Genomic DNA, 72,089 nt, shown 5'->3' on the forward strand with positions numbered 1-72,089 from the left:
CACATACAAACTGTAGCACAAAAAAAAGCACATTTAATTAAAAAAAACGTTATTATGGTCTTACCTTTACTTATAAATGAAGTCCATGCGCTGCTCCTTTTGAACAAAAGCATCGATAACTTATTTATAGAAGTCTTCCTTATATTTCTTCAGTTTTAAAAGTCTCTCTGTCTGGATGGAGATCTTCCTTTAATTATTACCTCCTGCTTCGATTGAAAGTCCAGTTTAGAAAACTGTTTTATTTTAGATATGTAATCCTCCATGTTAATAGTCCAGGCGAGAAGAAAAAATAAACGATTGCTGCTAACTGTTGCTGCTTGTTGTCACTTCTTCTGCAGCAGAGTAGTCGCAGAAATGCTCCCTGGGATCACTACCGCCCTCTACCACCAGGAGGCGGGATTACTGCGAGCCTCACACAGTGCGTCTTCGCAGCAGTTTTATGATTGCTCAGCACAAGAAATACGTTACACACATACAGTTGTTGACAAAATACACTGTACAATATATACCTCAGCTAACTTAACTATGGAAATGTATAATATAATTCATATAGCAATATGGTCTCACTGCACAGCAGGCCAGCAGTTAGCCGAGCCATTGCGCAATCCATGGTGAGGCTCAACTCAGTGACGTGCCTCAACTGGCTACTGACTCACCGCAAGTCTCTTCTCAGTATTTGAATGGCAAATGTGAAAATTCAGCGATTTTGAATAAAAAATAATCTAAAACTGGTGAAGTTAAATGGAAAATAACTTTATAGTATAATCACTGAATACGTATAACAATTTAATTAATTGTTTGGTTTTTTTTTTTTACATTTTTTTTCTTTCCATGATGGCAGGTGAGGCCCCGCCTCATCTGCCTCCAATGACCGCACGTCACTGCTGGATACATATAACAATTTAATTATTTTTTTTTCTTTTAAAATTTTTTTTCTTTCCATGATGGCACGTGAGGCCCCGCCTCACCTGCCTCCCCTGACTGCACGTCACTGATATATATATATATATATATATATATATATATATATATATATATATGTGTATATATATATATATATGCAGATATACACACATATATGTATGTTTATATACATATATATATATATATATATATATATATATATATATATATATATATATATATATATATATATATACACACACACATATATGTATGTTTATATACATATATATATAAATATGGATGAAGTGCTGGCTGTCCAGAGTCGGGACCCGGGGTGGACCACTCGCCTGTGCATCGGTTGGGGACATCTCTGCGCTGCTGACCCCTCTCTGCTCGGGATGGTTTCCTGCTGGCCCCACTATGGACTGGACTCTCACTATTGTGTTAGATCCACTATGGACTGGACTTTCACAATATTATGTCAGACCCACTCGACATCCATTGCTTTCGGTCTCCCCTAGAGGGAGGGGTTGGGGGGGTTACCCACACATGCGGTCCTCTCCAAGGTTTCTCATAGTCATTCACACCAACTTCCCACTGGGGTGAGTTTTTCCTTGCCTTGTGGGCTCTGTACCGCGGATGTCGTTGTGGCTTGTGCAGCCCTTTGAGACACTTGTGATTTAGGGCTATATAAATAAACATCGATTGATGAATCATTGATTGATTGAGAGAGAGAGAGAGAGAGAGAGAGAGAGAGAGAGAGAGAGAGAGAGAGAGAGAGAGAGAGAGAGAGAGCGAGAGAGAGAGCGAGAGAGAGCATTGTTTTTTCCCAACATACCAGTCGCAGTCTCGTCTTTAAATAAAGTTGCGGTGTCGGTATGTTTTTGGTCCGTGTTTTTGTGTTGTTGATAACAATTTTTGTTATGAAATATTAGTGGAAATGAAACTATTTTTAAGTGTAGTTATTGCTTTTCAACACACAGAAAAAGAACGTTTTCTTTTTACAATTTTTTTTTTGCATTTCAAAATTAAATAAACATGAACAAATAGTTTTTTTTTTTTAATCCCCAAGCGTTGGAAATGGATGGATGGATATAAATCCATGGCTGTAATCTCGTGTTTTATTTTGTAACATTTTTATGCAACTGTGTCGCGGATGTGACGTCATTTGCATAACGCCAGCTGATCGAAGCAGACTCGTACCTGAGATTTAGCGAGTGTACTTAGTGTGTAGACAACAGCTGCGACTTCAACTTTGGCGGCTTTTGTTCCCAATCATTTGCTGCGGTTCGCCACTTGCCGCTGCCGACAAGTGGCACTAAAGTGGTCCGTTTGGCTCGTTACGTCAGAAAGGCCCTGAAATGACCGAGCTCGCTAAGCTAATGGGCTAGCTGTTGACAGCTAACAGGCTCTGTGCTACAGCGACTGCTATCGATCCATTTCTACCGCTTGTCCCTCACAGGGTCGCGGGCGGGGGCCGCAGCGTAGCCAGGGGGTGTTCTCCCGAGCATATTTTCACATCATATTCGTCTGCCGAAAGAAGAAAATCCCAAGCTCATGTCTGGAAGTCCACGCAAGCTAACGGAAGAATCATCTTGCTTTCAGCGTCTGTACGATGTGGCTCAAGTTGTTCTTTTTGCTCCTTTATTTGGTCTTGTTGTTTATGCTAGCGCGGATATTCGAAGCTGTGGTTTGGTATGAGACCGGCGTGTTCGCCACGCAGTTGGTGGATCCAGTGTCTCTCAGCTACAAGAAGCTCAAAACCATCTTGGAGTGTCGAGGGCTGTCCTACACGGGACTGGCTGAGAAGAAAGATGTAAGCCAGCTGGTGGAGAAGTCAGGTAAACATCAACATTTTCACCATCTGCATGCATCACTTGTCTGTCGAGCAACTCTCACAACCACAAAAAAAAACATATTTTCTTCAAACTTTAAGCAGAAATTATTGTTTTATTTCAGAAAACAAAATATCTTACAAATACAGTTACAAATTATTTATTCAAACCTTTAGTTCATTGTGTGTTTACTGATGAGTTGGTAGTGAAATACAATTCAATTCATTAGTTTTGTGCAACCCACCAGGTTCCGCCCAGGACTCGAATTTGGATCCTCCTAAGACAGTGGTTCTTAACCTTGTTGGAGGTACCGAACCCCACCAGTTTCAAATGCGCATTCACAGAACCCGAACCGTAATCATAAAATGTTATTATATTAAAGAAATACTAATAAAGATATATTTTACAAATGGAAAGTTACAGGAATGGACACATGATTCCATGTTTACATCTCATTGTGCAACATGTGAATGTTTTAGTGGGAACTGAATGCGATATCTGAAAGGGGTACACATTATTTCCAAAGCAGGACCCCCACCCAGACATACAATACTAGTACACAACTCATGAAAAACACAATGTTATAGTCATTGTAAGTGGGCCAAAACACTTATATTAGACAATAATCTCATGGAAATGACTGCTGTCATTTGATTACAGTAATAAAACATTGAACTTGTTATTTAGTCAGGTTTGGGACAGGTGTGCTGCAGGTGTGTCCACAGTGCATGTGCACGTCTGACCCCGCTCACATGTGCTCCACTGAATGCTCAAGGAGTTTTTGCGTTTGCTCACACACATGGAAAATTAGAGGGAACATTGTTTGGGGGTATCCATAATAAGCCGACACGGAGGAGTTTTTATTTACACGATGAGTCGGGCGTGTCTTGACCCCTGCGGCGGAGGCTCTGCCGAACCCCTGAGGCCGACTCACCGAACCCCTAGGGTTTGATCGAACCCAGGTTAAGAACCACTGTCCTAAGACAAGCGTGCTAGGCACCAAGCTAAAAGCCTGATCTGTTAACTCTGTGTCATACACCAGCTCTTAAACCCTTGTATAATGTACATATTGTTGTTACTCAGCCAGCGTTTGTGGGTCTGATGGATTGCATTTTGTGGCTTTTAATGCCTCACAATCAAACACTTTTATGTTAAAATACTGAACAGATGTTTATTGGGATACGGTACACATCTGTTCAGTATTTTAACATAAAGGTGTTTGATTGTGAGGCATTAAAAGCCACAAAATGCAACGGGTTCATCAGACCCACTTTTATGTTAAAATACTGAACAGATGTTTATTGGGATAAGGTAAACATCTGTTCAGTATTTTAACATAAAGGTGTTTGATTGGGAGGCATTAAAAGCCACAAAATGCAACGGGTCCATCACACCCACAAACACTGGCTGAGTAACAACAATATGAACGTTGCATGGAAATTTCTCTGCCAGTTTTTGCATCCCACAGGGATTCTTCTTTTGTGTTTCTGCACCTGCGGTTCCCACACAAGGTTGCAACATTGTTTGTCAACACTGTCTGCTCTCATTTTCTCGCACATTTGACCCTCTGATGTTCTGTGTACCTACACGCTGTCCTCCTCCTGTCTCAGTGTGTGTGTGTGTGTGTGTGTGTGTGTGTGGGGGTGGGGGTGGGGGTGCGTGTGGTACACAGAACATCAATTTCCACACTTCTATTAGCCCCGGGTCCAGTGGACCCGGAGATCTTATATGTAATAGAAATGTGTATGGGGGGTGTATGGTGTGTGTGTTCATTAAATATGTATTCTGATATATGTTCTTCACAGAAAATGAGCCAAAGCCAGTGAGTCTCAGTTTGAAAAATTAATTAATTGTATCATTTTTCTTTTAATAAAAAAATGAAAATGGGTCCCAAAGACCCGAACACCACACAAGGGTTGGGGTTTACCAACATACACATGGCACAGCTGCACTTGCTGGCCTCTGCATAATTACTGTGTTTTCCAGACTATAAGGCGCACTTAAAATACTTTTTTTTTTTCTCTCAAAACTCAACTGTGCACCCAATAACCCGGTGCGCCTAATGTACAGAATAATTCTGGCTTTGCTCACCGACCTCGAAGCAATTTTATTTGGTACATGGTGTAAATCAGTGGTCCTCAACCTTTTTGTAGCTGCGGACCGGTCAACGCTGGGGGGGGGATTTTTTTATTTATTTTTTTTACATAAAGAAATACAATCATGTGTGCTTACGGACTGTATCCCTGCAAACTGTATTGATCTATATTGATATATAATGTATATATTGTGTTTTTTATGTTGATTTAATAAAAAATAAAAAATATATATATATATATATTTCTTGTGCGGCCCGGTACCAATCGGTCCCGGGCCGCGGCCCTGTGGTTGGGGACCACTGGTGTTAATGATAAGTGTGACCAGTAGATGGGAGTCAAACATAAGGGATACATGGTAAGAGGTATGATGGCAATATCACTCAAGTAAACAACACCAACATTTTATATGTTCCATTGAAAATATTACACAGTGCTCAAAAATCTATCAAAATCTGTTAGTACGACTTTGGTAAGCTCGGAAGCCGCTCCGCTTGGTGAATTGTCGGCGCGTTAAACATATGAGTATTATGGTGTGTATTTAAGGTAAGATATATTATCTGCCGTTTTGTTTCTCAATATTATGCAAAAGCAACTTTTCTTACCTTCTGGTACCCGCTGATCTATATTTGGGATCTTCATAAATCCTGAAAAATTGCGTGCGTCTGCCTTTGTAGTCCGTACCGACGACATAGTCGATAGGCTTCTACTTTTTCTCTATCTTCTTGTCATGGGGCATTCAACCTCCGCTGTTCTGTTGCCATTTCTAATATAAAGTAGTGTAAAGTTCTTACTTATATCTGTCCGTAAACTCGCCATGAAAGCGCTAAAACGTATAACTGTGTAGTGAATTTACATTATTCACCCAAGGAACTTTAGTTATTAGTGCTCCGATCGGACAGTTTTTCACGCGGCACATGTTTCCGGATGAGGAGATGCTGCTCCTTTACTGATTTAAGTAAAGTCTGAATGTCATTTAAACAGTTAGCTCCATCTTTTGACACTTCTTCCACTCCTGTCCCTGGACAAGTCGCCACCTCATTGCATGGCCAATACAGATTGACAGACTACATACACACACACGCACACTAGGGCCAACTTAGTGTTGCCAATCAACCTATCCCCACGTTTATGCGGATAGATCACTTAATTAATCGATAACTGCAGCCCTATACTGAACATTTTAAAATTGTTTCTTTTCAAACCAAAATAATTTTGTCATTCTTAAAGGAGAGCTGACACATGGGGAGCTGTACTCTGCCATCAAGAAAGAAAAGGAGCAAACAGAGGCAGGAGACATCAGCAGCACACATTTCAGTGGCGAGATGCACTTTTATGAACTAGTGGAGGACACTAAAGATGGGATCTGGTTGGTTCAGGTAATCTCCCAAATGACTATTGACTACTATATGATTAGATAATATGTATTCTGTTACATCTAAGTCTACAGCCCTTTTTATACTCAACAAAACCACCTGCTGTTGCTTTCATTTTTCATGAGCACGACTGAAAGATCTTAAACTGTTTGTATGTACAAAAAAGGCCTTTTCCTCTCAAATGTTGACAAATCTGTCTAAATCTGTGTTAGTGAGCACTTGTTCTTTGCTGAGATAATCAGCCGCTTCACAGGTGCAAGACACTGATTGGACAGCATGATTTGATGAGTTTGGCTACCACCGCAGGGGTTGCAAATGTTGAGGGAGTGTGCAATAGGGGCCGCAGGAACGTCTATCAAAGCTTTATCATAAGAGGTCTCCAAAGGTGTTTTAAAGAGTTTACAACAGTACATCCAACCTCCACATCCAGCACGTTCACTTCCACTATGTCTGAGACTACCCTGCTGCAAACATCGGTTTGCATAACCAAATCATTTTTGCACAAATGAAAGTGTCTCAGGTTCGCTAATCTGCATGCTTATTACCCTTATCGGGTGTCTCCAACTCCAGTCCGTCGCCTACTTGAGTGTGGTAAAGACAAGTTTCTTTCATTTTGAACAGACGTGGCCCCCCTCTGGGGCCTATTGACTTTTACTGGAAACAGTCTCAAGAAAGGACTTGAAGGTCCCAAAGTACCAAAAAACGGACTTACCCCTAAAAGTCTTGTTTCTTTAAAATGTCTGATATGTACCAAAGAGTCAAAGGCTGGGGCAATGGGCCCTTTTAGGTGCAACCTCATTTATCATTGGGACCATTTTAGTTCTTTTGGGACTTTCCCAGACCCCTCCAGGGCCTAAATGGGTTCAATTTGAGCCTTCTAACCCTACTCTGAGTTGTGGTTTGTTTTTTTGTTAGTTATTTAGTTAGTTAATTCTATCAATTGGGACCTTGTCGATGCTTGGAAATATTTAGTTAAGAGTTGGGGGGAAAAGTATCTCTAACCCTACTGTGAGTGGGTAAATACTCACTTTTGGTGTCATCTGGCACTTTGAATAGGTGCTCACTTGTTCTACGTGTACGGTGTTGTGTGGGTGAACAGTTTGCTGTGTTGTGGATATAGTGGCCCATAGGGTTATGTATGAGCAGGTGCAAGTTATGGACAATGAACACAAATGATTGCATTTTGAATGCACAGCAATAAGGTAACAAGATCCTGAAGCCCATTGTGCCATTCACACAACCATCATGTCATGTTGCAGCATGATAATGCACAGCCCCATATTATTTGTAGACAACTCCTAGAAGCTGAAAGCCATCCCAGTTCTTGTAAGGCCAGCATACTCACTGAACATGTCTAACATTAAGCATGTTTTGGATGCTCTGGATCAGCACATATGACATACGAGACAAATAGTGGTCCCGCACCCAGCAACTAATACAGTAAATCTGCATATTTTGGTGTGGCCTTTTATTTGGCCAATGTAAGACAATGACCGCAACACTCATGCTGTGGCTGGTTTACTGGAATTAGACAGAATAAGCCTTTTCTCTATGCATTTCGAATTGAACGCATAATTATATTTTTGTTAGCACATTTACATTTTGTTAGTATTTTCTTCCAATGTAATATTTCTTAGTCACTTGTATTCACTGCTGTTGTAAATTAGATCATTTAGCCATGGCCCATGATGGTACAGATACAAGTTAAATCACAATGTTTCCCAGTACTTTATCCTTCACAGGCCAACTATTGTAAAGCAACAATAAATTCAACTGTCCAGCTCAGTAAGACTAGCAAAAAATATGTGCTGTGTCAAATACATGTGATACACTGGTACAATAACCGGTGAAAAAAGGTGTATAAACTGTGTGGGCTCATGTTGCACCTCTCCGTCCCTGTCATGTGTCTGTTGATGCAGGTCATTGCTCAGGACCGAGAAGCCCTGCTTGGTAAGTCCAGCTGGGGAAAGATGGTCCAGAAGGTGTCTCAGTTTGGAATCAGAACTGGAACATTTAACTGCTCTCATGACCACAGGTAGGAAGACAGACCTTCACTTATTACCTACCGCTATGCTTTAATCAATCAAAAGAGAAATGAAAATTAAGTCTATCTTTGCCTACTATTTAGCACTACCCCTCTCTGTGAGTACACCTTCTGAGCTCTGGTTCAGCTGAAAACAAAATACAGAAATAGACTGGATATTGAGAATGACCTCAGAGATTAATTTTCAGCTATAGCTCAGTGTCATCAGCATACAAGTGAAAAGAGACCCCATGTTTTCTGCTGATGTGTTCCGCGGGGAGTGTGTTGATTGTAATAAAGGCTGGCCCAAGAACTGACCTCTGAAGGACACCACAGGTGGGACAGTGGAGTGTGATGACATTGCCTCTCTCTGAGGCCACATACTCAGCTCTGTCAGCGAGATATGATTAAACCATTGGAGGATGAGATCCATAGACTCTAGCTGTGGTGTGAGGACAAAACAAGAGAATATTTAAGGTCAAAGGTGGCGGAGATCCAGAAAGATGAGTGTGCAGCCCGGATGTTTTCAGTTTGTTGGTGGTGGCAAAGTATGTTAATGATGGTCAGGTTGTGTTCTGCACAATTAAACAGTAGTTCTGAAAAAACTAGTATCAATGTATTTATTGTGTGTTGGTATTAAAGTAGGGCTGCACGATTTTGAGAAAAAAAACAAATTGCGATTTTTCTCTCCAAAATTGCGATTGGGATTCGATTTGCAATTTTTTTTAATATATTTTTTTTAATATAATATAGGATAATATATTTATATTATCCTCTCTTTAGTCTCTTATTAAGCTACTTGTTAATTTCCTGTTAATAACTACTTACGTTCTGCTGTAAAGCACTTATTTTTAGCTATTTTTAGCTATTAGCATGACTGCTCTCAGTGTGCAACATGCTTAGCCTTATCCTTATTACTTGATAAGGATAATTACGATACTAAGAAATGCATTTTATTTGCCGTAATGGAGGTGATTAGTATTAACTTAAGGGATCGGCTCTACACTGTATGGAGATACATAATTAGCTGTTAGCTTGTCAGCTGTGAAACTAAAAATACATACAATATTAGCCACAGGGGATTTCCGTTTGTGACCGGCATTGAAAGGCATTAATCTTCAATGGCGATCACATACTTTTCCAAGAAAACTGTCCGATACCGATCGTTGGCCGTTCGATCCCTAATAAAAAGGCATTGTTTTTCATTCTTAAAGAAATTATTAGAAAATTGATGGATGGCTTAAGCACCAGCACTGTTTTAAAAAGTAGCAATTATGTATTGATTAAAATGTAAACAATACCTATCATTACTGATGATCAGCTGGAATGAGGTCTGAACAGGATGAGTGATATAAAAAAATGCAAGAATGACCTTTAGAAATAAAACACTTGTGAATGTTAGTAGGAAAGATAAAATTCCATCAGATAAAGCACGTGCCCTACCTATTTTTCACATTTCATCGTCAATGTTGGAGCAAAGACCAAAAAAAAGATATGAATAAAAAGGTTGTTCTGTGCTGTATCCAAAAGGTCGTGTATCAGACGTGGCTGGCAACGTTCTACTCTCATCATGTCGGTTCCGCAGACGTCTGCTTCCAAGGGCAAAGTCATGCTGAAAGAATACAATGGACGTCGCATTGAAACCGAACATATCTTCCGCTGGATGACTTCACATATGTCTCACCGCATTAAGACACTGCGTGATACTGACAAACTACTGGAGGAATGGCGCCCCGACCCACTCCACCCATTGAAGATGTTTCTTTTCGCCCCCTTACCCCAGCCGCCGGTCTTCTTCTCGTCGCTTTCTGTTAAGTTTACCGGCAGGATCGAGTTCATCTTTGTGGACGTAAGTCGCTGGGACAACCAGAGCAGCCTATTAGAGGTTGGTGTGACGCAGAGTGTGGCCTACATCCTGAAAATGCCAGAGGGAATCTACCATTACGGCAATAGGTGATGATTAAATAAGACACTGATCCTGTGTTAATGTCATGTATGTCATTTCTGTCTTATGTTAATTTTTTGCAGTAGTGGTGAGTTCTTGTCAGTAGAAGCCATGGACACCTTCCTGCGTTCAGTCCAGCCTGAGGTCAATGACCTTTTTGTTCTGAGTCTTGTCGTGATCAACTTGCTAGCATGGATGGACCTCTTCATAACACAGGTACATTTCTACTCCTTTGAAGTTGTTAGTCGCAGGTACTATATGAGCTTGTGCGCTCGTGTGTGTGTGTGTGTGTGTGTGTATAAATATATATGTTTGTGTATATATGTGTATGTATATATATATGTGTATGTATATATATATATATATATATATATATGTATATACTAGAGATGTGCGGATAGGCAATTATTTCATCCGCAACCGCATCACAAAAGTCGTCAACCATCCGCATCCACCCGAACTTGAATTTAATCAAAACCGCACCCGCCAGTTGTTATATATCTAATATAGACGATGCAAGGCATTAGTGAGGTTATAAAGCTTTTGCCTGTTAAAGAAAGGAGACTGATCCAATGTAGCAGAGACATTCAATGCGTGCCACGCTGTCACGGCCCAGACGCACACCAGTGCGCAATCATCTGGGAGCCGCGCTGAGCGCACCTCCAAGCGCGTGGAGGTGCGATGTCCCTCGCACCCGCGGCGGCTCCACCCGGGCTCGCGCCCGAGGCTTCAGCGCGCACCGCGGCGGCCATCCTACTCGTCGCGGCCTAGCCCTCGCGGCTCTCGCTGCCGGCGACGGCCGGGTATGGGCCCGACGCTCCAGCGCCATCCATTTTCAGGGCTGGTTGATTCGGCAGGTGGGTTGTTACACACTCCTTAGCGGGTTCCGACTTCCATGGCCACCGTCCTGCTGTCTATATCAACCAACACCTTTTCTGGGGTCTGATGAGCGTCGGCATCGGGCGCCTTAACCCGGCGTTCGGTTCATCCCGCAGCGCCAGTTCTGCTTACCAAAAGTGGCCCACTCGGCTCACCAGAGTGAGCACCACCCATTTCGTGAGCGCACTGCGCGCGGATTGACCCCTGTTACGCGCCCCCAGCAACGGGGGTGGCGGGCAGGTAAGCTGTGCGGGCGGAGCGCGCGGAGTGACCCCTGTTACGAGCCCCCGGCCACGGGGGTGGCGGGCAGGTAAGCTGCTTACCTGCTGCGCGTGACGCCGGCCGCGGCGAATGCGGACGAGGCGGGGTGTCGGTGCGGTGGGCGCGGTGGTGACCCTGGACGTGCGTCGGGCCCTTCTCGCGGATCACCTCAGCTACGGCTCCCGGTGGGGCCCTCTCGGGGGAAGGGGCCTCGGTCCCGGACCCCGGCGAGGCGTCCCTTCTCCGCTCCGTAAAAGTGTCCATCTCTTTTTTTTTTTTCTTCTTCTGTTGTGGCATATGCTGCAGGTGCCTGCTCGTTTTTCGTATGTGGGTAACAACATTTAACTATGTGTATATATTTCCGAATTGGTTTAACTGCCACCCGCCTGAATCTATTTAAAATCAAATTTTGTTTTATTTTAACCGCCCGACCCGACCCGCGGATAAAATCTAATTTTTTTTTATTTCAACCGCTCGACCCGCGGATAATCCGCGGACTCCGCGGTTGTGTCCTTAAACCGCGCATCTCTAATATATACATACATACGTGTGGGTGTGTCCGTATAAGGGCTGTCAAAGACTCGTGATTAATCACCAAAATTTATCGCTTTAATCATGAACACACTTAGATTAATCGTCAATGTGTTCGTAAGTACAAAGATGAGTGACAATAACTCCAGAATCAGAATCAGCTTTATTGTCATTGCGCAGGGTAACGAGATTGAGGCCATTCCATACAGTGCGATGTGTGCATGCAAGAAAACAATGTGTAAATATATAAAAATATAAAAAATTTAGAAGTGCAAAGAAAGGTGTGGCCCACATATGTGACCCTGTACACTCTATACAGTGGGTGAAATGAATATATACATGAATATCTACATGAAAAAAACAGGGTGGTTGGTGGAATGGGTTATTGCACCGAAGAGAAGGCAGTTATGCGGGACTACTCAGTGGCCTAATGGTTAGAGTGTCCGCCCTGAGATCGGTAGGTTGTGAGTTCAAACCCCGGCCGAGTCATACCAAAGACTATAAAAATGGGACGCATTTCTTCCCTGCTTGGCACTCAGCATCGAGGGTTGGAATTGGGGGTTAAATCACCAAAAAATGATTCCCGGGCGCGGCACCGCTGCTGCCCACTGCTCCCCTCACCTCCCAGGGGGTGATCAAAGGGGATGGGTCAAATGCAGAGGACAAATTTCACCACACCCAGTGTGTGTGTGACAAGCATTGGTACTTTTAACTTTAACAATGGGGCAGTCCGTTCAGGGTGGTTATGGCCCTGGGGAAGAAGCTGTTCTTTAGCCTGTTTGTCTTGGTTTTAATGCACCTGTAGCGCTTCCCAAAGGGCTGCATGTGGAACAGGTCAGAGCCAGGGTGGGTGCTGTCCTTGATGATGGCACTGGCTCTGTTGAGGCAGTGGGAGGTGTAGATGTCCATCAGAGAGGGGAGAGGGCAGCCGTCTTGACCACTCTTTGCAGCCTCTCCCTGTCTGCTGCAGTGCAGCTGCCGTACCATACTGTAATACAGTAGGTCAGCAGGCTCTCGATGGACGAGCGGTAGAAGGTCAGCAGCAGGTCAGGCTTCAGGTTGTACTTCCCGAGGACTCTCAGGAAGTGTAGCCGCTGCTGAGCCTTCTTGATAATTGATGTGGTGTTGACTGTCCAGGAAAAGTCGTTAAGAGATGTGGACTCCATTTTTCAAATTTTCCAGCCGGTGTGCTGTAAAATTTCACTCCAAAATACAGCCTGAAAGAACTTTAAATAAAACTGTTACCAAGTTTTGTGCAAAAAAATGACATGCATTCAAGTAAAATGTTTAAAAATATTCCCGAATGATATTCTGACAATAAAATTGCATTTATGTACAAATATTGGGGTCTTTTCTTAAGCAAATTTTAATTATGTAAGCGAGTAATCTCCTGTGATTAATCATGATTAATCCAAATTCCAAAATGTGATTAATCTGATTTTCAAAATTAATCATTTGACAGCCCTAGAATGTGTGTGTGTGTGTGTGTGTGTGTGTGTGTGTGTGTGTGTGTGTGTGTGTGTGTGTGTGTGTGTGTGTGTGTGTGTGTGTGTGTGTGTGTGTGTGTGTGTGTGTGTGTGTGTGTGTGTGTGTGTGTGTGTGTGCATGTTTTATGGTACATATACATTTGAGATCCCCCAGTTTAAAGCCAGTGCCATGACATCACGTCATGTGCAACGGTTTGATTTCATGTGAATCTGTATCTGGTAGTACCAATTTTAAGTACTGAATTGGCTACCCATCCCAACTGCTGGTGCATAACACACACACACAACTCAACATTGCCACAACATTCCCTCACATTGATTGTAACAGGTAATGTTGTAATGATTAGACATCATGTACTCATTGTGTAAGGCATAGAATACAGATTCATATTTGTTTTTTACTCCATGACCACTTCATGTACCGTACATATTTAAGAAATGTTTTTTTTTTAAACGTTCTCTGTTGGACAGGGAGCAACAGTGAAACGGTTTGTTGTCCTCATCCGAACACTTGGAACCTACAACTCCATTTTGTTGTTGTCCTGGCTTCCAATTATGGTAGGAAATGTTTTATTTTTGCACAAAACTTATTATTAATTGATGCAAGTGCACTATACACTGTTTATACTATGGAGTGTCATATTTAGGATATTGATATAAGTCAAATATAAGCAAAAAACACAACAGATTAAATGTGGTTGCATGTAAAATGTGTGATATAATCTTCGATACAAGCAGTTCTGCCAAATTACCCTGACTTCCCCTCTCAGGTGTTTCCAAGCACGGCACATATGGTTTCTTTTTAATGGCAGAATCCTCTAAATACCGTATTTTTCGGAGTATAAGGCGCACCGGCCGAAAATGCATAATAAAGAAGGAAAAAAACCATATATAAGTCGCACTGGAGTATAAGTCGCATTTTTTGGGGAAATGTATTTGATAAAACCCAACACCAAGAATAGACATTTGAAAGGCAATTTAAAATAAATAAAGAATAGTGAACAACAGGCTGAATAAGTGTACGTTATATGACGCATAAATAACCAACTGAGAATGTGCCTGGTATGTTAACGTAACATATTATGGTAAGAGTCGTTCAAATAACTATAACATATAGAACATGCTATACGTTTACCAAACAATCTGTCACTCCTAATCGCTAAATCCCATGAAATCTTATACGTCTAGTCTCTTACGTGAATGAGCTAAATAATATTATTTGATATTTTGCGGTAATGTGTTAATAATTTCACACATAAGTCGCTCCTGAGTATAAGTCGCACCCTCGGCCAAACTATGAAAAAAACTGCGACTTATAGTCCGAAAAATACGGTAGATCTGCTACTGGATCTGAATGTGTACCTAATAGATACAGTAATACCTAGGGGTGTCTCGATACAACTTTTCAGGAATCGTACATACATACTAGGGGTGTGGGAAAAAATCGATTCGAATTCGAATCGCGATTCTCATGTTGTGCGATTCAGAATCGATTCTCATTTTTTTTTAAATCGATTTTTAATTTTTTTAAATTTATTTATTTATTTTTTCATTTTTTTTAAATGTTTTATTTTTTTAAATTTATTTTTTAAATTAATCAATCCAACAAAACAATACACAGCAATACCATAACAATGCAATCCAATTCCAAAACCAAACCCGACCCAGCAACACTCAGAACTGCAATAAACAGAGCAATTGAGAGGAGACACAAACACGACACAGAACAATCCAAAAGTAGTGAAACAAAAATGAATATTATCAACGGTATCAATATTAGTTACAATTTCAACATAGCAGTGATTAAAAATCCCTTATTGACATTATCATTAGACATTTAAAAAAATAAAAATAAAAAAAGAACAATAGTGTCACAGTGGCTTACGCTTGCATCGCATCTCATAAGCTTGACAACACACTGTGTCCAATATTTTCACAAATATAAAATAAGTCATATTTTTGGTTCATTTAATAGTTAAAACAAATTTACATTATTGCAATCAGTTGATAAAACATTGTCCTTTAAAATTATAAAATTACAAAAATCTACTACTCTGCTTGCATGTCAGCAGACTGGGGTAGATCCTGCTGAAATCCTATGTATTGAATGAATAGAGAATCGTTTTGAATCGGAAAAATATCGTTTTTGAATCGAGAATCGCGTTGAATCGAAAAAAAATAGATTTTGAATCGAATCGTGACCCCAAGAATCGATATTGAATCGAATCGTGGGACACCCAAAGATTAGCAGCCCTAATACATACTATTTATTACCAACAGTCTGAAATGGACTTGTCCTGTATTTGAATTGTTTAAGTGGAGTGGTAATTAGTTTTTTGGTGACCCCTACCGGTCACAATAATTCATGAAGTTAAGCTCATGACGCAGTAAGATGTGTGATGTGGACACGTTTGTTACTCGATACTCGAAGCTAATATGCTTCTGCCTGGGAGAATTTTTATGTGTAAGTAATCTGCAACTATAATTATTTGATACTTATTTATATTAACAAATGTGCTGTTTTAGATTGCAATATTGTTCAGTTAGGCCATGTATTACATGTCTAGCTTGTGTGCTGTGTGTACTTGGTTGTGTAGCTGCCAGCTTCTAGTAGCCTATAGCCTACCATGTTTACCTTTTGTAAATGACTTGAGTAAAATACAAGAAAAGACCAACCTTGTGTGCTTATTAAAGGACATTTAGATGTTAACTGGCTGTACAGCTTTGCACAAGTAAACACACTGCAGGACTGCTTGTATCAAATAATATATCGGATCTGATACTTGCTTTTTTGCTGACATGGGACCAATGTGCGATTGGAACACCCCTAGTATTAAGCAGGTAGTAAACATCTCCTTGTTGTCCCCGCACAGGCTCTGGTCCAGCTGTCATACCTGCAAAGTCTGTACGGTTACAGTCTGAAGCTGCTTCGTTATGCTGACACCACCACCTTAGCCAGCTTACTGAGAACTGACTGGACATTCTATTCGTCCCACCCAGCTCTCTTCTTGTCTACCTACCTGGCTCACGGCCTGTTGGTCGATTATTTTGAAAAAAAACGTCGCTGCGGCAACAGAAGCCAAGAGGACAGCAGCACGAACTTGGAGTGGCTGGCCAGTTTGTGGGAATGGTACACATCTTATCTGCTCCACCCGATCGCATCACTGCAACAGGCACCATCAGACTGGGAGGACGACCCCAACTTCCTTCTAGAGCGTCTGGCTTTCCCCGATCTCTGGCTCCGCCCACTAGTGAGCATGGACTACATTAAAGCGTTGCCCACCTGGAAGTTTGGCTGCGGCGCCGCTGACCCACCAGACGGCGAGCCCAACGACAACGCTGCGCAAAGCAGCGAACATCAGGACAGCGACGTGACGTCCGAGTGTGATTGTGGAAACACAGACGATGGCGTGTTGGACAAGCGCAGTGACTGGTCCGGTTGGCCCTGCAACATGCTGCAGTGCTCCGAGTGTGTGGTGTGTTTGGAGACCTTTGTGAGGGAGGAGCTTCTGATGGGTCTGCCCTGCGGTCACGCCTTCCATCAGCACTGCATCGTGGTGTGGCTGGCTGCGGGACGACACTGTTGTCCTGTGTGTCGCTGGCCCAGCTGCAAGAAGAAGGAACAGCCACTTGTGCACAGCAGTCCAAGGGAAGAACCTTAATCAACAGCAGCCTTGCAAATGTCTTCTCTTTTAGGTTTAATAGTACTGGAAGTTAAGTGTGCATAGTAGTAAAGAACGACAAAGCTAACCTTCTCTCATCCGTGTGATCCATGTCTGTGCTAAGAGGCACAATTTTGTCCGCTAATAAAAATGTACCAGCCAGTCAGCAGTGTTTCCCTTCGAGGTTTAGCTTGTAGTAGGAGTAGGAATGCTGGATCAACATGTTGTAACATTATGCCGATGCCATAAATACGTGGCTCGAATGGAACTATCTGTTGCATGTTGAGCAACTAGTGCTCCTGAGCATGCTCCGAACGCAAATGAACTGCTCTCAATCTCATTTTTATATCTTAAAGGGGAACATTATCACAATTTCAGAAGGGTTAAAACCATTAAAAATCAGTTATTTTATTTTTCAAAGTTTTTTTCAAAATTTTACCCATCACGCAATATCCCTAAAAAAAGCTTCAAAGTGCCTGATTTTAACCACCCGTCCATTTTCCTGTGACGTCACATAGTGAAGCCAACACAAACAAACATGGCGGAAAGAACAGCAAGCTATAGCGACATTAGCTCGGATTCAGACTCGGATTTCAGCGGCTTAAGCGATTCAACAGATTACGAATGTATTGAAACGGATGGTTGTAGTGTGGAGGCAGGTAGCGAAAACGAAATTGAAGAAGAAACTGAAGCTATTGAGCCATATCGGTTTGAACCGTATGCAAGCGAAAACGACACGACAGCCAGCGACACGGGAGAAAGCGAGGACGAATTCGGCGATCGCCTTCTAACCAACGATTGGTATGTGTTTGTTTGGCATTAAAGGAAACTAACAATTATGAACTAGGTTTACAGCATATGAAATACATTTGGCAACAACATGCACTTTTTCATCAATTAATATATTCTGTAGACATACCCTCATCCGCGCTCTTTTCCTGAAAGCTGATCTGTCCAGTTTTGGAGTTGATGTCAGCAGGCCAGGGAAGCTAGGGTCGATATTCTTCACTTGATCATCTTCGGTGGCATAAGGGACGGTGTGAGCCAAGACATCCAGGGGGTTTAGCTCGCTCGTCTGCGGGAACAAACTGCCACCATTGCTTGCCGTGCTACCGAGGTCCTTTGTCCCTGAATTGCTCACACACTCCGGCAGATTCAATGGGGGTCTGGCGGCAGATTTCTTTGACTTTATCGTTGGAAATGCATCTGCTTTGAGTGTCGCAGGATATCCACACATTCTTGCCATCTCTGTCGTAGCATAGCTTTCGTCTGTAAAGTGTGCGGAACAAACGTCCAATTTCTTGCCACTTTCGCATCTTTGGGCCACTGGTGCAACTTGAATCCGTCCCTGTTCGTGTTGTTACACCCTCCGACAACACACCGACGAGGCATGATGTCTCCAAGGTATGGAAAACAGTCGAGAAAACGGAAAATAACAGAGCTGATTTGACTCGGTGTTTGAGAAAATGGCGGATTGCTTCCCGATGTATCGCTCCGAGAGCGAATACTAGAAATGCGTTTAATTCGCCAAAATTCACCCATTTAGAGTTCGGAAATCGGTTAAAAACATATATGGTCTTTTTTCTGCAACATCAAGGTATATATTGACGCTTACATAGGTCTGGTGATAATGTTCCCCTTTAAAAATTATGTCATTTACAGTCAAGTCAAATGTAGGGCTCACAAGAAGTAAAGGTTTCATTGATTTATATTTATTGTATAATATTGATTTGATATACTTTAATTAAATCCAATATATGAAAACCTTCCGACTTTTTAATGATACTGTTTTTTTCCCCAATTAATTCCAGGAATGTAATCGAAATTATATGTTTCAGTTGAAAATATGCGTCATGAAGTGTGGGGAAAAACATGTCACACAAACTAATGTTTAGGATTAACATAAATATGAACAGTAATTCAAACTAGACACTAGGGATGATGTTTGATAAGAAATTATCGAGTTCGAGCCCATTTTCGAATCCTCTTATCGAACCGATTCCTTATTGATTCTCTTATCGAATCCAGATAGGTTGTTGTATATGAAAAAAAACACAATATTTGGTTTAACAAAAGCTCTGTTTTATTTTTATAAGAAAAAAATAAAATAAAATAAATAAATATTGACTGTTATCCCCTTAAAAATAGAAAAATAAAAATACTGACTGTTGTTACCCAAAGTATGTTAAGTGGGATTTTTCAGAAAAACAAATATATACAGTAACACAAAAACAATCTGTCTCTGTGATCACTATAGGTGTATAAATAATAATATAGTGTTAAATAAAATCAGTCTTTTGGGCACAAAACTGAAAATAATACAGCTCTCCAAAAAGTGCACTTCTGCTGCTATTGGAACATACTAGTCATCAACAATTGAGAACAGAGAAATGGATATTGGAACAGTGTAGGTCTGACTTGGTAGGATATATATATATAGAGAGAGAGAGAGAGAGAGAGAGAGAGAGAGAGAAAATATCTGCATTTGATTGTTTACATTTGATTATTAACAATCCGGGGAGGGTGTTAGTTTAGGGTTGTAGTTACCTGGAGGTGAACTTTTATTGCGGTTTGAAGGAGGATAGAGATGCACTTTCTTTTATACCTGTTGGGAGTGCATTCCACATTGATGTGGCATAGAAAGAAAATGAGTTAAGACCTTTATTAGTTCGGAATCTGGGTTTAACGAGGTTAGTGGAGCTCCCCCTGGTGTTGTGGTTATGGCGGTCACGTTAAGGAAGTAGTTTGACATGTACTTCGGTATCAGGGAGGTGTAGCGGATTTGGAGAAGTGGGTAGGAGTGAGGTGGGATCTGGGGTGGAGGTCTAGAAGTAATCTGACTAGCTTGTTCTGGGATGTTTGGAGTTTAGATTTGAGGGTTTTGGAGGTGCTAGGGTACCAGGAGGTGCATGCGTAATCGAAAAAGGGTTGAGCGAGAGTTCCCGCCAGAATCCTCATGGTGCTTTTGTTGACCAGAGAGGAGATTCTATAGAGAAATCTCGTTTGTTGGTTAAATAAATGATAAATGGGTTATACTTGTATAGCGCTTTTCTACCTTCAAGGTACTCAAAGCGCTTTGACAGTATTACCACATTCACCCATTCACACACACATTCACACACTGATGGCGGGAGCTTGGTTGACCTTTTTGATTAACTTGGTTGCCATTTTATCACAGGAAAGATTAGCTCTCTGACTCCTTGGCTTATAAACACAGTGAAAACTAACACGACACAAAAAAAAAAAGCTCACACAGGTAGAAGTGTCATGTGACTGGCCCGAGTGAATTCCACATTCGACACGGACATTACACGGACGTTGTCTCCCCCTGTCATGTGGAAGACAGCTGTTCTGTCGATGTCTGCAACCCACGGCTACAGAGCATGCGCGCTCATGCGCACAAACGCAAATATTTCAACTATTCAACTATTTTCCTTGAACAAAATACCCATCAAGGGTCTGGGAGGGGGGGGGGGGGGGGGGGGGTTACGGAAACAGCTGGCAGTTTAGTTTTCAGAATTTTTGTGTTAAATTGTGAATTGAATTGTGAATTATATTATATAGCGCTTTCCTCTAGTGACTCAAAGTGCTTTTACATAGTGAAACCCAATGTCTAAGTTACATTTAAACCAGTGTGGGTGGCACTGGGAGCAGGTGAGTAAAATGTCTTGCCCAAGGACACAACGACAGTGACTAGGATGGCGGAAGCGGGGATTGAACCTGGAACCCTCAAGTTGCTGGCACGGCCACTTTCCCAACCGAGCTATACCGCCCCCATTGACATTGCTTTTTACAACATTATATTGTTAGTGGACAAACAGTACAAGTTATTTTTTTATACTGGCAACTTAGCTGCCAGTTTTTCTATCGTAAAAACAAATGTACCGTCTTTCCATTTACAGTAAAACACCGTTAAAAACAACAACCGTAGATTTTACAGTCAAAAACCGGCCACTAAGTAACAGAATTTTAAACGCATAGTAGTTAGTAGTTTTTTTCAATTTACAATAATATGCTGTAAGAACAATGCAAAAATGTATTGTCATTTTTATTAATTTGATGTGTATGCTATAAAGTTAAGTGTTTTTATTTAGGCAATAACATGTTTGGAAAGTATGATAATATACTGTAATATTTGTTGCAATATTGGACACTAATAAAGTTGAAAAGGTATGCAATTTCAAGCAGTACATATATTTTTTCTGTCAAATTGAAAAAAATCAATTACATTTAGTGGGAAAATTATTTGACACATATCATTTCCAGGTGTTTGCGGGCCGGATAAAATTATGTCTTGGGCCAGATCTGGCCCCCGGGCCTTGAGTTTGACACCTGTGACTTAGAGTGTCTGTGGCTGCAACTATATGCACTTGATTGAAAGCAGCTCCCTTTTGTAGACTGTGAAGACGTTGTCCCCCCACAAGCTGAGGTGGGTAGAGTACCCCAAAATTGAGTATGGTACTTAAAGAGTGTGGTAATTAAGAGCGGTGGTGTTCAAACTGCGGCCTGCCGGCATCTTCAATTTGGCCCGCAGGACGGCACGTTCTAGTGATGAAAAATAGCGAGCGTTGTGATGCATTTTTGAAATTATTGCGCCGTGTATGCTTAAAATTATAAATATGAAATGTTATTATAAAAGTGCTCGTTACTACATTACTTATAAACTTACATCATGTATATAAAACCCTAATGGAGGTGTTTGGATGTTTTTGGGGGGCTTTATAAGCAGAATAGAACAGCTCCTACAGGCTCCATTGTAAGCAGACATTTGATCGCATTTATTTAATATTTAGAATGCATTAAAAAACATCCATCGTTGTGTCTCTTACAATTAACGAGAGGCAAAATTCCCCCCAAAAAGTGCATTTCACAAATTGATGCATTTTGTTGTCCTTTAGTATTTTTTTTAATGACGTTCTTTTATTTCACAAATAATATATCATTAAAATATTCTTTAAATGATAAAAACTTCCTGAAGTATGCATTATTGCGTATTAAGCGAAGTAAGTGCAGTCTCTCTCCCATGCACCTTCAGCGGTAAAAACAACAACAAAAATGGTGTGAATGTAGATGCACTGAACGACTGATTCTAAAATGCCCGTACAAGTGGTTAATGTCTCCTGCATGTTTGAAAACATAACAAAATGCCACAGGTAGGAGCATGATAACATGAATGTGCAGTAAATAAGAGTCTCTCCGGGTGATGCCCCATATAGTACACGCAAAATCCTAATTTAAATAAGGCGGTCTGCACCACTTTTCAAATACCCACTGTCAGGCTTGTCCCTGACAGTTTGACTGTGTTTTAGTTTTTCCTCTGCGTTTGTCTTAGTTTCCTGTCAGCGCTTTTATTTTGTCTTCATTTCCTGATTGTCTCCCTGAGTGCTGCTTCCCCTCAGCTGTGGCTGATTGGCACCTGGCCACACTTGGTGTCAATCAGCCAGCTGCTATTTAAACCTGCCTTCCCCTCCAGTCAGTGCTGGATTATTGTCATTGTCGTTGTCACTACTACCTGTCATAATACTTGTCGTTGTAGCTCTGTCTACTTTTGTTCACTCTGCTCATGTCATAGTTCCTTCGTGTCACAGTAAGTGTTTTTGTTTCTTGTCGACAGTTAGCCTTTGTGCTATTTTAGTTCATAGCCAAGTTTGTTCTCCGCCTTTTGTTTGTACCCATTTGTTTGTTTTTTTGCTATAGTGTTAAATTAAATCATGTTTTCCTGAACAAAGCCTGCCATCTCTGCATCTTGGGGTTTGTCACCAACATACTCTGACACCCACAGTCTTGGTAAATCACACGCAACACGCCGACTAAGGCCATGTCCACACAAAGACGGATACTTAATAAACGCATAATTATCTCTGCGTTTAGGCCTCTTGTCCACACGCAGACGCATACTTTTGTCTTTAAAAATGCAGACTTTTACAAACGCTGACCAAAGTGTAGAGTTCCAAAACGCTCCGCTTAGCGTATGCGTGTACACGGAACAAACAGAGACTTGTGATGATGTCACGGTTGTGCTCTGTCATTTCCAAGCTCAACAACACTGCCTTGCTGCCTTTAAACACATTATAAGAGAATTTACTGTATGTTTAAATGTAAATATGCTGCTATTTTTACTCAACATTATTAAAAAAGACACATCAAAATGGGCTTTGTGACACTCCCGCCGGCGTTAATGACAGTCAGCTGTTTTGGATACGATCAATGTGGAAGCTACCTGATGGAACAACTTTGACAAGCAAGACTTTTTGCTGTGTGTCATAAGAAAGGTACAACATTATCTTATGAAATAATGTACACTTCACTGCACATGTAATATATCACCATGTTGCTGAACATGTTATGATTCTATGAGTGTTGGGTTTCAGCAGCACAGGCGTGCATTCGCTCTTTAATAATGTTCCCAGGGCTCTGTGTACTTGCAGGCTGTTTTTAAAGGGGAACATTATCAAAATTTCAGAAGGGTTAAAACCATTAAAAATCAGTTCCCAGTGGCTTATTTTATTTTTCAAAGTTTTTTTCAAAATGTTACCCATCACGCAATATCCCTAAAAAAAGCTTCAAAGTGCCTGATTTTAACCATCGTTATATACACCCGTCCATTTTCCTGTGACGTCACATAGTGATGCCAATAAAAACAAACATGGCGCATAGAACAGCAAGGTATAGCGACATTAGCTCGGATTCAGACTCGGATTTCAGCGGCTTAAGCGAAATTGAAGAAGAAACTGAAGCTATTGAGCCATATCGGTTTGAACCGTATGCAAGCGAAACCGACGAAAACGACACGACGACCAGCGACACGGGAGAAAGCGAGGACGAATTCGGCGATCGCCTTCTAACCAACAATTGGTATGTGTTTGTTTTTAAGTGTTGTAATGTTTTTAAGCTAAATTATTGGTCAACACAGTTTATGTATAATAATTTACGTAAAACCGCGAGTAATGAATAAAGTTTTCATCAATTAATTTATTCTGTAGACATACCCTCATCCGCTCTCTTTTCCTGAAAGCTGATCTGTCCAGTTTTGGAGTTGGCCAGGGAAGCTAGGGTCGATATTCTTCTCTTGATCATCTTCGGTGGCATAAGGGACGGTAGAAGCGGTGTGAGCCAAGACATCCAGGGGGTTTAGCTCGCTCGTCTGCGGGAACAAACTGCCGCCATTGCTTGCCGTGCTACCGAGGTCCTTTGTCCCTGAATAGCTCACACACTCCGGCAGATTCAATGGGGGTCTGGCGGCAGATTTCTTTGACTTTATCGTTGGAAATGCATCTGCTTTTAGTGTCGCAGGATATCCACACATTCTTGCCATCTCTGTCGTAGCATAGCTTTCGTCGGTAAAGTGTGCGGAACAAACGACTGACCATTTTCGTCGGCTTTCCCCACACCCTCGTATTTTGAACAAATTTCGTCCAATTTCTTGCCACTTCTCACATCTATGGGCCACTGGTGCAACTTGAATCCGTCCCTGTTCGTGTTGTTACACCCTCCGACAACACACCGACGAGGCATGATGTCTCCAAGGTACGGCAAACCGTCAAAAAAACGGAAAATAACAGAGCTGATTTGATTCGGTGTTTGTAATGTGTTTGAGAAAATGGCGGATTGCTTCCCGATGTGACGTCACGTTGTGACGTCATCGCTCCGAGAGCGAATAATAGAAAGGCGTTTAATTTGCCAAAATTCACCCATTTAGAGTTGTGAAATCGGTTAAAAAAATGTATGGTCTTTTTTCTGCAACATCAAGGTATATATTGATGCTTACATAGGTCTGGTGATAATGTTCCCTTTTAAAGATAATGTACCCGGTACATGTCATTGTACGTCTTAAGTATATCAAAATAAACATAATAGGAGGTGTAATGCCACCAAGTCAGATATTGCTGCTTTTTCCAGGCTTCTGATTGGACAAAATGTGCATGACAGCAGGTGTATGTTTGTGTGTAGACATAGACAGTTATAAAACTACACTTGTGTGGATGGAGATTGTTTTAACCCCAAATATGTGTTTTTGAAACTCTCTGTGTTCGTGTGGTCATGGCCTAATAGTAGACACTATTTTATAGGTTGCACATGCTGCTTAGTGTGTGGTATTTGGATCTTGGTAAATCAGGCCTTTACTGTTGCTAACAACCAAATTCCACAAAGAAGGCAATGTTACTACTTTATTAGCACAGGAAAAAAGTACGATAGAGCAGCGTGTACACATGATGCCCCCGTCACATTTTGGCCTACCCCCTCATACATGCCTGCCTAGAACCGGCCCTGCATCGTCAGAAAGCATGTTGTTTCAACGTTGTATTTGTGTTGTAAAATATTGGTTGGAAAATGACCAGAATTCAATGGTCAAATCAACGTCGGAACCCAACATTGAATAAACGTTGTCAAAAAGCAAGTTGTTCCAACGTTAGGTTTGAGTTGCTCAATGTCAGGACCTAATTCAACAAGATCTCAATGTCGTTTTATTGTCTCATGCCTGCTGGGTTATATCAGATCTTTACTCGTAACAATAATTTTCAAGAAATAGCAAGTGTCGTCACCCAAAATTGACAGCGTGGAAGACCAAGGTTGCACATTTGAAACAACCCATAGCAAAAATGTGCTTGCTCATCTGTTGCTTAATCTCGTATCTTGAGAACATTTTGAGCTTCTCATATCTGTCTAATTCTGTGATCAATTGTTTCTCTTTTATTGCTCCTAAGGGACCCTTAGGAGCAATAAATAAGCTAAAAAGAGACAAGACATCACTGAGACAAAGGAGGTTGAGTTGAGACAACCATTTGAGCAATATTTGAGAAGTGGGATACACTGAGGAGAGCTCATATATGTATGCCACTGATCTCAATTATGTCTCATTTATTTTGAAGGAGAATTAAAGAGAAAGAAATGAGATGTATGAGCAATAAAAGAGATCTTATGTATGTCTCTTTCATGTCTTGATTATTTCTCTTAAATGTCTTAACAAAGCCATCATATCTCAAATTTGAGAATAATGAGAACAAATTTAAATATTCGTTATCTGACTTAATTAGAAATAACACTAAAAAAATACTCAAATATTGAGCGGTGTATCACTTTATTTGGCTACACACAAATACAAAATATAAGATATGAAAATAGATTAAATACAACAATTTAAATGTAGTTAATTAGTACATACATAATGTACATATTGACATTCACAATAATTAAAACAACATAGAAAACAATATACAAAAAATAAAACAAATACAAAACTAAATGAATTTAACATTAAGTACTCACTTTGTTGTTGTGAAAAAGTCCGGTGTAGTTTTTTTTAACTCCTTGTTGAGCAAACCATGTACCGTAGTTTAAAAAAACACCTGACTTAATCTCAGTAAGAGGGCGAGTAAATGACTAAATTTCCATTTTGGAAATATTCCAAGGAAAAACTGAAATACATTTATAAAATTGTAACCGTGGTGTTTGGAACTGGTCTACATATAAAAAATAATCACACATTGAACACCAAGGATACTTAACATTTTTTACCTCAGGGCCCGACCAACTTTTCCACTACAGAGGGGTCTGGGACCCACTCAAATACAAACACTGAATTAGTCATCTTACACTAAAGTGTATTACAACTGAGTACCATTGCGGCCCATATGGACGGACCACAGCTAAGAAACAGATATTTATTGGCGGCCCCCAAGGGTATTCGCAGCCAAACAGTGGGCCCCAGCCCTATGATTAAGAAACACTGTTGTAAACAATAGAACAGCCTCCTGCGATAACAATATAACATTTGGTACATAAATGATCATTAAAACATTTTGAAATTGGTTACAAAAGCTACTAATATACCTGATTATGTAAGCAGTAACATACTGCGTCATTTCCGTTTTTTATTTGGAAACAGCTTTGTACTGTGAAGGGATATTAGCCGCTAGCTTGTTAGTGAGGTTGCATCAGTGCCAATTTTGCGAGACACAGCACAGCTCAATATGCATTGTCACAGTATAACGTGGTACTAAAAGCTACATCATAGGGCATTTTTATACAATATATACTGCGCAACCCCAGACCAAAATATCAACATGTTTACAAAGGAAACATCCTACCCCAGAATGAACTTGGCAGGTACAAGGGCCTACTTAAAACCTGCTCTTGCCCAACATTTGTTTACCAAAGCTTGCTTGAGCTTGGCCTCCTCAATATTGTCCCAATCAGGAAGGGTACCGCATCTCAGGACATACGCTGTAAGGCAAGAACATAATAATCAGGCATTCGTAATTTTGCCACATCCGAGTTTCTACAGGTATCAAATCTATGCAATGCAATAATAATAATAATGCAAATCTAATTTAATGCTTTTTAACGCCATTTTTTTGGTACTTATAAAAATGTAATGCCCATGTGCGACTGCATATAGTTATTATATATAGTCAAAAGCCTACAATTATCTGTATACACACAGTTGTAAGCATTAGACAAGTTAATTAGTTGAAAAGTTTAGATTAACTGTTACTCTCTCGTGTATTAGAATTGGCTTACAAAACTGTTTACTTGGAGAATGTATTTTTATTTATTTATTTTTCTTGAGTAGCATATAGTGTTTTGACTGTGTGCATGGCCGTAGAATGGCCAATTAAAAGGTTCCGTCCATCAAAATATTTAAAGGAGAACTGCACTTAAGCCCTCTAAACAAACATCCAATTCTGCATCAGATGATCAATATAATATACCCATAAGCCATTTTTTTAGTTGTGTCTGTTTAAAACATGCTGTAAATATATATATATATTCTCTGAAAATGTCTTATAATAGCCACAAACTGGAGGATACCATTTTACAATTACAATTTGTTTTAAAATAGTTAAAAGGTTTTATAGAATAATAAATGAACATCATACTAGGATTGCAAATTATGCATGTTTGGACATGGATGATCGATTTAAACATTTTAGAAAAATACAGAACGGTATTTGGAAAAATGCCAATAAAATGCATTAAAAAAAAGCTATGTCAATTATATTAATTTGCCGATATTGAATATATTGTATTTTACACCCTCTCTGTTGTTTAAAATGTTTACAGTAAATAGCAAGTTATGTATCAAGTATCCAGCAGCTGAAGGAACTTTTATTAATTTATTGTGGGAACGTCAGAGAATTGTGTGGTCTGCTGTAAAAATTGCCTTGTTTGTCCATCCTAAGCCATAACTTGAGGCGCCTGCGTCACGACAGTTGCTAATGTTAACCTAGTTAGCTCATATGTGTTGAAGTGGAGGTGATTGAAATAAACGAGTCGTGTATGAAAAAAGCTCAGCTTCCCCATTATCCTGACATGATGTCCCAGTTAAGGACTACACGCCTACAGTGACCAAAGAATAGAAAAGTTTAGGCCCCCAGAGCAGTTTCATTGTGCCGTATTGAGGCAGTGCTTTTGTCGCGTTCCCACCTTACAATACCTCTTGTATGCAGTTTGGCAGCTTCAGACACAGACAGATGTAGCAATGTCGAGGTTCTTAAGTTAATTTTAATTTAAAAATTTTTTTTCGGCCATGTCCTACAATTGTATTACATTTTTTAAATGCCTCTGGACAACGCTTTTAATGCTTTTTATTGCCATTTAAGGCCTTAATTTACACAAAATCCATTTAATGACTTCATGCCTTGTGGAAACCCTGCACATACAGTACACTAATACACACAACCACACTTCAAGTTGATGGACATAACACTATATTGCTTATCACAATGCTAGTTTTTTGGCCAATCACAAACTGTAATTATGTAACATTCAGTTATGCTTCTCGTGTGCTATAATCGATAAGGGATCAAACTTTCTCGTATTGAACTTCTATTTAATTATTGTTACACAATTTTGGCCTGAAAACACCCTCAGTTTGGGAAAACTTACTTAGGATTTCTTCAACTTTTTTCCGGTCAAGGATGCGCTTTCCTGTTCCTGCAGGTTTGTTTCCAGGGCGACCAAAAGCGACAGCATTTTGACACTCCTCAACTGTAAAAAAGTGGTCAAAAAGTGCGTGGAATAAACGCATGCAATTGGGCTTTGAAGCATGACTCATGGCAGCAAGGCGGAACAAGGACATGAATACGCCGCTCTCAGGAAAGAGCTCCTGCTAGCCCGATTGTTGAGGAGGGCCGTCGCTGTATTTGTCACTAACGAGGTCGCAGAGAGTTTGGAGTACTCTGACTTGGTCCGGATCTGAAAGGGAAAAAATAGCACAAACAATACCCGAATGAGAAAATAATGTGTTCAAGGCCAAATAACAAATTTACGTAAACAAAATAATTACATCATGAATAAATTAGCATTAATTACTTGCCTATTTTCAAGAGGACTTCTTCGATTTGTTGCTTTTCTCGCAGGATTTTTTCGAACTCCTCCCAACATCCATCACATGGCGTCCATGATTTTTCTGCCTGCGGTCGATATGAGATAGTGTCCTCGACAGATGGGTTGCCTGCATCTCTCCTGTCAAAAGAGATGAGAAATACTGAACTACAAAAAAATTACTGAAATGACCCACATTTTAACCTCCAGCGGCCAAAGTGGACCTTAGTCTATGTACAGTGAGGAGAACAAGTATTTAATAGACTGCAAAATATAAAACAAAACAAAAAATCACATTGTATGTTTTCAGGTAATTTGCATTTTTTTTTCCATGGAATTGATCACCAAGAAACCTCTATTGGGAGTATATTTGAAGTATCAAATATGGATATCATGCAAAAAGATGCACATTAATTACTTTTAAAAAAATTCATACAATGTGATTATGGATTTTTGTTTTGGATTCTATCACTTACAATTGAAGTGTACCTATAATGATAATAATAATAATAATAAAAGTAACAGACCTCAAACTACAAAATCAGCAGTGTATAAATGATTTGTTCTCCTCACTCTATGATGGACGGTACCAATAATGAAAATAAATGTACCATGACCAAAATTGACCATATCTACAATCATTCTGTACAGTACTCCTAAACAAAAACATTTCACATCAAAGACAAAGGAACTGGACCAATACTGAAGATGAAATCTTCTTGAAATAGACAACTCACTTAGTCAACAATACCAACAGATTAGGACAGATTTTACAATATTAAGTTATACATAACATTGACTATCCCCAAAAAGTTATTACTTTATATATCTCAGGATTATTTATGAAATGTACAATTAAGTATAAACTGTCAAACCAGTACTTATATTTGGATTAAACAATGTTTTTAAACTATGGCATATTGAGATTTCCGCCTTAACTACTTTCTTTCACACAGGAAGTACAGGCATGTGAGCACCCTTTGACAAAAGAGGAAAATTTACAAAAAAGAGGAACATTTCTATCTGCACGTAGTGCTCCCACGCAAGCCCCGAAAATATTTTTTAAGAATCAATACTACATAGCCCTGGGCCAATAAAACAATAAATATATATCGCAATAGACACATAATGATATAAATATTAAATGTGTTCGATAAAATATTTGAGCAAGCAAGATTCGCTGCATGAGGTCACTCGCGCTTTGGGAACCCAGGAAACAGAAAACAGGAAGTGTCACTGAGCAATGGGAGGGACATGCTATAACAGACAATCAGTTAACGGTATTTACTGAGCAATGGAAGGGATACGCCAACAGCCAATCACGTAACAGTATCAACAACAAGTAAGCTAGCTCGATGATGCTAATTATGCTAACTAGCAAGCTTGTTTTGGTTTCCCTGTCCTGAAATTCAGTGCGGCGTTTAGGCAAGAGCAACAGCAAGTACCTGCGGCCGAGGCGAGCGTTCCATAAATTTTGTTTGGATCCTATTTTTTGATATTGTTTACTTAATTCATCCATGGAACTTTTGTTACTGTTGAAAGCTCCGGATCGGACAGGTTTTCACGGGACACATTTCTGGTGTTGTGTGTTGCTCTGAGAACCCACGGGTGTTTAGTTAATGCTCAATTGCTGATAAGAAAGCAAAGTTAGCTCTGTTTTTTGACACTCATCCTTCAACCCCCATCCTTACACTACTTGTATTTATATTTTTATATATTTTAATTTATATTTAATATTTAAAAATGAGGAATTTATATTTTGACGTGAAACTGAATGTTAAAAAACGTAGATTTCTTCTGTTAAGAAAGTATATATTGTGTAACTATTTTTTTTCCTCAATAAAACTTGTTTATAAAATTTCAGTGTGTGTTCAAGTACTTCTTGAGCACATTTATCAATACTGTAATAACAATTGTAACCATGACATGAAATGTTAATTTTTTTACTCCCTAGTTTTGACACATGAGATTGTAGAGTGGATATTTACACTCTATGAACATTTTGACCATGATTAAAAAGTAATAAAATGATGGCAAATAATTGTTTTCAGGGTCCACAAGTTCAGAACTTTTAATCCTGAAATCAAAGTGGATACAGATGTTGGGGTTTTGGCAATGAAATACATTAAATATTTGTATTTGTCATTCACATACTATTTACTGAAACAATTATTTGATGGCAGATAAAATAATATTTCAGTTAATGCTGTTTTTTTGGTTTGGAAATTCACCAAATTTGATTTTATAAAGATGAAAAGTTTTGAACTTGTAGCCCCATAGGCATGAGGTAATAAATGTCAATCTTACCCATAGGGTGGTGGTGGTGGTCCAACAGTGTTGCTGCCTGTTACAAGTCCCCCGTCACTTTTCCTGAAATATATTCAACAGTTGCCCTATAAAATTTACCATCTGACCACTTTGCTAAAACAGAATCTCCTGTTCTAAGATCTAAGATCTGCACAGGAGCTTCATCTCTTGACAAAATGTCTGCTCCAGTAAAGATTTTGCCGGTATAACCGTCCTCCCATCTGACGAAGGCCAAACACCCTGAAAGAGAGAGTGCAAAAGAGAAAGTGTTTAACATTTTTTATTTGAGTATAAAAATTTGGACTGGTATTTGTCACCTCATTTGGACAACAATGTTATGATTATTCCCTCTCCCCATCCCTATATGCATTTTAAAGCATATGCAGTAGGGTGAGCTTGCCCATCGCTGTCTTAGAGGTGTGTGGCCTCATTACAATTAGGGTACTGTTACTAACCTTCTTGGGGCGACTTTCCCAAGGTGGCATTCTCAGCTGTTCTTTAAATACTAAACAAACTAATAAAGTCCTTTTTCCAGTTTGTTAGCTACATGTAACACGGCAATTTGGCTTAACCGTAGTCCGCTTTGCCACACATACAGAGACTTACCAGATTACTCATTTGGGGGAGGAGAATTATGCAGGTCCTTCATTTTCTTTGTGGGAACTCTTAACCTCTTATGTTGTCATTTTCTTTTTGTCCATCCTGTTAATGAAAAAATACATTTTGTATCACAAACTGGGGATAGGTTGATTGGCAACACTAAATTGACGCGAGTGTGTGAATGTAGTCTGTCGATCTGTGTTGACTTGTCCAGGGTGTACCCCGCCTTCCGCCCTAGCGCAGTTGGGATAGGCTCCAGCACCCCCCACGACACGGAAGGGAAAAGCAGTAGAAAATAGATAGATGGATGGAAAGTATTTACATATATGGGATCACTTCATATGGATGTTAACTTTTTGGGTAAATCATATTTAACTTCTGTCAAAAACAAGTAAACAAAATGATTGTTTATGATCGTTCTGGCTATAGTAAAAAAAAACTCAACCCGTACAGTTTAATTCTTATCTATTTTGGGGTGCGGGGGGCTTGATGGCACCTTTTTATAATAGGGTACATATTAATAAAGTTATGGCATTTTTAACAAAAAAGGTCATGAATAAAATATTGAGCCCCAATGACTTTGTATTGAAGAGGTTGACCATAAATTAGTGCATTTTGACCAGGTTAAGACAATCATAACTTTTTAAACATGTATCACAGGAAAATTATTCTTATATTACGTAACTCGTAAGAGGTTCCGCAGCCTCCGAAGCAGAACCTCCAGGTTCTGTAACAGCTTCTTCCCTCAGGCCGTAAGGCTCTTGAACGCATCATAATGAAATTATCCCCTCAACTCCCCCAAAATGGATTAACTCGCTGGAATAAAAAAGACAATATAACATACATCCATAAACGTGGACGCATGTGAAAAAGTGCAATATATTTATCTGTACAGTAACCTATTTATTTATTTATGTATGCACCTTATTGCTTTTTTATCCCGCACTACCATTAGCTTATGTAACACAATTTCCTTCCTATTTGTACTGTAAAGTTCAAATTTGAATGACAATAAAAAGGAAGTCTAAGTCTAACTAGTCTTAACAAGACCTGTCTGATAATGCTAGTTTCATTTAAATGAATGAATGTTTCAAATTTTACACACATAGCTACTTTATTTTCCAATATATATGCAGTTTATATGATCAACAGCGTGATACAATACATACTGGCCACTGCCAGCTAGTAAGCAAATGTACTGCTGCTTTCAAAATGGCGGGGCACATTTGTCAATCATTGAACACTTTTGGATGTCATCTCTTATTTATTACAACTAGCCAGCCATACCAATAAAATGCAGTCCGGACCTTCTTTGTCGATTGTTACTTTACCTACAACAGTATTATAAAAATGTTTAAAGTCAAACCCCCAAATTAATATGCACTGTATAATCTAATTGTGAAGGTCATTATGTATACTAACATTACTTGCTGGACAGACGCCATTAGCGTTACCGCAACCTCTCAAAGGACCACTCGTTGTCACAACAGTTAAATATTTTCACTTCACAACATTACCTGGTTAACCAACTAAAAAATATTAGGATACTTACCTCTACTAGTCTTCTGTCACAAGCGTTGCGGTTGTCGTTTCCAAAAACGTTCCCGCTTCTTCTTCTCTTTCTTCTTCTTCCTCGTTTTCGCTCGAGGTCGGCGCACACAACGTTAAAATGTTACGCCACCTACTGTTTTCCCGCTTCTTCTTCTTCTGACGTTGATGGCAAACAACGCGTCATGTCCGCCGCTGTCTGATAGAAGGCGTGGATTTTCTGAATTGCCTTCCTTTGAAAGTTACACATAGCCAAAAATGGCTACCGTATTTTCCGCACTATAAGGCGCACCTAAAAACCACAATTTTTCTCAAAAGCTGACAGTGCGCCTTATAACCCGGTGCGCTTTATTACGATTCATTTTCATAAAGTTTCGGTCTCGCAACTTCGGTAAACAGCCGCCATCTTTTTTCCCGGTAGAACAGGAAGCGCTTCTTCTTCTACGCAAGCAACCGCCAAGGAAAGCACCCGCCCCCATAGAACAGGAAGCGCTTCACCCGCCCCCGGAAGAAGAAGAAAAAACGCGCGGATATCACCGTACGTTTCATTTCCTGTTTACATCTGTAAAGACCACAAAATGGCTCCTACTACGCGACAAGGATCCGGTTCATAAAAAGACGCAATCTCTCCATCCGCACACGGATTACTACCGTATTTCACAGCAACTGATATTCCTGTGAACCGCACTGTGGAACGGGAGCACGTACGGTGAATATTCGCACCACAGGGAATGAGAAGTCATCCTTCACTGTGGTTCTAGCTTGCCATGCTAACTTCCACCCATGGTGATATTCAAAAGGAAGACCTTGCCAAAAGAGACCTTTCCAGCCGGCGTCATCATAAAAGCTAACTCGAAGGGATGGATGGATGAAGAAAAGATGAGCGAGTGGTTAAGGGAAGTTTACGCGAAGAGGCCGGGTGGCTTTTTTCACACAGCTCCGAAGGCGAACACACCTTCACTAAGACGGGCAGATAGCGCCGGTCGACATACGCCAACATCTGCCAGTGGATCGTAAATGCCTGGGCAGATAGTTTCGGTCACAACTGTGGTCCGAGCTTTCCGGAAGGCAGGATTCACAGAACTGCTGCACAACAACAGCGACACTGAATCCGATGACTTCGACGAGGCGGAGCCGGCCATTTTTGGATCCCACGCTTGCGCAACTTTTCAATTCGGACACCGAAGACGAAGAATTCGAAGGATTTACGAATGAAGAATAACTTCAGAAGGTGAGCGCTATGTTTATTTTGTGTGTTGTGACATTAACGTTCGAGCAACATTATGTTGCTATTTATTGCTCTACACCATTTTGAATTTTACTATGTTTGTGATTGCACATTTGCGTACATTTTGGGACAGAGTTGTTAGAACGCTGGTTTTCAATATATTATTAAAGTTTGACTGAACTATCTGACTGTTTTTTTGACATTCACTTTAGCGCAGCGTTTTTTTGACATTCACTTTAGCGCAGCGTAGGCGCGGCTTATAGTCCGGGGCGGCTTATTGGTGGACAAAATTATGAAATATGTAATTCATAGAAGGTGCGGCTAATAATCCGGTGCGCCTTATAGTGCGGAAAATACGGTATTTTCAGATGGACATACAAGGAGAAAATCAACTTTATCTAAATTTTGAGATGTGGATCTGTCTCATCAACATTCTCGCGAGATTTGGCACGGCGCCCCATGAATCTGTCCAATCATATTTGCGCTTCCTGGAAAACACGCATGCGCATTTAGTGGGCGAATGTGACTTGTATCGATTGGAGGAAACAATTCAGCATCGAAGGAATAACGACTGAAAGTAAGTAATACCATTTATTGTTTTTGTTTTGGTATTTAAATTACTTTAACACACACGAGTTATTATTCATCAAACTAATGTAACGTCACTGTGTTACGAAAATAGAGCTATAAATGCCGCATTCAACGGCGCAACCACCTTGCTCGAAGCTATGATACTTACCTCCACCGAGGCATCGCAAGTGATAAGATACACTTTATACATCCCATAGTGAAATAACAATGATAGACATAAATGTACAGAGAACATTGGAAGTGGAACAATATAAATTACTGAACATACACTGCTTCAACATAATATAGAGTTTTACATTTACAAGAAGTTCCACTGTGTATTCCAGCAACCTTTGTCTGTATTCACATAGTATTGGAGTGTCAAAATGACAAAACGAAAACCTGCAAAACGATGGAGAAGAACCGGTAAAGAAGTCGACTCAAATAAACGATCAAGAAGGACTGTACAATTGGTGAGTAGACTGGCATAGTGGTGGTGCATTAAACTGGAAGCAGATATAATATGTGATACTTTATTTTTCTTCCTGCAGCCACCAATGTGAATGTGGAGACTGATGAGCAATGTCTAAGTAAGTTATATGTATATGCGTGTTCTTTGTTTATGTGAATTAGTTCTGATTGAGATTTACAGACCAGATAGATGGATAAAAAGCTGTCCACAGTTTGTCAGGAACAAGCATGGAAATATTGCTTTCTTTTACCCTGATTACAGTAGCACATATATGAAGAATGAAACTTGAAATATGAGCATGTGTAATTAATCTTCTTTGAACCTTTCATCTTCAAGTTAAGGCTGGTAGGTAACATCAAGTCATGATTAGGGATGTAACAATATCAAAATGTCATGGTATTATATCGTCACAGTGTTAAAGCCACGGTAAGATATTGTTACAAACATGTCAACGTGTGTTAAATGAAGTGGCAGGAATGTTTAGGATAAACACACTTACTGTAATTGAATACAAACATAATGTTCATATGTTGTAGTCCTATTTATTATTATAAACAGGTATTTTAAGTGCAAAGGAATGGTGCAAAATCATCCAGAATTTCAAGTAACACACATATTTTAGTTTAATCTAACACAGCAGTTATAGGCACAGAAATATTTCACAGCAACAATTCCTCCGAGCTACGAAGCACAAACGTTCCCGTCACTCCTGCACAGTTCCTCTTTTTCGCCCCTATATAATGTCCTCTGTTTGAACTTTGTTGTCCCACACTGCGCGGGTTATCTTGGGAGATCGAGTTTACTTCTCAGATCAGCCCACTTAATATTGTCAGAAAAAAACACACTGACGGGAGTTCTCGTTTGATAGCGTCACACATCACGGCATTATTGTGAGAATTTTGAAACCAAAATAACGCAATATTTACAATAATGTTGCATCCCTCGTCAAGATCCTTTCTCGTAGGTTTGGTTTGCTGCTGTGTATTTACTAATCATTGGCATTGTTTATCACTGAAGTTCTACACTTTCTTTTTATAGTGCGTGTTGTATTGTGATGAGTTACATTTAATACTGTGGATTATGTGTTACCACAAACACAGAAGATACGTAAACATGAACTACAATGTGATCAAGATGTGGGAAAAAAGTAAATGCATTCCATTAGCTAGATTTGCATAATGTGTTCAATTTATGTCAACTTGCTTCTTGTTTTGCAATTTTCTTCTTTTCTTTTAATTATTTTAATTTTTAGAGTTTTTTGGTTCCTCTTCTTTGTGTCAGAAGGTAGCAGCAGGGGAACAGAAGGAGCCCAAAACACTGCTCTTCATATGGAACACATCCAACCTCCAGGTGTCCATGCAGGATGTACCACTCTGGAACACCAAGCCTCTCCCTACCAGCCAGGTACACCCACCGTCTTCTGTGTCTAACTAATGTTTTGCTGTGAATTTTGTCACAAAGCATATCCTGCTAAAATATGCCAAACTTTTGAGTGTAAGAATGTGAGCGATATGCTGAGATGTTATACGTTTTGCCTTGTGACAAAATGTTATAAAAAACCTTTAATGATTTTTATTCTATTTTAATTTCAGCACATGAAAATATTTCTACTTTTGACTCTATCAAAGACAATGGAAAACCATTTTCCAGATCAGCCCTCATAGATCCTCCTGATGGCCTAACAACTGAACTACATGTCGATGCTGAGTATGATCCATCTCAATCATTTGAGGAATCTCTCCCTGATATGGGGGATTGGATGTACAATGACGGACATATGTTTAATGAAGGATTTGAAGATAGTTTGAGTGAGGAGTGTGCAGAAGAGTCAAATATCAAGGACACAACAGAAACCATTATATGACAATGCATCAGTAACCGTGGCAGAGTGCCTTCTGATCATCATGGCTTATGAAAACTGTCATAAAGTCACTGATAAGGCCCTATAAGCGATTTGCTGAAAATGTTCAAGTTGCTTTGTCCCGATAGTCTGAATGCAGACTGCTTAAACAGTGTGCAGAAGTTCAAAAACTTTCTTTTATCCCGCTCTGCATCATCGCCTATTTTATTACATAAATACTGCAGTAATTGTTTTGGGCCATTAGAAAGTAAACAAATAAAATGTCTGTCTTGTGGGACCAGTGTGTCAGAAGAAAGATCCTCATCCTTTATAGAGGTTCCAATTAAGGCTCACATAAGGTCATTGTTCCTCAAGCCAGGTTTTCAGGAGAAGCTTAACTTCCGATTAAGCAGAAAGAAGGCAGATGCTAACAATATTGAAGATATATATGATGCAGAAGTTTACAAACAGCTTGTCGAAAGGGGTGGTCCTCTTAGTGACCCTAAAAACATCTCACTTGGAACATCGATGAAGACAAAAATTGATATTTGTTAAGGCTCATACATGGTACTCAAAATATACCTATGCAGATGGTAAATGTAGTCAAACTTGTGCAGTCTATTCCTGTTATTTCACAAACTATTAAACCAGGGAATGTCATAGCTGAATTTTACAGACATATGACTAAAGATGATAGTTTCTGTCAGGAAAACAAATATTTGTCTAGGATTAAACTATATGGAGCACCTAGTGAACTTCTATTGGACACAGTTCACCTCTCTGCATTGCAAATACATGCGGGTCCCTGCATCAATTCTGGAACAGTAAGCATCTTTCACAGGGCACAAGTTAAGAGAAATTATCTCACATCAAAACACAATGGTAAAGGTAATAGAAGAAACAATTTTACAGTTTTTTTTTCAAATGACGGACAAACAAAGTATGGACAGATTGATTTCTTCTTAATCATAGCACAATCATGTGCCAAATGGGCCCTCCTTCGTGAATTCAAACATGCAGGGTTTTCTTTGCTGCAAGATAGTGTAACAAATGGTACATGAAGTCATGTTATTCCCCTATTGGAAACCTCTGCCAGTACAGTAGTATGATTGGATGACATATTGGGTAAAGTTGTTTTCCTTGACTTCACATCTGTGCCTGGCATTGTGTTTGCAGTTCATTTCCCAAACACACTTGAAAAGTTTTAACTACTTAAGAACTCAACTGGCCTAAGAAGTCACAAATCAAATATTTGATCATTGTTATAAATGCTCTGAAAATACACACGGATGAGATGTTGCCGTGGATGCTGTAAAAGTCTGGAAATATGTACTGTATATGGAGTATCATTGTTGATTAAGTTTTTGCATTGTCTGTAATATTTCAGTGGCCAATATATTAAAATGTACTCGTTAAATAAAACCGCTGTCTTTTTTAATGAATATTTAGGCCTACTACGCTCCTGTATTTTAATATTAGTCCTTATCATGGTGGTTGGAGAGCCAAAGGTTTTCTGAAGTGGTACTTTGTGAAAAGAGTTTGAGAATCACTGCTCTAGAAAGTTCACTAATGTTAAAAGGTCTTAAAAAGTGTCTTGTGATCATAACAGTATTGTTTGGGTTCAGTTTTAAATCTCACAATTGTAGTCACTGAGTTACTGCACATGGCGTGTGTATAAGAAATCAATAAATTAAGTAGAACATTATGCATTAAACCATATAGATTACAGACCATATATCCATATTGCCTGAATTAATTATTTATTTGGCATGAGATAAACTGGAGTATGATTGAGGTATAATTAAATTGTGCCAATTAAAATGTATTTTTAATTCATTTTTCCTAAGATAGAAAAGAGGCATATCTGACAACTCAAATGGTGAGCAGTGAGAGACAAAACCAAGTATATCTCTCACTGAGACATCATTGAGACATATTGAAACCAATACTCATCAATTTTCTTTTTGCCGAAATAGAAAAGAGACATCTGAGAACTCAAACAGTGAGTAGTGAGAAACAAAACCATGTATATCTCTCACTGAGACATAATTGAGACATATTGGAGACCAGCTCATTCATCTCTCATTTTGCTCTTAGTTGAAATCGGGAAAAGAGATAACTGTTAGACAACTTTGAGATCTCTCACAGTGCTCACTGTGAGCCTTATTTCTCAGGAGATACATCTGAGAAGAATGAGAAGACTACTTTGGTCTCGATTCGTGCTCTTTTATGTCTAGGAGATGTATATAAGACATACATGAGATCTCATCTTCAATTTTGCTTTGCTATGGGAAAGTTCTGACCTGTCGGTCATTTGGTTGGCCAACCCCAGTTTGTGGGCTTGATGGGGTTTTGATCTGTTCCGTTCCAAAGTTCTGACTTGTTGGTCATTTGGCTTACACTGCCTAAAGAACAAACACATTTACTGATTTGAACAATAATGTTGTGTTTTCAGTTCAAATGTTATGGGCTGCAGAGGATGGAGGGAAGGTGGTGGCTGTTGTCGGGCAATATAAACTGTACAACACATCTCTCCATACACTGGAAGGGACAGAGTAGCTGGCTGATGATGTAAGTGGTTACAGTTAAATGTATTGTTAAAGAAAAATAGATTTTTTCTTGTTACTGATTGTTTTTTTTGCAATACAGGTGTGTAATATATACATACTTGCCAACCATCCCGAATTTTCCGGGAGACTCCCGAATTTCAGTGCCTCTCCCGAAAATCTCCCGGGACAACCATTCTCCTGAATTTCTCCCGATTTCCAGCCGGACTTAAGGCACACCCCCTCCAGGTCCGTGCGGACCTGAGTGAGGACAGCCTGTCGTCACGTCCGCTTGGCCAACAAAAAAGTAACCACAGAACACTATACCGTATAGTGTTCTGTTTTGGTTGGCTAACGGTTTACGTTGTATTGAGCACCCTGACGGCAAGTGTGGGAGTCTTTTTTTTTTTTCAAAACCTTTATTTATAACATTCAACATTTACATACAATCAAAAAAATAAATGCAATCAAAACAAGTACAGAAACAGTACAAAAACAGTACAAAACAGCACCAGGGGGTTTGTAAACTCAATAAAGCAACTAAAGAAGAATGCAATATATATATATATATATATATATATATGTAACAAAATGTAAAACCATTGGCTCACACAAGTTCCGTAAATAATCCAAATTTGGAACACAGCATCATCGTTTTCACAGCTTTTTGGTTGTTAGAGGTAGAGAGTGTTTTAATGTAAAGTTCTAAATCTTTTTTAAAGGCACTAAAAACAGGTCGGGTATTGACAAACTTACATTTATGAATATAAAACTTAGCCAATAGTATAATGATGTTGCTAAGGTAAAATTCATTTTCAAGTTTTTTTCATACAGTGTAAATCCAAATATCACATCTTTAAAACAAAGCACAAATTTGTCATGGGCAAGTGTGGGAGTCGCATCTGAAGTATGAAGTAAAGACACGTAACTTCATCACCTCGCCTGGTTATTGACTACAACCCAGAATATTACACTGCCCATACCTATGCTCCTTCAAAGGCTGTGCTACTGGCTGCAAAACATTGCACTTTCAAATACAACAATGAGTAGAGAGGAGTGTTATGTGTGTATTGTGTAAATAAATGAACACTGAAATTCAAGTATTTATTTATTTATATATATATATATATATATATATATATATATATATATATATATATATATATATATATATATATATATATATATATATATATATATATAAAATAAAATACATATATATATATATGTATGTATATATATATAACTAGAATTCACTGAAAGTCAAGTATTTATTTTATTTTATAAGAAATACTTGAATTTCAGGGAATTCTAGCTATAAATATACTCCTCCCCCCTTAACCCTGCCCCCACCCAGCCCCGCCCCCCAAAAAAATCTCCCGAATTTGGAGGTCACAAGGTTGGCAAGTATGAATTTATACATTTTCATCCTGGATGTAAAAGTATATGTTCAATGCATATCTTTAATTAAAAAAAGCACTATATACATATAATTCACTTTACTTCACTAATCATCCCCGCAGTACAGTTACGTATTATCAGTGGTGGGCCATCAGGGCCAGCAAACCCTTCCTTCTCTGCTGGCCTAACATAACCAGAAATCATGATCATAATGGTGGGTAGAGCATCCGTGCCAGAAACTTGAGGGTTGCAGGTTCGCTCCCCGCCTCTTGACATCCCAATTGCTTGGATGTCAGAGAGGACACTTATCGTAAGAAGTCAACCATAAGCGAAAAATCCTGCGAAACTGGAGGTGACAGCGTGTGAAAGTTAATTAGTAAAAACTAAGGTCAAATGTTAAGATGGCCTTTACGGATTTTAAAGCTCTTTGTCTTTTTTATGTGATGAGAATATCTTATGTCTTGCCCGTGCGTTTAAAGCACTAATTACAAACTTCTTGAGGATGAAAGGCCAAGGAGAGAAGTGGACTGCAAAAGCTGTTTCTCACCCGAATCAGCAAGAAGGCAGTAGCTGTAGGATTTTGGTGTTAAAGGTAAATATTTCCATTAGGAATGTTGGTCGAAAACTGTTTAGTCTCCTCTTGTAAGCCAGTCATATGTAACTGAATGCCTAAAATTGTATTTTGCTGTTTGCTGAAGAGTTTGTACACCGTGGCATCTTAAGCAGCAAGATATCAAAGAGGCCGCTTGCGATGGAGCTGGAGATGGACGAAGACAGGAGGAAACAAAGGTGAGAAAAAAACAAGGTAGCAGCGGCACGATGCCGAAACAAAAAGAAGGAGCGAACAGACTCCCTCCAAAGGGAATCAGAGCGCTTGGAGATGGAGGAACTACGCCTTGAGAGTTCAGCAGCTCACGCTGATGCTCAACTTCCACCCGCCCACCTGCATCGGGAGGACTGAGAGCGTCAAAATCCCTGAGAGTGAGACCATCCTCTGGCAGGAGCATCTGTCTACTGATGCCAAATGAAACAAGTAAGGAAACGGGGGGGATGTGCAGACTGGAAAGACCTCAGTTGCATCTCCAGTTTCTACTTCAGGGCTCTCCAAAGTGGGGCCCGTGGGCCAAATTTGGCCTGCTGGGTCGTTTTCTTTGGTCCGCCAAAGAGTGGGAACTTTATTATTTACATTTAAGTTATTTGTGTTTCACATTTAAAATGAGTGTCCTGATCCAATACTGTGATAGGATATTGGTGTGATACCAGCAAAAAACAGGTATCGTGTTATGATCTGTCACGCCAGGTTAGATTCTGTGTTTATGTTGAGTATTATTCTTCTTAGTTTATGTTTTCAATGCTCGCTTGATCCCGCGGTTACGTTTTCTTGTTGCTCGGTGGCTAATTAGCCGCACCTGCTTTCTGTTTATTGATTAGCGTCCTCACCTGTTTCTGCTCCTAATCACTCCCCTTTATATTCTGGTGTTTTCCCTCTCTTGGTTGCTGGTCCATTGTTCGCTACACACAACGGTTTTTGGGGTTTTTGTTGTTTGTTCCACGATACCTATGTTTTCACTTTGCTGATCTTCATGCTACGCTAAGCTTGCACCAGTTTATGTTACATTGCCTTGTGTATCGAGGTAAAGAATCTTCCTACCTGCACGCTGTCCGAGGTCCTTCGCATCTTTGGAAGCGCAAATACTTCACAACATGCCAGCACATGACATATCGGATGACATCACTTTAGCATGGAAAAAAATTACATTTATTCAAACTACAGTGTGTCTCTTGTCATGTTGCAACTGTAAAAACATTTATTTTTTTATTATCAGCTGAGCAGTATTTGAACATCTGGACATGTATCTGCCTTGTACAACTCTGTTACCCCCTACTACTAGATTAGTGGCTGTCAAACTTTCATCATGTATAACCTCAGAAAAAACTTGTCTTGCCGAGTACCACCATAATGACCATACTTGCCAACCCTCCCGGATTTTCCGGGAGACTCCCGAAATTCAGCGCCTTTCCCGAAAACCTCCCGGGACAAATTTTCTACCGAAAATTTCCCGAAATTCAGGCGGAGCTGGAGGCCACGCCCCCTCCAGCTCCATGTGGACCTGAGTGACGTGTCGACAGCCTGTTTTCACGTCCGCTTTCCCACAATATAAACAGCGTGCCTGCCCAATCACGTTATAACTGTAGAATGATCCAGGGCGAGTTCTTGGTTTCATATGTGGGTTTATTGTTAAGCAGTTTCATTAACGTCCTCCCAGCACGGTAACAACACACAACAACAGCAGTCACGTTTTCGTCTACCGTAAAGCAGTTCGTCTGCCGTAAACAGCAATGTTGTGACACTCTTAAACAGGACAATACTGCCATCTACTGTACATGCATATGTGACAATAACATCTAGGGCTTTTAGAGAGTGCAGTGCACAACTGCGCACACAACAAGGAGACGAAGCAGAAGAACGAGGAAGATACAGCCATGGCGACGCCGACGACGAGTAAGATGAAGAGATACGCTTGTAAGTTCCAAGCTGCAGCTGCGATTGGACCTGGATAGCCTCCGGGAAGACGTAGTGGACTACCAAGTGCTTGGCAGTGAAAATCTTCCTCAGGAAGCAAGGATTGACCAGTTTTGGGCCATGCTAGGGAGAGATGGAAGATTCCAGACTCTAGTGCATTTGATGAAAGCACTTTTGTGCGTGCCACACAGCAATGCATCATCAGAGAGGGTGTTCAGCATGGTTAGAAAAATAGTGACAGAGAATAGACCAAGGATGGACAATTCAACCCTTAACTCAACAATGAGTAGATGAGTGTTATGTGTTTGTATATGTGTAAATAAATGAACACTGAAATTCAAGTATTTCTTATATATATATATATATATATATATATATATATATATATATATATATATATATATATATATATATATATATATATATATGAAATACTTGACTTGGTGAATTCTCGCTGTAAATATACTCCTCCCCTCTGAACCATGCCCCCAACTACACCCCCGCCCCAAACCCCACCCCCGACCACTCCCCCCCAACCCCCACCTCCCAAAATCGTAGGTCTCAAGGTTGGCAAGTATAATGACCAACATTAAAATACAGTAGCATAATAGGCTTGAGTATTTATTAATAACAAGTATATTTTACTAAGTATATTTAATATTTTTGGCCTGTGTAACATTACACACAGTTTAAAGAGTAACATTGTGTTTCGTTACAAGAAATTAATATGTAGTTGGCATACCATAACCACAGTTGAAAAATCACTGTACTAGTCTATTTTCTAAAAAAAAAAAAAAGTTATATATATATATAATATGTAATGAAGTTCTCTTGATTACAACTTGTTTTGTGTTCTACGTGTCCAATATAAGATGAGGTATTTGATGTGTTATTTGATGGCTAAATATGCCTGTCAAAATGTGCTACTTCTATAAAATAAATAACTAAACCAGTAAAGCACTTGGAGAGCGCAAATCTGCATCAAGGCATCCCTAATGTACAGTGTGGAGGGGGGCGTGGCCTGCGGGCCTGCAGCGAAACGGGGTGTGCCAGGACTGGCCTCGAAGTCAGCGAAAGGTGCGTAGATGGCCCGGGTGGGCTTGTCATCTAATCACCCGTCGCTCTGTATAAGCAGCAACCGGGAGGAGAGACGGTGTTGGAGCTGGGGGAGAGCGAGAGCAAGACGGACAGCCACAAAAAGAAAATTGCTGAAAAGCTACACAGAGACTTCATTGGAAAAATAAAACTGTATTGTGAACCTGAACCGGGCTCTCATGTCGGTGTTTGGTGGTCCAAAGAACCCCCTGGAGGGCAACCTCCACATACAGTGTATGCAATTGGCCAACAGAGGACAGCAGAAGGCAATAGATCAGATCTGGATATGGAGCCATCTGTTTCCTCTGCACAATAGGCATAAACACGTTATGTATTGTGGGTATTTTTAACATTATTTTACATTCCAGCAAACAAACCGAAACAAAAACGGTAAAAACCTAAAACGCATGGATGGTTGTTTGTTGACTGTATGGTGACATAATTACTTCCAACAATATGTGCTTTGACAAACTCATTTATGAATAATAAAAACTACAAAAGCACTTGTCCCAGGACATATTTCAGGCATTTTCTGAAAATGTGATCAAAATCCGTCCATATTATGTTGCTAACTAACATGGCAAAAAACATAAACTCATTTACGAGGGGAATAACAGCAATTCTACAATGGGAGCGTTTTTTGATATCCAAATCGATGTTTAGAAATGTATAATAATTTTATTTTCTATGCAGTTTTTTCCTTTACTAATGAAGAGTATGTCCAGGAAACCCACAATAATGCGTCGCTTTGGCCATATTTACACACAAAAATAATGCGTATAGAAAAAACACTGCTCAAAACCTTTGATTTTTATTGTTTACTCAGTAAACCAACATCCAAACTGCTCTTGACATCTGAGACGTCCAACAGAAATTTAAGAAGACACATTTAGGTGAGTTGAGTTCATGGAAAGTTTTACTGCACATAACTCGATATGTAACAGTATTGTAGATTTTGTGGTATTGCGGTTTCAAAATCGTCACAATAACGCCGTGACGCTCTATTCTGCCTATTGACCTTAAAAACATCCAAACACCTCCATTAAGGTTTAATGTACATGATGTAAGTATACACTGTATGTAATGTAGTGACCGGTACATTTATAATAACATTTAATATTTACGTATTTTGATAATTTTAAGCATACGCGGCGCATTAATTTCAAAAACGCATCACGACTTTAGTTTTTTTTAACAACATCACTGATTATTACTCACTGCAGACTTTATGAGAGCCAACAAACATAATAAAACATCACTTACTGTACAATGTCTGCTGTCATTATAATGCCGACTGCTAGGATGTTCATATATTCCCATTTAGATGAAGAATGACTCATAATCCTTGCTAAGAAAAGGGGGGGGTGCAATTTGTGTGCTCCTTGCCATTTCCGAGTCTAAATTGGCTGTCAAAGTGTACCAACTTCTCGGAATACGACCTCGTTTGGATTTGTTACACCTGTTTGGGACCAGCTAGTTAATGTGAGAAAGGATCATGCAATGCAGAAACATCATGGCAGCTTCATCAGTTAAAGACCTTCTTTGTGGCGATCTGTCACATCACATCTTATGTTTCCTTAGTTTGTGTTTATTTCCTGTGTAGCGCACTTAATCTTGGTTTCTTTTCCTGCACGTCTCTCTGAGCGCTCATTCCCCATCTGCCTGGCTACACCTGGTAGTGATTGCCAATCAGCTGGCTTCTATAAATGCCTGCCTCGCCCTTTGGTCAGGGGTTGAGGATTGTTTTGTGTTAAATGTCACATAGTGTCTGGCTCTCCTTGTATGCTGTTTATTGCTTTCGAGCACTTCCCTGCTGCACCCCATGCCTTTTTGTGGACATTAAAAGACTCTTACCTGTACATCGTCCTCCTATCTCCTGCATCTTGGGGTCACAACTACCGCAGTCATGCGAGTCCTTGACATTATTTCATTAAAAATACGTGTATTATATTGGTCCTGTCTTGGACCCCATTTTGATATACCATTTAGTTGTAGACCTCCAATATACACATTTGAATGAGTAGTTTTTTTTGTTTTTTTTTGAGAAAAACACACAGTTTTCTGCATACTTACTATATACTATACTTACTGCCACCAAGTTTTAAGCAACACAATGACTTGCAGTTCATTAGAACATTTCAAAAACGTTCCTCTACGACATTGTGATTGCATTTGTATCCAAATATTGGGGTATTTTCTTAAGTACATTTTATTTTTCCAAGCAAATAATTAACCTTTGATTAATTATAATCAATCACGGTTTAAAAGTGTGATTAATCTGATTGAAAAAGTATGTACTTGACATACCCTATGTATATATATATATATATATATATATATATATATATATATATATATATATATATATATATATATGACCTGATAGACTGCTTGGCTGCTGTGTCAACTTTCTACCATTAGAGGATGCTAACAGACTGTAATATGGGAGTAGATGTGTTGGTTTACAATAACCTTATGTGGACATACATCACTCTTTTTTTCCTGTTTTTTGTTGTAACAAAAGCTTAATACACAAATCTAACTAGCTGCTTACACATCATCGTCATCTTGTACATTTGTACACATAAAATGTTCAAAACATACCATTTGAACATACCGTATGATCAGAGGTGGGTATAGTAGTCAAACATTTTCCTTAAGTAAAGTAAAGTACCAATGATTGTCACACACACACTAGGTGTGGCGAAATTATTCTCTGCATTTGACCCATCACCCTTGATCACCCCCTGGGAGGTGAGGGGAGCAGTGGGCAGCAGCGGTGGCCGCGCCCGGGAATCATTTTTGGTGATTTAACCCCCAGTTCCAACCCTTGATGCTGAGTGCCAAGCAGGGAGGTAATTGGTCCCATTTTTATAGTCTTTGGTATGACTCGGCCGGGGTTTGAACTCACAACCTACCGATTTCAGGGCGGACACTCTAACCACTACTCCATTACTGTTACTTTACACAATGTAAATTCAACATAAGAGGCGGGTTGTAAGTAGCTTTCAAGTAACATGCATTGAAGTCATCCTGTTAGTTTTTAAAATAATAAACTGATGCTCACCTCAATCACCTGTAACAGGGTGGTCCTAGCCAGAAACCTTATATTTAATAAATATATTGTTATATTTTGATTGAAACCATATATTTATTATTTACATTGTTGAAAAGTTTTATTCTTAAGCTGGATTTGCTAATACAATTAATATTTCATATTCTGTTTGTCCAGTAAGACTTGCAATAAGAGCCATTATTTTCTTTTAGCCAGATTTTTTTCTAATACCAAAGAAACATATTATATTAATCATTTTATTCCAGGTATTTCAAAATTATGTTCTCACCATTGAATCTTATTGACACTATATTTATTTTAGGCATAAAACAAGTTGTGTAACCTCTGAGAAGCTTATCTGAATGTTTTGTAATATATATATTTTTTGTCTGACAAAACGTTTTTGAACACACACTGAAATAAAACTCTGTAATGTCTATTTAAACTTTTACACTACTTGACTTTCCTTGATGAAAAGTCAGCAAGTCTTGTGAAATCTGTTTGCTTCTCATCTTCTGGCTAATGTTAGCATATAGCAGCTAAAACAAACAAAAAAAAAACGTCTCCAACTTACCGCAGCATGTTTTCTCTAGTTAGAAGTGGAATTGTTGGAGGCTGAAATGTGAACATTTCTACTGACACAGATGACTGCACATGACATTCTTTTTAACACTGAGTAAGTAAACATTGAAGAGTTGGGCTGCCTGTCTGATCAATAAATAATAAATAGATATAATGGTGATATAAATAAACATACCGATCAGAATGAAACTGCACTTTTTTAGAATTGTTTCTATCCTTCACAATCATTATGTAAGACAAGAAGATATATGTTTTTCTTTTTTTTATGTATTAGAACTCGTAAATAGACACTAGCAAAAGTCAGCAAACAATAGAGCTGATGGGATTTAAGTCCCATCTTAAAACTCATTTGTATACTCTAGCCTTTAAATAGCCCCCCTTTTTTAGACCAGTTGATCTGCCGTTTCTTTTCTTTTCTCCTCTGCTCCCCCCTATCCCTTGTGGAGGGGGGGGTGGACACACAGGTCCGGTGGCCATGGATGAAGTGCTGGCTGTCCAGAGTCGGGACCCGGGGTGGACCGCTCGCCTGTGCATCGGTTGGGAACATCTCTGCGCTGCTGACCCGTCTCCGCTCGGGATGGTTTCCTGCTGACCCCACTATGGACTGGACTCTTACTATTATGTTGGATCCACTATGGACTGGACTCTGACAATATTATGTCAGACCCACTCGACATCCATTGCATTCGGTCTCCCCTAGAGGGAGGGGGGTTACCCACATATGCGGTCCTCTCCAAGGTTTCTCATAGTCATTCACATCGACGTCCCACTGGGGTGAGTTTTTCCTTGCCCTTATGTGGGCTCTGTACCGAGGATGTCGTTGTGGCTTGTGCAGCCCTTTGAGACACTGGTGATTTAGGGCTATATAAATAAACATTGATTGATTGATTCATTCATTCATTTTATTCCACCTATAAAGCGCTCTAAACACATCCAAAAGCCTTGTTTTCAATTTATGGCCACAGCCTTTGACTATCCAGGTTAGAGGCATGATTTATAATCTGGAATTGGCTTTTACCAACTCAGGGGCAATGCAGCAGCAGCAGAAGCTCAGTATATCTATAGCTGAATAAAGTAGTTAGCGCTCTGTCATCATGGCGCCGATAAAATAGTTTGTCTGCGTTAGCATTTGTAATAACAATATCTCCAATACTTGGTTAATATTCAGGTCACAAGATGTCAATGGTATTGTTCATAGGCGCTGAGCCACCACGTGGGATTGATGGCAAATTCTTTCTCACCACCGAGCAAAAACCGCGCATGCTCAGGCACCTTCTACACTAAAGTTATGCAGGGTAAATCCCACCTAACCGTATCCTTGTCCACGCACACACAATGGTCATTTAAAACCCCCTCCCGCCTCCCCCCTCCGTCCGCCGGCGCAACGAAACCTAGTACGCATGGGCGGAAAATGCACACGTCATAGTCACCTCCAGTGTTGCTTTGTGTGCAAGTTCTTAAATTGAACTTACGTGAACAATATCCAGTGTTGTGGTATTTCAATTAACTGGAATCCAGAGTGCCGTGGGGCCCTATTGTAGTGAATCACACCTGAGCCATCATAAATGAATCAAATCTTTATCGTACACGTGAAAGTACACAATGTGACAAAGAACATTTTATAACATCCATCTCGGGATCTAGATATCTGGTCAGGACACTCCTCACTCTTTTGCCTTCACCTTCATTGTCCATTTGTTTTTGGTGACTTTATACAAACCCCGTTTCCATATGAGTTGAGAAATTGTGTTAGATGTAAATATAAACGGAATACAATGATTGGCAAATCATTTTCAACCCATATTCAGTTGAATATGCTACAAAGACAACATATTTGATGTTCAAACTGATAAACATTTTTTTTTTTTTGCAAATAATCATTAACTTTAGAATTTGATGCCAGCAACACGTGACAAAGAAGTTGGGAAAGGTGGCAATAAATACTGATAAAGTTGAGGAATGCTCATCAAACACTTATTTGGAACATCCCACAGGAGTGCAGGCTAATTGGGAACAGGTGGGTGCCATGATTGGGTATAAAAACAGCTTCCCAAAAAATGCTCAGTCTTTCACAAGAAAGGATAAGGCGAGGTACACCCCTTTGTCCACAACTGCGTGAGCAAATAGTCAAACAGTTTAAGAACAAAGTTTCTTAAAGTGCAATTGCAAGAAATTTAGGGATTTCAACATCTACGGTCCATAATATCATCAAAAGGTTCAGAGAATCTGGAGAAATCACTCCACGTAAGCGGCATGGCCGGAAACCAACATTGAATGACCGTGACCTTCAATCCCTCAGACGGCACTGTATCAAAAACCGACATCAATCTCTAAAGGATATCACCACATGGGCTCAGGAACACTTCAGAAAACCACTGTCACTAAATACAGTTGGTCGCTACATCTGTAAGTGCAAGTTAAAGCCCTACTATGCAAAGCAAAAGCCATTTATCAACAACATCCAGAAACGCCGCCGGCTTCTCTGGGCCCGAGACCATCTAAGATGGACTCATGCAAAGTGGAAAAGTGTTCTGTGGTTTGACGAGTCCACATTTCAAATTGTTTTTAGAAATATTCGACATCGTGTCATCCGGACCAAAGGGGAAGCGAACCATCCAGACTGTTATCGACGCAAAGTTCAAAAGCCAGCATCTGCGATGGTATGGGGGTGCATTAGTGCCCAAGGCATGGGTAACTTACACATATGTGAAGGCAAAGAGTGCGGGTACTTTCCTGGCCCGCCTAAAGTCCAGACCTGTCTCCCATCGAAAATGTGTGGCACATTATGAAGCGTAAAATACGACAGCGGAGACCCCGGACTGTTGAACGACTGAAGCTCTACATAAAACAAGAATGGGAAAGAATTCCACTTTCAAAACTTCAACAATTAGTTTCCTCAGTTCCCAATCGTTTATTGGGTGTTGTTAAAAAAAAAGGTGATGTAATGCAGTGGTGAACATGCCCTTTCCCAACTACTTTGGCACGTGTTGCAGCCATGAAATTCTAAGTGAATTATTATTTGCAAAAAAAAATCAAGTTTATGAGTCTGAACATCAAATATCTTGTCTTTGTAGTGCATTCAATTGAATATGGGTTGAAAATAATTTGCAAATCATTGTATTCCGTTTATTTTTACATCTAACACAATTTCCAAACTCATATGGAAACGGGGTTTGTATACTCTGGACCTAGACGTTGAGTCTGCGGCATACATGGCGGACAATAACTGATACAGTCTGCTTTGCCAGTCCAAAAGCATTCGTCGTTTTTCGTAGTCTTCCCTCGACGGCCAGGTAATACAAAGCACACGCTACCTTTTTTTATCACATCCACGGGAGCCCGCATTGTCGTTGTCTCTCCTTCGACAAATGAACGAAGTTTTTCGGCAAGTAGAATCACAGCTGACCTCGACATTCGAAAGTTCTCTTGCCGTCTGAGAAGTGTTGTATCTGAAATAGCTGCAATCGCTTTCTCTTAAGGTATTCATGTGTGATTTCCACAAGCGTCTGTACATGTAGAGGAAGGAGAAACACGGGCATGTCTGGATGATTCACCTTCATATTTCCAGTGGTTAGCTCCGAGTTATGAAACCGCTTTATTATGAAGCTGGCTGTGGCGCGTTCTTTCTGATGTCCCTTCTTGTGTGGGCCGCGGTCTTTCTGGCGTCACTTTGTGAACGATCAATGAGTCCATACAAAGCTAAGAGCCGGAGATTCAAGAAATACACGGCGCACTTACCTGTGTGAAATATTGTCCGAGGAGGGGAACCTTAAACGATAGTTTTGTGTGGCTGAAACGGGGCTTAGGCTAAATAATTATTCGTTTAAGGCAGCGTTTCTCAAATGTGGGGCACGCCCCACTGGTGGGGAATAGAGACATGACAGGTGGGGCGCGAGGAACGGGAGGAAATTTCACTTAAAAATTTTTTTTTATTATTATATTCTTAGATTTTTTTTTTTACTATGCTTTCATTTTCTATACACATTGTAAATCACTTTGTGATTCTGTCTGTGAAATCCGCTATATAAATAAATGGAAATTACCGGTACTTATTTTTACTGTAGGCTTTATATTTCTCGGTACGAGCGAAAGTTTGACAGACATAGCAACAGTAACTAATGGGGGTGGGGCTAAGCGGAACAAACTTTCGCGCGGATGGGTAGCAGGCTAATGTGTGGACCACAATTACACAAATATATACATTTGTGACTCGCACCTCAAATGTTGTCGAGCCAGAGCCAGCGCCTGCAGAGAAACAAAAATGTGACGGGCACACACTGTGTCATTCACCGGGAAGCACTCGCGTCAAGGCAGCTCAGCCCCGAACTCAATGAGGTTTTAACAGATGTTGTGAGCGCGGTAAATTTGATCAAAACACAACCACTGAAAGTGCGACTGTTCTCTGAACTGTGTGAGGAAATGGGAGCTGATCATACAGCCGTGCTGTTTCACAGTGAAGCAAGGTGGCTCTCCTGGGGGAAAGTGCTGTCACTTGCCCTGTCTTGCCAAATGCATAGCTCCTCCTTTTTTTGTTGTTGCAAAGATTGCAAAGTGGCACTTTTATTGTATTTATTATTGAACTTGATGCAAGTTATTTGATTTATTATTGAACTTAATGCAAGTTATAACACTTTTTTTGATTTATTATTGAACTTGATGCAAGTTATAACACTTTTCTTTTATTTATTATTGAACTTGATGCAAGTTATAACACTTTTTTTGATTTATTATTGAACTTGATGCAAGTTATTTGATTTATTATTGAACTTGATGCAAGTTATAACACTTTTGTTTGATTTATTATTGAACTTGATGCAAGTTATAACACTTTTTTGATTTATTATTGAACGTGATGCAAGTTATAACACTTTTTTTGATTTATTATTGAACTTGATGCAAGTTATAACACTTTTTTTGATTTATTATTGAACTTGATGCAAGTTATAACACTTATTTGATTTATTATTGAACTTGATTCAAGTTATAACACTTTTTTGATTTATTATTGAACGTGATGCAAGTTATAACACCTTTTTTGATTTATTATTGAACTTGATGCAAGTTATAACACTTATTTGATTTATTATTGAACTTGATTCAAGTTATAACACTTTTTTTTATTTATTATTGAACGTGATGCAAGTTATAACACTTTTTTTTGATTTATTATTGAACTTGATGCAAGTTATAACACTTTTGTTTTATTTATTATTGAACTTGATGGAAGTTATTTTATTTATTATTGAACTTGATGCAAGTTGTACCACAGCTGCACAGTTATTTTATTTATCATTGAACTTGATGTTATTTTATGTTATTGAGTTTGAATGTATACAACTTGATGTTCAATAAATTTGAAAATGTTAAAGCTTGGCATTAGCGCTCTGTTGGGGCGATGGGGGCAGGTGGGGCTTGAAAACTCCCCCTTGTCCAAAGTGGGGGATGACAAAAAAAGTTTGAGAACCACTGGTTTAAGGGGTTATCCGGCTTAGTGTAGACATAGCCTCAGAAAAGTAGCAGATTTATCGCCCGTCCGAGCACCCACTGGCAGAAATGTAGATCGGCGCCTGTGGTATTGTTGGCAGTTTTTTAAAGGGCGCTATAGACTACCGTATTTTTCGGACTATAAGTCGCAGTTTTTTCATAGTTTGGCCGGGGGTGCGACTTATATTCAGGAGAGACTTATGTGTGAAATTATTAACACATTACTGTAAAATATCAAATAATATTATTTAGCTCATTCACGTAAGAGACTAGATGTATAAGATTTCATGGGATTTAGCGATTAGAAGTGACAGATTGTTTAGTAAACGTATAGCATGTTCTATATGTTATAGTTATTTGAATGACTCTTACCATAATATGTTATGTTAACATACCAGGCACCAGTGTTGGGACTAACGCGTTACAAAGTAACGCGTTACTGTAACGCAGTTAGTTTCGGCGGTAACTAGTAATCTAACGCGTTATTTTTTATATTCAGTAACTCAGTTACCGTTACTACATGATGCGTTACTGCGTTATTTTACGTTATTTTTTAATGTAGTATCGGCTAGAAACAGAAGAAGTGTCGTCCTTCTGTCTCACAAGGAAAAGAAAAGGCGTGCTTTCCTCGACCGAGGAGCGAGCGCAGGGGAGACGTTCCTCCAGGGCCTATGTATTTCGGGGCTAACAACTTTCACTTTACCCGGCAGTGGGTCTTTACAGCTCCGGACTCGAGGGTGAATGATGAGGCCGGCGGTTTGTTGCAACTTTGCGACTTTATTGGTGTCTTACACGCAGCCATCCACCAAGCTAGAGCACCTGCACACACTAACTGTTGCGCTCCCTCACCTCTCTCGCCCACTCACTCACTGACGTCACTCACCTCACATGCTGTCATATCTTAAAGGGCCACACGCACACACACATACGCTACTCTCATAACAACTAACAAGACATCATGGTGAAGCCAGAAGTCGAGTTTCTTAACAAGTTAACATGGAGACATTGTCACTACTTTTCTTTTGTCGAGCACAAAGAAAATAACATTTTAGTTAAGTGTAAGTTGTGTCTTGGATCAAAAATCCTATCTACTTAAAGTGCCAATGATTGTCACACACACACACACTAGGTGTGGTGAAATTATTCTCTGCATTTGACCCATCACCCTTGATCACCCCCTGGGAGGTGAGGGGAGCAGTGAGCAGCAGCAGTGAGCAGCAGCAGTGACCGCGCCCGGGAATACTGCCCAAAACAGCAATTCAAATCTGCTGAAACAGCTACATAAATGGTAAATGGGTTATACTTGTATAGCTTTTCTACCTTTTTAAGGAACTCAAAGCGCTTTGACACTATTTCCACATTCACCCATTCACACACACATTCACACACTGATGGAGGGAGCTGCCATGCAAGGCACTAACCACCACCCATCAGGAGCAAGGGTGAAGTGTCTTGCTAAAGGACACAACGGACGTGACTAGGATGGTAGAAGGTGGTGATTGAACCAGTAACCCTCAGATTGCTGGCACGGCCACTCTCCCTACTTCGCCACGCCACATAAGCAACATGCTTCGACGAAGCTAGTAAAGACTCCGATGCCACTTCACCTCCACCTAAGGATTTTAACGGAGGGACTGCTAGCCAGGACAACATTGATAGAGCCATTGCAGCGTATGTGCTAGAAGACATGCAGGCTATTTCTACAGTGGAGTCACACGTTTTCAGGCAGCTAATTAGCATGATACCGGCGTCAAACAACAAATGGCATGGAAAACATGTTCCAAGTACCTGGACAGTGAGCACATAAACATGGAAAGCGAGCTAAAGAAAACACTCCAAACTCTTCCTCTGCCTCTGCCTCTGCTCATCATTGAAGGTACACACTCTATCAATTCTCTTATATATTCTTTCATTCTAGACTTCTAGAGTGTTTGATTATCACATCACTCTAAATGTATAGACTATAAAGTTCACAAACATAAAGAGGGATGCTAGTGGGCCAGGCCAATCTTTCCTTATCTCTAAACTAAAACTGGGGAAATGTGTAGAGTGTTCTGGGCTTCACTACAGTGTTGATCTCCTGAATACATGATTTTATTTCACAATTCCTTGAGAAAAAAAAATGCCTGGTTAGGCTTTGTGTATGTCATGTGTGCCTTCCTTGGGTGAAGCCAGCTTTACAGCTATATTGTCATTATGCTGTTTGTTACTTATGTATGTTATGTTGCAGCTATTTCAAATAGTTTTGTCAATTTGTTTTGGCCTGAAATAAACTGGCCCTTTGAAACATATCTTTGTCTTTGTGTGTTGTATGTAGACCACATTGCTTAGCAGAGTTCAGTGATGCAAATGCATGTCAAGTTGATCAACAGATTGTATTATTCTCCAGTGCAATAACAGTACTGAAATGAAGGCTAAAAGGGCATTAATGAGAGCCTTAAAAAAAAAGGAGAAAAAAAAGAAGTAACTAAATAGTTACTTTTCACAGTAACGCATTACTTTTTGGTGTAAGTAACTGAGTTAGTAACTGAGTTACTTTTGAAATAAAGTAACTAGTAACTGTAACTAGTTACTGGTTTTCAGTAACTAACCCAACACTGCCAGGCACGTTCTCAGTTGGTTATTTATGCGTCATATAACGTACACTTATTCAGCCTGTTGTTCACTATTCTTTATTTATTTTAAATTGCCTTTCAAATGTCTATTCTTGGTGTTGGGTTTTATCAAATACATTTCCCCCAAAAATGCGACTTATACTCCAGTGCGACTTATATATGTTTTTTTCCTTCTTTATTATGCATTTTCGTCGGGTTCAACTTATACTCCGGTGCGACTTATACTCCGAAAAATACGGTACTCACATTGGCTACATTGTTAGCCACCTTGTACTTGCATATTTTTTTATGCAAAGTAACACATTTAACTGTGGCGCTGGGGTTGCATTATAGCAATAATTGCCGTGATCCAAAATGCAGAGAGCCAAGGAGGCAGTGCGCAGTAAAATGGTGTTTATTCTAATGACAAAAATAAAAACATAGGGAAAGCTATGCAAAACAAAACTAAATTGAACCAACCAAAACGGCATGCTGGAGCACAGCTAAGCGTGCGGCAGGAGAAGCGTCCACATTAAATATATACAAAGTCCCAACACAAACGATAGCATCTGCACAACTTAAGTGGTCTTGATTGAAAATCGAAAACAGGTGCGGGGAAATAACCCTCAGAGTCAGGAGTGAAGATGCTGCAGGTGAACACACACAAAACAGGAAGTGCCACCAAAATAAGAGCACAAGACAGGAACTAAAACCCCAAACGCAGGAAAATGCCAACAAACTCAAAATAAGACATGATCTGGTGCCATTAAAACATACATTTACATAACTTCCTGACACCTGTCCAGACAGAATTTGAAGCCAGTACTTTTCCTCACAAGTCCAGCACAGACACAGCGTGCCACAAGGATGGTGGGATATTTGCCATGATTTTCGTATTCGTGTTTGAGCAGGACGGAGTTTGGAATTCTTCCACACAAAGTAACTCCAAAAATACTTTTTCTGGTAACCATTTATTAGGGAGTAATTCTCACATATGATCAAAGTGTCCCCTCACCAATGTTAGATTTATGATCATAACCACCTTGCGTTGGGGTCACATTGGAACACTGGTTGTGCTCTCAGGATGCAGAAGGACAGGCAGAGTCTGCAGCAGTGTGCAGGTAAGAGGCTTTTAATTCGTTATATAGGCAAAATACAAAAATTAAGCTACTTAGCTTCACCTGATAAGCAGGAAGGAAAGGTGGTAGCGTGAAGCTAGTGTCATACACTGAAAAATGAAGCAAATATTTTTTGTTTTATTTTAGATAGTCTTGAAATGTATTTGAGTTCAATTTCCTTTTTTACACTGTTTTTGAGTCACTGCATTGTATTTTTCATACATAGTGTGACAAAAAAGAACGCTGTTTACAGTAGTGCGAGCAGCATTCATGTAGGAACCTTTGTCATGGGAGCTGTTGTGCCAGGATTGTTCTGAGGGGGGACTTGCACCCACATTTCAGACGCAATCTGAATGACGAACTGAGTGCTCCGTGTCTGAGTTGCTGCTCTCATTTTATCTGATCTACAGATACTGTATTTTGCTACCATGGCACCATATTCTGGGACCTGTAAGATTAGCATACTAAGTAGTAGCAGAGGCAGAATAAAAGTAATGGTCGCCAGTGGCAAACAACAAGAAAGTAGCATGTAGTAAAGATGGACATATAAAGGGGAGTGAAAAATGGCGGGTGTAGGTGGAGACACTAATCAACAAACAGAAACAGGTGTGTGGGCTCAGGCGCTCCTAGCAACAAGTACACAAACAAAGGAGGACTAGGCGTGCTGGCAACATAAATCTACAATAAACTCAGAAAAATACCAACAAAACCAACACGGGACAACAGAGGAGCCAGTCTTGACAAATAAGGACAAATAACGTTTTTTTTGTATTTGTGCTTTCCTTCTTGTTGGAGGAAGCTGTAAAAAAATAAATGCTCCATGTGGATGATAAAGAGAGCAAAATGCTGCAGAATCTGAAGGCATGATTAGAATTATTCAGAATATTAAACGTGTTTAGAGCTGAAATGAGGACCCTAAAAACATCTGTTGGATGTCACTCAAAGTGGCATCATTATAACATGTCCCAGGGATAATTGTGCGCTGCTTGTATAAATATAAATATATATAAATAATCATTTGAGTTTGGGGTGATTGACATCTCCTCTCTCACTCACCTTTCCTGTGATTTCTTTGTAGACTGAAACTGCCAGAGTTGAAAGGCATAAACTTCCAACAGTTCATAATAATTATATTCAACCGTAAAAATACTTCATCTTTTAAGCCTGTCATGTTTTATCACTCACTACATATTTGTTTTAAAGTTTAAATGTATTTAAGGAATGTTTTGGTACTTTGAACATGTCTCCAAAATAATAAAAAGAATAACATAAATGAGATGACTTTGTTGTGCATTCAAACATCAATATTTCATACCATGTAATTATCACTAATCTATAACTAATAAGTCCAAACTGACAGTATCTCTGCTGCCCAGCCAAGTGCGATAGTGACCCTCCGAGCATATTGCCTGAAAAGAGTCCACTCTTCTCCTCATTACTCTCATTTTGGGAGACAGCATACCTAGGAATATTTGCTTGTTCAACGCCATTACTCACAGCTATCCAACTTTATTGCTATCTTATATAAGATCCTCCACAGAACACATTACACAGGATGCTCAAGATATGTCTACATCAGCCAAACACTTGCACATAATGTGCAGATAATTATTTCTATGCTACGCGGCTTTGTGCTCCTGTTCGGCACATCTGTTATGCAAAACCCACTCGTTTACCTATTAGCACCCGTTTTTGTGTATTTTGGATCTGCATAAGTCCCGAAAATTTGAAATCAAACCATGGAGGCTTGGCGTAGGTGGCGGGCCGTGCGTTTCTCACCTAGGCCCTTGGTGATGTCCTACTTAGTCCGACTTCACCTCTCAAAATACCGTGATTTATGTCACCACATGGACACGGCTGGAGATACTATACAGAAACACACTTGCACACTACTGATATTGAATCCCCTCAACAGTGTACAAAACACTCTATTTTTCGGCGTATTTAACATTCAATAAACCCTCTTCAGCAATTAAAACATATTGATTGATTGATTGAGACTTTTATTAGTAGGTTGCACAGTGAAGTACATATTCCGTACAATTGACCACTAAATGGTAACACCCGAATAAGTTTTTCAACTTGTTTAAGTCGGGGTCCACTTAAATTGATTCATGATACAGATATATACTATCATATATACTATCATCATAATACAGTCATCACACAAGATCATCACATTGAATTATTTACATTATGTACAATCTGGGGAGTGGAGGGGGGGGGGGGGTTTGGTTGGTTTCATCAGTCATCAACAATTGAGAACAGCGAAATGGATATTGGAACAGTGTAGGTCTGACTTGGTAGGAAATGGACAGCAAGTAGTGGGCAGAGAGAGAGAGAGAGAGAGAGAAAGAGAGAGAGGGAGAGAGAGAGAGAGAGATAGATAGAGAGATAGAGAGAGAGAGAGATCAGAAGGCATAAGAAAAAGTATCTGCATTTGATTGTTTACATTTGATTATTAACAATCTGGGGAGGGTGTTAGTTTAGGGTTGTAGCTGCCTGGAGGTGAACTTTTATTGCGGTTTTGAAAGTACTGTCAAAATGAAAATTATTGTATGAAACAAATGACACATGACAAAATTAAGAAATAAAATATTTAAACTAACAATTTGTAGCACCCATTCGACCCATTTGGTCGTAGTCAGTTGAAAGTCGCGGGCTAACCATTTCACCGCCGGGACAGCTTCCGGTGTCGGCCAACCTCGTCTCACAAGATGTAGTTTCTCTTTAGTGTCCTTCTTGAAAATGGCCTTGCAATTATACCTGTATATCTGCCACCTAATCAACTTTTTGATCACTGGTGAGTTTTCTGTGGCTTTCTATGGCTTCCTGTTTTCGCAACTTGTGACTGGATACTCACTTGGGACTCCCAAGTGAGTATCCAATCACAGGACGAGTAAATGTCAGGGCCAGCTAGAAGGCCTTACTGACAACAACTTGTGATCTGATTGGTTATGGCAATTGTCTATCAACTGTATGTGTCCGTTCACTTACAGTGCACAGACCCACGGATTGTTGATTCTGAAAGCCCTGGGCAGATTTCGTGCGGTATAGCGAATTCTGATTGGATAAAAACTCTAACCTAAAAATAACAGCACTGAAAAGAGCATAATATGACATGAAGAGAATATGAATACTTTTAGATATTTAGGGAATGTAAACAAAACATTACTTTTATCTTTAATTATGATCATGATTTCTGGTTATGTCAGGCCAGCAGAGAACTGGTCCTGACGGCACACCACTGTCTAGATTTAACCGCCATGCGGAGATGCGGCTAAAGGGAGTCCCCGTTGTAGCCTTCATCCAGCCATCCATTTTCTACCGCTTGTCCCTTTTTGGGGTCGCGGGGGGTGCTGGAGCCTATCTCAGTTGCATTCGAGCAGAAGGCGGCCTTCAAAGCCATCTAAAACAACTTCAAAACCCTCCATCAACGTTTTATACACACACTGCAAGTCTATATATAATGTAGTAACAAACACGTTCATAACAATATGTAATATGTTCAATATTTACCGTATTTTGATAGTTTTAATCATTTCCGGGACTGATTTTTTCCGGGCATTGATTTCTGTTTCCATAGCAGCGCATGTCTGACTTCTGGCAACATGTGTGTTCCTACTTCTGGAATCAAACACGAGTGTGTTTTCTAATCATGGCAGACTTGGCAACAGCCAACGAAGACGACTATTTTTGGAAAAATGAGGATTCACAACCTTATGCTGCGTGCTGGCTTATAGAAGCCGGGAGAGGGGGATGAAAGCGATTTTGACACTATAAATATGGAACTAGGAGACAAGATATTTCAACTAAAATGGATCGCTTACGCAAAGTCAACAGGAAACGTCACCAGCCAGCTCGACCAAACGAACAACGAGTGAGTCACGTTAATATCGATCATGATACAAGCAGCACGTCATGCGTGTTAGTACAACTACAGTACATACACTATCTGGCTAGCTCAGCTGTGTACAATCAAAACATGAAATAATACTTTACAGATACTGTAATATGATTGTTCATGTTTTTCAGTCAGTACAAATTAGTGTTATATCATAGTGTGGTGCATTACAAAACTCAAACGCATTTTGTGTTGTTGTACAACAGGGCTGGTCAACCCGCGGCTCGTGAGCCTCATGCAGCTCTTTGGCTGGTTTCATGCAGATCTTAACTCTGTTATGAGAGTAGCGTATGTGTGTGCGTGGCCCTTTAAGATATGACAGCATGTGAGGTGAGTGACGTCAGTGAGTGGGTGGGCGAGAGAGGTGAAGGAGCGGTAACAGTAAGGAGCGGTAACAGTGAGTGGTGAAGGTGCTAGTAGCTTGGTGGATGGCTGCGTGGAAGACACAAATAAAGTCACAAAGTTGCAACAAACAGTCGGCCTCGTCATTCACCCTCGAGTCTTGAGCTGTAAAGACCCACTGCCGGGTAAAGTGAAGGGTGTTACCCCCGAAGTACATCGGCCCTGGAGGAACGTCTCCCCTGCGCTCCTCGACTACGGTCTGGGAGCCGGAAGCAGGAAAGGTGTATCAACTCTATTAGTGCCTTAGTGTTTACCATGAAGTCTTTATTTTGACAGCTCCTTGCGGTAAACTTGTCTGAGTGCAAACTGAGGCAGTATTTGTCATTGATAAAACTTTCGGCGAATCAAAATTTATGACCAATAAAAACGCAATAAACGGGGACGGAAATTTGACCCGGCAAATAGAAAGAAAAGAAAACACTGACGGAAAGCGATAATCGATACAATAAAAAAACCAAGCAAACCGGGCGATAGGTAAAAAAAAAAATCTGCGTACGGGTGACACGCGGGCTTCAGGAATTTTGCGACCTTTCTGATTTCAATGCTTAAAAAGACACAAAAAGTGCGATAACGCCAACACTGCTTGACAGTATAACAAAATAAGTCACACTTATATTCTGTAACATTCACAGTTTTAGAAAAAGTGCAGAGGTAGAAATATTCCAAATAACCTCTTGTATACCATGTAAACATAAATAATGCCTCAAAACAAGTTAATTATTTGAGTTATATATATATAACTCAAAATGCCGGACATTTGAGGCATTTAAGAAACCCCGCCCGGACAGCCCCGCAAAAGAGGACATGTCCGGGGAAAAGAGGACTTATGGTCAGTCTAACATAAGAAGAAGAAGCCGGTTTGAGTGACGTCAAACGTGCATGTGCGTGAGATCACAGTAGTAAACAATTTGTGACAAGTTCGCTCTCAAAATGGCAGGGAAAAAAAAGCACAGCAAAACGAAAATATGAAGAAGGACACAGGACATTTTAACAGAGTGGGAGAGTTTATATTTTTTGTTGAACGTAATGGCAAGCCATTCTGCCTTATATGTCAGGCGTCATTAGCGCATTTCAAAGCTTCAAATCTTCAGCGTCACTTCAGCTCACTCCATGCTAACATCGACCAGGAATTTCCAAAAGGGACAGAACTTCGCAAGCACAAGTTGGCCAATTTGAAAAGTCAGGCAGAAACAGTTCTTCCAAAAATTTACGAAGCACTCAGATAAATCTGGCTGAGCAGAGGTGTGTGTGTGTGTGTGTGTGTGTGTGTGTGTGTGTGTGTGTGTGTGTGCGTGTGTGTGCATATGTGTGTTTGTGAGGAAGGGATGGGTGAGTGACTGGAGGTCACTGGATGTTCATGTGTGCCCATGTGTAGGATGTGGCTCTTTGCAGTAACCCAGTAACAAAAAAAGGCTCTTAGTCTCTGACTGGTTGGCCACCCCTGTTGTAGAAGCTAGCTTATCTCTTGTCGTAGTTAGTTTTTATGGCTAATACCTTAGCACGCCGATGTGCTACTACGATAGAAAAAAAGAGTTCCTCAGTGTTCGCTCTTGTAATAACAATATCGCTACAGCCTGGTTGTTTTACAGGTTATGGCAGTGGTTCTCAAATGGGGGTACGCGTACCCCTGGGGGTATTTGAAGGTATGCCAAGGGGTACGTGAGATTTTTTTTTAAATGTCTGTCAAAAAGAACTGTGAAAAGAAATGCAACAATGCAATATTCAGTGTTGACAGCTAGATTTTTTGTGGACATGTTCCATAAATATTGATGTTGAAGATTTCTTTTTTTGTGAAGAAATATTTAGAATTAAGTTCATGAATCCAGATGGATCTCTATTACAATCCCCAAAGAGGGCACTTTAAGTTGATGATTACTTCTATGTGTAGAAATCTTTATTTATAATTGAATCAATTGTTTATTTTTCAACAAGTTTTTAGTTATTTTTGTATCTTTTTTTCCAAATAGTTCAAGAAAGACCACTACAAATGAGCAATATTTTGCACTGTTATATAATTTAATAAATCAGAAACTGACGACATAGTGCTGTATTTTACTTCTTTATCTCTTTTTTTCAACCAAAAATGCTTTGCTCTGATTAGGGGGTACTTGAATTAAAAAAATTTTCACAGGGGGTACATCACTGAAAAAAGGTTGAGAACCACTGGGTTATGGAACGTAAATGAAGTATTGTTGACAGTTTTTGAATGCATTTGAAAGTGATTTAGAGATATAATTGATTGTTGTAAATGAACTGCATTGCTAGCCACCAAAAACAAACCGATTTGTATATGTTAGAATGCGAAAAAAATCAAATAAATGTCCTCTTGTCTTTCATAAGGATTGTAAACGATAGGCAAAATAAAATACAAAAAAGTGTAGTTCCCCTTTAAGGGACTTTTGTGACGATCCGTCACATCACGTTTTGTTATGTTTCCTTAGTTTGTGTTTATTTCCTGTGTAGTGCTCTTATTTTGGGTTCCTTTTCCTGCATGTCTCTCTGAGCACTCTTTCCCCTCACCTGCCGCTGATTGACAGCCTGGCCACACCTGGTAGCAGTTGTCAATCTTCTATAAATGCCTGCCTCGCCCTTTGGTCAGGGGTTGAGGATGGTTTTGTGTTAAATGTCACATACTGTCTGGCTCTCCTTGTATGCTGTTTATTGCTTTGGAGCACTTCCCTGCTGCACCTCATGCCTTTTTATGCCTTTTAAAAGACTCTTACCTGTACATCGCCCTCCTCTCTCCTGCATCTTGGGGTCACAACTACCGCAGTCCTGCGAGCCCGTGACAACTTTATCACATTGCTGAGTGACAGCATCCCCTTCACTTTGATTATTAGGCGACCTTGGAGAAGCTAGCACAGAAGAGTTAGCATCCACTCACATAATGGTTACTGTGATGTGCATCACAAAAAAGACAATCTTTCTTAAATGGAAAACTAAAAACAAAATTAATAATAATACCAAAAAAATCTCCCAGTTAAAAGGAAAATTGCACTATTTTTAAATATAATTTTGTCCATTCAAAATCCTGAAATGAGAGAAAAACACTTCTTTCCCTTTTATTTGCTTTCTTCATAGTGCAAAACTGCTAGCAATTGAATAAAATTCCACTATTTTGCCGATACAGCTCTCTAAAATAACATCTAAAAACCAACAACAATGCTCCATTTACATGCTGTGACCTCAAAAACAAAGGGGACCTATGATGAATTGTGTATTTTTGTCTTATAAATGTTGTTACAATGTTAGATACTCGTGTTAAACAAGGTCAAAGCGTCAAATAATAAGAGTCATTCATTTTGGTGTGAGCTTGGATGCAGTTTTGGATGCACCGGTTCACTTTTGGAGTCTGGCTACGTGGTAAAAGTGAGGAGCATGCTCTTATTGGACATGAATTAAAGCTGTCAGCCAAAAGCTGTCAGCCCAAAAAAAAAAAAGAAACACTAAAACATTATAATAAAGTATTATTTCAATCTAAACTTGGCATGAGCATAATAACCCAGATGTGCGACATGCAGCATGCTACATAAAAGCTGTCAAAACCAGCTTTTATTATGCAGCTCCGAATCGATTTAAGTTTTCATTATAAACAAGGCAGAGGTTTTATTTAACAAGTATGTTTAATATTTTTTGGCCACTGTAGCTCATTACACACAGTTTGAACAGTAACACTGTGTTTGAATGTAGGTATATAAAACAAGTGATTTTTGTAATACCACTAGGTGTTGCTTGTGTACCACTTGTACAACTGTACTACTATATGAGTACGTATTTTCTCTTGTTTCATTGAAAATAAAACAGCAAAGTCCATTTAATTATGAGACACAATTGTGACAAAGTCATGATTTTTTTTTCATGCTTGAAATAAGAAACTATTACTATAAAAAAGTAGTTTTATACTTGTGAGTGTTGATGACACAGCTTTGCAACAGTTGATATTCTAGTTTCAAGCATGTTTTACTCAAAATAGGTCATAAAATCTCAGCAACAAGCTGTATTACCTTACTGAGATCATTTAGGACCAAAACCCTTATAACAATTAAAAAACACTCTAACATAAAATCTGCTTAGTGAGAAGACTTATCTTATCAGACAGAAAATAAGCAAATATCACCCTGATTTGAGACATTTAATCTCACTTAGATTTCAGTTTTTGCAGTGTATCAATCTTGCAATTATTACTAGTAGCGCTGTTGCAAATTTTTCTGCCACCCAGGGTACCGCCATGTTGCTGTCTGACATCACTACGCACGCTGCGTAATGACGTCACCGCCCGCAAGAATCATTAGGGGAATCGTTTGGGAAAAAAATTGCAAGTGATTCCAAGGAATTGATACATTGGAAACCGTTTCTAAACAAGAACAGGTTTTCGATTCCCATCCCTAATCAGTGGTCCCCTTTAACCAAGCTTTGATTGATTGATTGATTGAGACTTTTATTAGTAGGTTGCACAGTGAAGTACATATTCCGTACAATTGACCACTAAATGGTAACACCCGAATAAGTTTTTCAACTTGTTTAAGTCGGGGTCCACTTAAATTGATTCATGATACAGATATATACTATTGTATATACTATCATCATAATACAGTCATCACACAAGATCATATGGGGGCGGCATGGCGTGGTGGGTAGAGCAACCGTGCCAGAAACCTGAGGGTTGCAGGTTCGCTCCCCGCCTCTTACCATCCAAAAATCGCTGCCGTTGTGTCCTTGGGCGGGACACTTCACCCTTTGCCCCCGGTGCCACTCACACCGGTGAATTGAATGATAGGTGGTGGTCGGAGGGGCCGTTGGCGCAAATTGCAGCCACGCTTCCGTCAGTTTACCCCAGGGCAGCTGTGGCTATGAAAGTAGCTTACCACCACCAGGTGTGAATGATTGATGGGTTCAACATGTAAAGCGACTTTGGGTACTTAGAAAAGCGCTATATAAATCCCAGTTATTATTATCATCACATTGAATTATTTACATTATTTACAATCAATTATTTACATTATTTACAATCAATTATTATTTACAAGCTATTGTTATTGTAAGAGCTAACGTAGGACCGACTACTTTTAATGACACATCGCCTTACTCACACTGATGTTCCAACTACTAGCAAGCTGCTATTAACATTGATTGTGATCCGCCATTGAATAAAGGAGCTTGATGTTACGGCTCAAGCCCCTGCCACCACACAGTCTGCCGAGCGCGCCTCGGGACACCCCCACGGGCGTTCCTCTCCTACTGTGGCGGTGGATCGTATTTTCCATTACCTCGAGGGTCTTAAAAGTTTTCAAAGCTAAGGCCCCCCAAGCTGATGGAAGGATGGAACAGGTACCCTCTACTTCTATATTTTGTATAAAAATGTTTTTTAAATTCAACTGGTCCTAAAGGTACTTTGTTATTGTACAATACTATGATATTCAAATAATATAGTGTCGCTAACAGCTAGCTGGCAACTAGCTCGTTAATTGCTAAGTGACAATACGTACGTTAATCGCTAGCATACAACTGTTGCGCTAATTGCTAGCTGACAACTAGAATACTAATCGCTAGCAGGCAACTAGTGCACTAATCACTAGCTAATAACTAGAGTGCTAATTGAAAATAGCAATTAGCCACTAGCAATTAAGCTTGCTGGCAACTGGCGTGGACATCGCTAGCTGATTATTCTAGCTGATTATTTATTCATGTTTTATATTAAACGTGCAAAGTTCAATAAGTCAGAAATCTGCCAATCCGAAATGTATCAGCGTTTTCTTTTTTGATCAGACCTATTATTTCTATTTTTGTCCCCAAGTCATTTTATGTAGCAATGACAGCGACAGAGCAACAAAGGGTTTTAGTCAAGTCCCAAAATTTCCGCCGCATTTTCATTCCTTTGCGGTCTCTGATGGCTCCATGTTTGCAAGACGTTGCATCAATCTCCTTTCATGTCATCCAAGCTCATTCGCCCCTTGGAGATGAGAACAGGAGGGAGTGATCTATTTATGTTGCTGATGTGCATCTTTGATCTGCCATGTTGGAAACGTTCATCTGTCATTTAGTTATGTCGACAAGAACTCAAATTTTGAACACTTTTGTCCCGAACTTGACTTGAGAGCCTGGAGGCAAACTTCAGCTTGGTTTTTGTTGAACTCTTTTATTGTCTATATTGATAAAAAATGATGTATATTTCACTGTCTTCTGCTCTCTTGTCAATCAAAAGCTCAAACAAACGTTTAAGCTTTCGTACAGTTATTTTATTTGTTTGTACATTTTCAGTCAATCCTTTGTAATCACTTATTGCCTATCAGTTACTGATTATGAATAATGTAGTTCAAAAAGGAAAAGGTCAGAAGGTAATGCTTTATCATTGTGTTTACAATATTACTCAAAGTAAGACAGCCATGAAACAACATTGTTTTATAATCCTCACTTGACTAAAGTCATATTTGGAGTAAATGACCAGATAAAGAGTTTTTTTTTTCATTTTTAAAAGTTATGCGTTTTCTGGGGGAATCGTGTCCATTGACAATCCTTATGCGAGACAAGTTAAAAGTTAAAGTCCCAACGATAGTTACACACCAGTGACGTGCGGTGAGGTTGATGGCTGGTGAGGCACGGACTTCCTCACAGTCAGATTTACAAACATATGAACCCTAAAGAGTATCTTATTCACCATTTGATTGGCAGCAGTTAACGGGTTATGTTTAAAAGCTCATACCAGCATTCTTCCCTGCTTGGCACTCAGCATCAAGGTTTGGAATTGGGGGTTAAATCACCAAAAATTATTCCCGGGCGCGGCGCCGCTGCTGCCCACTGCTCCCCTCACTTCCCAGGGGGTGATCAAGGGGATGGGTCAAATGCAGAGGACAAATTTCACCACACCTAGTGTGTGTGTGACAATCATTGGTACTTTAACTTAACTTTAACTTTACACATACAAACTGTAGCACACAAAAAAGCACATTTAATTAAAAAACGTTATTATGGTCTTACCTTTACTTATAAGTGCGGGAACAGTGGTGTTCGTGTTGGAGGAGTTGTGAATGAATGAAATATGAAATCCGTGCTGCAGTCTGCAGGTGTACCTAATGTTGTGTCCCTGCAGTCGTTCACGGCTCCTCCGGCGCGAGCATTGTTGTTTTTGCACATTTTGGCTTCTTGTTAAGTGACTTTTTTTGGGTGGATTCGGTCTTGCACGTGGAGGGTTTTGGTGTGGGCTTTGGTTGGTGTGGCGCTCCCTTTGGGGGGTGCATTCTGCGGCGGGGGTGCATTAACCGGCACCAGGAGGCGGGATTACTGCGAGCCTCACACAGTGCGTCTTCGCAGCAGTTTTATGATTGCTCAGCACAAGAAATACGTTACACACATACAGTTGTTGACAAAATACACTGTACATTATATACCTCAGCTAACTAAACTATGGAAATGTATAATATAATTCATATAGCAATACGGTCTCACTGCACAGCAGGCCAGCAGTTAGCCGAGTCCGCAATCCATGTTGAGGCACAACTGAGTGACGTGCCTCAACTGGCTGCTGATCACGGCACCGTCTCTTCTTAGTATTTGAACGGCAAATGTGAAAATTCAGCGATTTTGAATAAAAATAATCTAAAACTGGTGAAGTTAAATAGAAAATAACTTTATAGTATAATCACATATAACAGTTTAATTAATTTTTTTTTCTTTTTAAATTTTCATGATGAGGCGGGGCCTCACCTGCCTCCAGTGACCGCACGTCACTGTTACACACACACTAGATGTGGTGAAATTACTCTCTGCATTGCTCTCTGAATTGGGCCTTTGTACGCACTTCCCAGGGTCCCTATCGCAGTAAACTCAACATTTGAAGCAAAAGAAACAGTAAACACTTGGACAGCAAGTCTAACCCTACAGTGCATCCAGAAAGTATTCACTGCGCTGCACGTTTTCGAAAACTGATCAAAGATAGGTGTGCCAAGGTTGTGAGCTCGTACTCAAAAAGACTTGAGGCTGTAATTGCTGCCAAAGGTGCATCAACAGAGTATTGAGAAAAGGCTGTGAATACTTATGTACATGTGAGTTTAATTTGTAAAAATGTATTTGAATTTTATTTAATTTTGTCTGTAAAATGTTAAGGACAAAAATTTATTTTTTGCATTTTGGAATAAGGCCATAACATGACAGAATCCCATTTAGTTTCGCACAAAAGTAGTGACAGTGACAGGGTTTGAGTGGAGACTTTCAGCTAGAAATGATAGCAAAAGAAGAGAATGTGCAATGAAAGCATGTGTGATTGAGCTAAAGTATGGCAATATTGTAACCAGGAGGAGAGATGACCTTCTTTAGACAATTTTCAGTACACCTTTTTATACAAAGGTCAGTGTCGACTTTCAGCTTCTATTTATAGCTTTACGAAAATATGGTATTCACGAATCACAGCCAGAAGTTACACACATTTGAACATGCTGAACTCATGCCATAATTTGACCGTCACTTATCTAATCAACTTTCTGCAGGACTTAGCACCTAATAGCTGCTGCCCTTTAAATATCAAGTCATCCGTGCTATTTTCTTTCTCAGAGCGACACTCACGTTAATTACTTCCCACACTCTCCAACAGTGCTAATGAAGTTATCATAATAGAACCTTCCTAGTCAAACACCCAACGTTTGCCCCTTTTCCACCAAAAGTTTAGGAACTTTGAGTTCTTGGTGTGACGACCGGGGCGCATGGTGATGCGGGGGCTCGTTCTCCCAGGAATGCAGACAGGCTTCAGACACAGTGTGCAGGTAAGAAAATCATTTATTTAAGGAATAAATCAGAAGGAACAAAGAAAAACGTGCTCATAGCACTAAAAGCAAAAAAGTAAATGGGCTAGCGTGGGAGCTAGCAAGCAAAATAGCCTAGCGTGGGAGCTAGCAGGTATTTAGCAGGAAACAAAAGTCGTCAACTGTTGCAAATGGCAAATTAGGAAGCCAGACCGAGTGAGGCCAGGGCAAAGACTAAATAGCCCTCTGATTAGTGCCCGGACAACAGGTGAGCGTCCCGAACACTAACCAGAGGCAGGTGTGTGCAATATGCACTCATGGCAACAGAAACAAACAAACTCAAGAGGTGCTGAAAACACAAGTGACTTGAAAACGTAAACAGAATATGATCCGGGCATCAGATCATAACACTTGGAACCATAATGACCTGTGTTCAAAAGAGTCCATCCACTTCTTGAAGCTTCGCGTATCGAAATGAAGCTTGTACAATTTAGTAAACAGCATTAAACTAGTTTCAACACTACAACTGAGTAAAAGCACTGAAAGATTGTTCCACGAATAAGCGTTCTTCAGCACACAGACACCACACAAGTTCCTGCAACTCGAAAGTTACTTATTTTCTTAATTTGTCTGTTGTCACGTATATTCTAATAGAAATACACAAGAAATAAGAAACATGTTGGACCCACATACTGTAATGGCAGCTGTCATGTATGAACACAAATATTGTGTTCAACAGTAGGGCAGAAAAGGGCTATTGGC

The 72,089-nt window shown here is 39.8% G+C and overlaps 1 protein-coding gene and 2 long non-coding RNA genes across 4 annotated transcripts; 2 read left to right on the plus strand and 1 right to left on the minus strand.

Annotated features, from left to right (window-relative positions):
* Nucleotides 1-2,074: 2,074 nt before the first annotated feature.
* rnf103 (ring finger protein 103) lies at nt 2,075-17,160 on the plus strand. Of its 2 annotated transcripts, none has more exons than XM_061979577.2 (7): nt 2,075-2,747; nt 6,065-6,213; nt 8,130-8,245; nt 9,764-10,186; nt 10,262-10,394; nt 13,808-13,894; nt 16,210-17,160. In XM_061979577.2, the coding sequence occupies exons 1-7, from the start codon at nt 2,522-2,524 to the stop codon at nt 16,996-16,998; spliced, it is 1,923 nt and encodes a 640-aa protein (XP_061835561.1). In that variant the 5' UTR covers nt 2,075-2,521; the 3' UTR covers nt 16,999-17,160. The 2 variants fall into 2 exon arrangements, with proteins under 2 accessions (XP_061835561.1, XP_061835562.1); XM_061979578.2 differs by having other exon boundaries at nt 10,265-10,394.
* Nucleotides 17,161-26,794: 9,634 nt separating this feature from the next.
* Nucleotides 26,795-33,936, minus strand: LOC133618833 (uncharacterized). Its single transcript, XR_009817352.2, has 6 exons — nt 33,785-33,936; nt 32,239-32,334; nt 31,633-31,872; nt 29,318-29,466; nt 28,888-29,196; nt 26,795-27,222 (listed from the first exon to the last, which is right to left on the minus strand). It is a non-coding gene; the product is annotated as an uncharacterized lncRNA (long non-coding RNA).
* Nucleotides 33,937-35,396: 1,460 nt separating this feature from the next.
* On the plus strand, nt 35,397-39,298 carry LOC133619043 (uncharacterized). Its single transcript, XR_009817387.2, has 5 exons — nt 35,397-35,585; nt 35,950-36,051; nt 36,130-36,168; nt 37,332-37,454; nt 37,643-39,298. It is a non-coding gene; the product is annotated as an uncharacterized lncRNA (long non-coding RNA).
* The last annotated feature ends 32,791 nt before the right edge of the window (nt 39,299-72,089 follow it).

Source organism: Nerophis lumbriciformis, linkage group LG19 (assembly GCF_033978685.3).
Source record: "Nerophis lumbriciformis linkage group LG19, RoL_Nlum_v2.1, whole genome shotgun sequence".
NCBI lineage: Eukaryota > Metazoa > Chordata > Actinopteri > Syngnathiformes > Syngnathidae > Nerophis > Nerophis lumbriciformis.

What these genes read in the sequence shown, in the direction of transcription:
- rnf103 (XM_061979577.2), top strand. Translation starts at nt 2,522, where the DNA reads ATGTGGCTCAAGTTGTTCTTTTTGCTCCTTTATTTGGTCTTGTTGTTT. An exon ending in CCAGCTGGTGGAGAAGTCAG is followed by an intron (nt 2,748 to 6,064) that starts GTAAACATCAAC and finishes TCATTCTTAAAG; the next exon opens with GAGAGCTGACACATGGGGAG. An exon ending in ATGGGATCTGGTTGGTTCAG is followed by an intron (nt 6,214 to 8,129) that starts GTAATCTCCCAA and finishes CTGTTGATGCAG; the next exon opens with GTCATTGCTCAGGACCGAGA.